The sequence below is a fragment of the Tasmannia lanceolata genome, unplaced genomic scaffold, assembly GCF_043159265.1.
Source record: "Tasmannia lanceolata isolate RefF3 unplaced genomic scaffold, GAP_Taslan_0.1 ptg000013l, whole genome shotgun sequence".
NCBI classification, from domain to species: domain Eukaryota; kingdom Viridiplantae; phylum Streptophyta; class Magnoliopsida; order Canellales; family Winteraceae; genus Tasmannia; species Tasmannia lanceolata.
Window position 1 is genome coordinate 48,547,036 of NW_027518690.1, and position 72,089 is coordinate 48,619,124.

Here is a 72,089-nt window from a genome sequence, read left to right on the forward strand (position 1 = left end):
CTGGTGGGAGGCTATCTCACCAATATGTTTTGAATGCTGAGTTATGTGTCCAGCATTTCACCAAATTAATATTAAGTCATGTTGAATGTGAAATTTTAAAACGAAAGTCTCTCTGAGAGCATCTTTGAGAGCATCAAGCCAATAATCAAAATCCTTTTCATTCAAAACCCCTGAGGCATCCCTTCCCTCCAATTCGAGTGAGACCCCTGAGACATCTGTTCCCTCCACGAGTTCAATCTTTGTAAAATAAATTTTGGGCCAGTCAAAATGTGTTGTCTGTTCAGCTTTGACATTCGCGCGACAAGCACACTCTGCCAAAGAGGGGCATCTGTAGACACCCCATTTTGACAAGGCCCTAAACCCGCATATTCGAATAAAATCCCGAGGTCAGACGGAAAATGAATGAAATTAATCCGAGCAAAAGAGAATGTGGGGCCCGCTTGTGTGGGACCCGTTTGTGTGGGACCCGCCTGTGTGGGACCCGCTTTTGTGGGGCCCGCTTTTGTGGGGCCCGTTTGTGTGGGACCTGCTGATGTGGGGCCCGCTGATGTGGGACCCGCTTGCGTGGGGCCCGCTTGTGTGGGGCCCGCTGTTGTGGGACCCGCTTATGTGGTCAAAGAGAGAATAAGGACCATCATCATTTTCTTTGTTTTTAAAGTGGGCGTAATGAGTGGTTTTGGTTTTCGCATGGCATCCAATGCCATTTGAAAATTATTTTTTATTTTGTTATTTATTATTTTGCAAAGAAATGGGAAATGGGGGGGGACAAGAGGGGGACAAAAAATAAATGATGATTGCTCTCCTCATGATGAGTCTCCCCACTCAAGAGGAGAGCTCGGTTCTCTCGCAGAGGGGAAGAACCAGAGAGAAAAGGGAGGAGCAAAAAAGAAAAAAAAAGACAGTGGAAAAAAAAGAAAAAAAAACACAGTGGAAAAAAAAGAGAAAACCAGAGAAAAAAAAAGAAAAAAAAGGAATAACGAGGCAGAAGAAAAAACAAGAGAGAAGAAAAAAAGAAAATCGGCAGAGAGAGAGATCCGGCCAGTCATCTTCTCCGGCGAATTCCTTGCCGGAATCCGATCGCACATCTCTCATTACCAGTCACCTTCTTCATCTCCATCTACGCCACAAGCGTCTCAGATCCGGTGGTTTTATATTGATCCGGCGGATCTCCGGCAAATTTCTCCCTTCTTCGGTCAGTATCATCGGATTCCGTCGATTTTTACTACCTCCTGCAATGATTCCATCTCCGGCCAAGATCCGAGGTCTGCAAATCTGAAAGGAGAGAGGATCAAGCTGCTGATTTCAAATCTTTCCGAGCTTTGATCATTTTTTTTAAACTCGATTAGCAGTCCATGTAAGTAGTTTCTCTTGAATGTTTGTTTTTGTTCTTGAGTTTTATTTGGAGGCTTGAGTTGCTTGTGATTGTAGACACCCCGCTGATGTGTGGGGCCCGCTGATGTGGGACCCGCTGATGTGTGGGGCCCACTGTGTGTGGGGCCCGCTGCTGTGTGGGGCCCGCTGCTGTGTGTGGCCCGCCGCTGTGTGTGGGGCCCGCCGCTGTGTGTGGCCCGCCGCTGTGTGTGGGGCCCGCTGGTGTGGGACCCGTTGTGTGTGGGTCCCGCTGGTGTGGGGCCCGCTGACGTGTGGGGCCCGCTGATGTGGGGCCCGCTGATGTGTGGGGCCCGCCGCTGATGTGTGGGGCCCGCCGCTGATGTGGGGCCCGCCGCTGATGTGGGGCCCGCTGATGTGTGGGGCCCGCTGATGTGTGGGGCCCGCTGATGTGGGACCCGTTTGTGTGGGGCCCGTTTGTGTGGATTTCTTCTTTTTTTAGAGTCTGTCATAGAGAGTTTAGGATTCCGTCCTTCCATCTTTCAGAGTCAGTCTTCAGCATAGGAGTCAGTCCTTCAGTCTTTCAGGGGTCTGTCCTATCATCATAGGGGTTAGGATTCTGTCCATCCCCTCATCCAATCACGTGATTTTATTCACTCCTGCAAGGTATAGGATGCTGTCCAACCCTTGCAGAGTTGTTATTCTGTTCATCCCCCCCGCAAAGCATAGGATGCTGTCCAACCTTTGCGGGATATCAGGAGTCTCCCTACCCTTATGATGATAGGATTTTATTCTCTGGTGTCAAAAAAAAAACAATAAAAACATTTCAAAAATACTTGAAAACAACAAAAACATTCCAAAAAACACTTGAAAATTCAAAAACATCTCAAAAACAATTCAAAATCCAAAAACATTTTAAAAATCAAAATTTCAAAAAAAATCTTGAGTCATGTGCAGAGTAGTTAGGAATTCTGGTCCGAACTACGTTGGCTTGATCCCTTTCAACAGGGTACGTAGTGCAGCTTGGGGTCCACATCCCAGGTCCAGCCAAACCTTTAAAAATAAACATTTCAAATATTCCAAAAAAATACAAAAAAACTTCAAAACCTTTTCAAAAAAGATCTTCCCCTAGAGTTAGGAGTCTGTCCTAGATATTTAGGGTGTTTTAGAGTTAGGAGTCGGTCCTGATTTGTATTGATATGGTGTGTCCTGTCGTGTGAGTGTCCCTAGAGTTAGGAGGCCTCAAGTCGATCGGTTAGACATTTAGTCGAACCGATGGCTAGACTAGGAAGCATATAGTCAACCCATGGTTTTCCTTAGAATGCACAGCCTAGATACACATAGGATATAGGGCCCACCTGCATTAGCTTAAGGCTAATCAACTTGCATTAGTTAGGGCATATAGAGTCCTAAAAATTACAATCCACTTGAATTTAAGCAATCGCACAAAAAGCTTTAAACATCAGTCGAGTCTAGTGGATCGAGTCTAGGATAGCGGTCCTAGAGTTTTAGGCATCGTAGTTTAGCATAGGACACCGAACTACGTTGGCTCTGATTCTTCCCGAGGCCGGGATACGTAGTGCAGCTAGGATGGATGGCCATCCTGGTCCGAGTCAAGTCCTACATTAGAATTTTAGGATTTGTCTTGTTGAGTCGTGTGTTGCGTATTTTGATGTGTTTTCTTATTTTCATGTACAGATCCTATACCTTTAGCTGTAGCATGCATGTGCTTGTCCACCAGAACTTAGACACCAATTAGGCATGTCACATATAATCTAACTATTCTTAGGCGACATATCTTTCATTTCTTTTGTGTGTGCTTCTTATTCATCTCCGAGACATGCATGATTAGCTAGACGTTATCTCGGGGATATCCGTTCCCATTTCGCATGATTTTCGCCCAAAACTCTTCAAAATTAATAATAAATGGCATAAGAGACCAGGTGCTAGCACTTGGGCGAATTGGGGGCGCCTAATCCCTTCCCCATTCGTCATCAGGCACGAACCCTATTTTATATCTCTGGTTATCCGTTGCAACAGAGCACAGCATGGGATCCAGGGCCCACTTCCATGGATGGCGACTCTTTCTTTGTTCGAGGTGCGTCTCGAATCCGGGCTAGTCCTCGAATCGAGAGGTATCTCCCTTACATCGCCGCTCATGCTGTGAGGGGCACTCTTTCGAGAGTTCCTTGGTGGGGCTCTCCTTCACGTGGACGATCTAGAGAGACTCGTCGTGGGGGCACGTCCCCTCACGCCCGTCCCGGATCTGGTTCCACATCGACTGGTTTTTTGAGCCAATTTTTTGAGCAAATAGTAAGCCCTCGCCGAGCGACCGCCATGTGGCCGGTCAACCGCGACGGTAAGAAATTTAAAAATAGAATAGGGCGCTCGATAGGGGCGGACGACCGTTGTAGCCCGGTCGACCGCCGCGGTCTACCAAACTAGCCGTTGGGGCATTTTCTGCTTGACTTTTACAAGCCTATTATTTACAGTTTTACCCTAAACGGTCATATTTTCAAATACACTATATATAAATCATTAAAACCTATCTCTACAAGCTTTTGAACATTATAGAAAGATCAAATCCCATTTCTCTTTGAGCGTCAACCTTTTTATTTCAAAAGCTAAAAACCTCTTTAATCTTCCATTTCTACATGATATCAACAGGCACTCCATAGGGCTTTACATTTGTATAATCTTGGAGTGAATGTGAGCTATCAATGTTGTAATCCGCCTATTAAGAGGCAATAGAGTTTTTATTTCTCTTTGTTCTTCATGTGAGGGTCTCCTCTTCGGCCCGTAAAGAAAGGTGGAAGAAAAGGGTCTCCGATTTGGCCCTTGAAGAAAAGTGAATCATGTATGAGGGTTTGATTCCCTTGCCAAGGCTTTGTGCGACGGGCTTCACTTCGGCCCTTGAGAATGAAAAAGCTTATTGTAAGAGCTTTGAGATTAGGCTTGAAATCTCACCATAGTGGAGTACCCAAGGAGCCAAACTTGGAAGAGTGGAGTAGGTCAAGTTGTGACCGAACCACTATAAAATCTTGATGTCCTTATTGTGGTGTGCATTGTCACTCTCCCTCTCTTCCTTTCCTTCTCTTACACGTGTGGTGATTGGTAATCTCTTACCTTACTTGTGTTTATGCTATAATTGAACAAGGGTTAGTAAATGCATTTGTGTTAAATGTTATAAACCCTAATTGCATTATGATATCCATTTGAACAAGGGTTAGTAAATGTGCATGATTAGAAAGTTTAAATCTTAGCTTTTATTGATATACATATTTTAACACGGGTTAGACTAATTAGTGCTTAATTAAAAGATTAATTTTTAATCTCCCTTAATTAAGCCTAAAATTTCTAATTGACCAATTCACCCCCCCTCTTGGATTGTCACACATGTATTTCACAACTCAAATTTTATTCCAATAGATGATCTAAACAATTACGTGAGTGCCATATTTATAGGCAAAGACTTTTCCTAATTCTACACAAACAAGGAAAACTAAAACAAAATTTCCTAAGACTATAAAACTCCTAAACTTAATCAAATTCCTAAAAATCCTCAACTCCTAAAAATTCTCTACTTTTCCTAAAATTTCTCAACACAAAGTTAATTGAACGATTCGGCCAAGATTCCTAATAAAGCAAAATTCTAAAATTAAAAAAAAAAAAACAAAAAAAAACTCTATTTAATCCGTTGATCAACATGGGCCGTTGATCTTGCGGACGGCGAGATGCACCTGCATCAGATGCCCAGAAAATATTCCCCATAGGATGATACTAACCCTTCTATCCGTGGAGTTCTATAGTGTGCCGTCCATTTTAAACATCTACAGATCGAAGGGTTAGGATCATCCTATGGAGAAGATTTTATGGGTACACCCTATCTATGTCAGGTCCCAACAAATCAATAGTTTGGATCACCCAAATAACATGGGCCTCATTGTAATTTTGGGCTGCGAACGCATGGGCGCCCGTCCATATAATTTTTCATATTAACAAATGTGGATGTGTTCGTTGTATTATTTTAAGGGATTTGCTAGGCAATTTCGCAGAAAGCAACTACACCGCATGATAGAATGAGTACAGATAACACTGCCCTTTCATAAAATTTGCACAAATTCGATACAGGGCATGCATAATAATCAGTTTCGCTGGTGCATTTGGATTGTTGGAATGAGGAATCAGAATCGGCAACCTAATTTGATTCCACTGTAAATATCGAATGGAAAAATGTGACAGTAAAAAATTGATTCGCGACGGGAGCAGAATAAAAATATCGCCCCCGTGGGCAGGGAACAGATTCCAACATTTTTTTTCCTACATCCATTCTGCTCCGGGTTAAATTCCACCTCCCTATAGCATTCATGTATTTGAACCAAATGCCAGAATTAGATAGAATCGGAATAGGATGCAGTGCCTGATTCCGAAAATGCAAATGCACCCAAATTTCATTTTGTACAAATGCTTATGATCATTGGCTAAATAAAGTACCTTATAAAAGCTAGTTTGTTTACGACAATCATCATTCTAACAAATTCTTCCAACAAAAGAATTCTCATAAAATCCCTTCAAATCAATACAATAGAGGTTATCTTCCTACCTCCTCTAAGATAGAACGACCAGAACCATTGCGCCTAAGTCTTATTCCCAGGTATGTCCTTTGTTTTTTCTCCCTGGTAGTTCTCTTTTTATGTACAAGAAAACACCCTAAAAAAGAACTCTTAGGCTCAAATACTACTTCATGTCTCAAAGTTGTATGAAAAAGGCGACGAGAATTTCACACCTTCTTCTACTTCTGAAAACCGAACCAACCTTCCTAAGTAGTCCGACCCCATATCTTGTAACCCCACCACCTTGGGACCCACGGATTCCGATTGGTCGCCGGCTTTCACGCTCTCCAAGCACCCGACTGAATGAGACATCTTATTTTTTGGTGCACCATAGTTAGCAATAGACCGAAATCTATGACCCGACGACGAGGCGGCTATGACTACCTCCGCCGGAAAATTAAGCATCGCCTTGGCTCCACGCATCCTAAAGGCGGCCATATCATAGGCCATGGCCGCCTCTTCGGCCGTGTCAAACGTGCCTAGCCATACACGCGCACCATGTCGCAACGAGTCTCGGATTTCAGCTGCGAATTTGCCCCACGGGCGCCTTCGTACTCCTCGGTAGTGTTTCTTTGCGACATTTCGGGTTTGTTCGGCAGGCTTTCGAACTTGATTTGTACTCACAGACGAACATTCCGCGTTGTTAGTGCTGTTGTTAATGGCCATGGCTTCGTTGAGGACTTCATAGATAACCATGTCTTCCGAATCGTTTTCGTTGAGAGGTAGTTCGCCTTCTGAGACTGTAGATAGGCTTAATGTAGGGGAGGAGTGGCTTTGAGGAACCATGTTTTTACTGTTTTTCTCTTTCTCTTTCGGGTCGTGTTTTGCTTTGATTTCTTCTCTTTGTGGTGCATATGAATGGAACTAAATAATAGAAGGGTGATTGGTGGGACATGCATATTATGAAAATCCGAAAACGAAGGTGAGAGGAAACCCGATGTAGTCCCTTTAGTCTTTCCCATGTTTAACAAAGTTATCTATTTGCCTCGAAATTTATCATTAATTACGAAAATGCCATTTTAAGCATCTAGAAGGAAATTATTTCACCACAAACATGTTTTGATAGATTATGCTCATGTTTCTTGTCTTTTATATATTTAATTAAAGAGCTGTAAAGTCGTTTTTACAGTCGCCAAAAAGCACCTACGAGGTAGTTAAATGCTAAAAGACAAGATACATGAGTGTCATCTATCAAAACATAGTTGTGCTGAAATCATTTCCCTAGTTTGATTAATTACGTAAAAATCATTTCAACGGAATTATCCATATTATGGCTTTCTCCACCCTAGGTTGAACGGGAGTGGAAAACAAGGCTGTGGTGCTACTGAATTCTAAATATTTTAAAATCTATCCAAACAAGATTTTTATATTTAATCAGAGAGAAATAAATTCCATTCACTACTCATCTATGAAAAATGAAAAGAAAGAGAAAATGAGGTTTTAAAATGTTTAAGGGCTACTTTGGATACCTCCCATTTTGTATTTGGATTTGGAATTGAGTTTTGATTAGAAATTGAATAGATCCGGCAGCTCATGTAGAGGGAGACAGAGAGGGAAGGGGGTACTTCCTAGTGGAGGAGAGAGGGTGAAGGAAACTCCTAGATCTGTGGATTTCCAATTTCTTATTTACACAGCAAATTTAGAAATCTATTTTTTTTTCACTGTCAGCTGCTGAATTAGAAATCCAAATTCAAATCAAAATCTTCTCAGGATCCAAACGGGCCCTAAATGTTTTGCCAAAATTTTGATTAGGAATGATGCTAGAAATGGCCACATCACCTACAAAAACAAGTGATCTGTGTGCACCCAAAAAAAAAAAATCGATGTTTCTACCGGTGCATGTGACCAACGACTACGGTGTTCTAAGGTGTTCCTTTTCTTCTTTCTTTTTACTTGAGATGTTTGGTAAGGGTAAAGTTTGAATTCCTAATCAAACATTTAGTTGTAGAGATCACCACAAGGCAACAAATTTAATTCCTCATTTTTAAAATAGTTAAAAGAAAATACAATGCTTTGAGAAAAAGAAAGAAAATTCTTGTGAATGGAAATGATATCTGCACTCCTTTGTGTTAATAATGACACTGGCATTCTTGCATGTTAAAGAAGGTTAAAATTCCCAAAAATTCTATTAATAGCCAATCATAAAAGTGATTAGTGAAGTGAGGTGTGTCTTATCAAGATAAGGCAGTGTGAATATCATTTTCTATTTCCGATTCGACAACTATAGACAACGGGCGATGATATTTTCACCCCTGCAGTACGCATTCGCCCCCTTTTACGTGATCAGTGGGCAACTTTAATGTTTTCTGATGTCAAATAACGTTAAAAGGGAGGAGGGGGTGAAAATATCATCACCCTAAACAATCCTTGCTTTAAAAATGTCACTTCTATGGGATCAAATATCAAGGGTGATACTTCTTTCGTACCACAAATACGAGTTTGTACTCCCATTCATCATCCCACCCTTGACATTTGATCCAACATAAGCACACTTTTTAAGATACTGCTGTTGGATCATATAATTTCTCTTGTTTTACAATCTTGTAACTAGATGTTGATAGATTTGGAATCCAAACAGGCTCTAACAACACGGCTAGAAAAGTGTACATGGAATTTGAGTGGCATTATTAAAACATGGCCGTGTAGATATCACTTCCCTTTAGGTCAGCACTCAAAACGAATATTTCAGATGCGGCCCCACCAATCTCTCTTTAGTACCTGTAAGCATGGTTTTAAATTTCGTCCGAAATCCGAACCGAAACGTTCCTAAACTGAAATTGGCGAAACGTACCAAATTTTGGCCAAAATTTCGGCGAAATTTGGAAAAAAATATTAATTTTTTATTCCTTTCCCAAATTTCAAGGGCTAGGACCGAAATTTATGCCGAAACTGAAATTTCAAACCATGGTTATAAGTATGATAATCGTTGGCCCACATACATCAAGAAGGCCATCAATTTTTTTAGGGGAGTGTTATTTACGCCCTTTTTGATCACCAGGGACACCCAATGCCAGTGTACGGGGCATTCAAACCACTGGGTTTTTCTAACATCAAGTACATTAGCTCCCCTTTAGTCATTGACACACTGGAGCTGGGTGTCCCTTATGATCAAAAGGGACGTAAAGATCACTTCCCTTCTTTTATGGGTAAGTTAGGTGTAGGGGTAAGGAATTTCCCACAAAGGAAATGATATATTCGCCTCCTTTTCTTTCCCGGGCCACCTCCAAACTGAAACCGAAATTTAAAACCATGGAAAAGAGTAGTCATAAGTCAAAAATACACCGAGGAGGATGGCCCTGGGAAGGACAGGGGGCGAATATTATATCACTTCTACATCAAATTCATGAACTTGCTCAACAAGTTGCTGGGCCCCATTGCTATTGGTTTATCGAGGGTTTGACGACAACAATGACGATGCTTTCTAATGAAGAGTGACAAGATTCACGATATGTAATGCCGGGACATTCCTATGACAAATGACAAAACCCCACATTGTTCTCTTTTTGTCCCTTGTTGCAGAACCGAAAGTCACTTGCCGTGACAGAATTGAAAGTTCCTAATGACCTTGATCTCCAATTCACATTGTCAAACGTCATTATTCGGTTCTCATCATTTTCCTCCTTGAATAAGTTATCCACAGTTCTAGTCGAGAACAGTCCGAATGGATTGGCTATATCATACAACTAGGGTAGCCAATCCCAGGTATAGCTTACCCAAGAATGTCTATCTGCTCCTATATATAAATGGTGTCCTATAAGCATATGGTTAACACCGGAATAGACACATTTTACTTATAGGTTATCAATCATCCATTTGAGACTGTTAGATTGATTTGATTTCGGATCCATGGTCCATCAACTGTGGGTTCCTCTCATATGAAATGTTTCTAGTCAATGTACATAGGTCATACCTATTGTTGAGACTTGCGATTTAGGCGGGCACAACTAGGGCTAGTCTAGCTAGTAGACTAGTAGTTGATGCCGAGGTTCGTGTCATTTGCACTTACGGGTGTCAAGAGATTCACTTTGGGCTGGATCCATATGTGTTGGTCACAATCCATTCAAATCCTTTATTCGTGATTCGGAATGTTCTTCTGATCCTATTTCTCATGTCTTAACATTTCATATCTGACCATCCATCAGAGTGTCCTTGTAGATCCTACTTACAGTGTAGGGTGAGGGAGAGCTGAAACATTCACACTGTGCTGAGTTAGGGACTTAGTGTAAAATAGTTGGAAAAGGAATAGGGTAACTTGACACTTTGAATGACAAAATATTGAAAATAGAAATTGTTCAAAAAAAATGCATATGAATTAGTTTTACTAAACTACCCCTGAAATAATAATCAACGTTATAAAAATTGGAGGGTATTTTCGTAAACTAGTATAATAAAATCGGATTTAAAATTGTCTTGCTGGGTATTGTTAGTTGTTTGGATCCGATTGGAAATAATTTTAGATCCTATGAAAGGGTCCTTAAAATGTGTCCATATATCTTAGTAATTTGTTTAGATGCCGGATTAATCATATATATTCTGTGCCGGAGCAATGAACCTATGCAGTTAAGTTATGATTTGGATGGTCCATCAGACCACCTGGGTCCACCGCCTGGGTCCATTGACACCCCTATTTTGCATGAGTCCTTAATGGTGTGAACCATTCATTACAATATCCACGGGATGTTTGATAACCGTGTAAAAATGTTCATGGAATCCTTGTTTACCTAGTATAAGAGAGGGGCAAATAGAACCGGAGAGAGATCTAACGAGGCGGCATGACCATTGAGGATAGCATGGGATCCTGCAAAAAAAAAAAACTAAACTAAACTAAACAAGGAATTTTTTGCTTGTTTTTTTTTCTCTAGCCCCATCTCATGTTCTCCTTGCCCACAACCCTCTTAAATCTCTCTCACCACCCTCTGCCCCTTTTCTTGTGTTGGGTAAACGTTGATTCCATGATTTTTTTCTTTTATGGTTGATAAACATGCTTTCAAGATAACTCAATTGATGTGATTTTGGGTAGGGGTGCAACCAGGGAGTTTTTTCGTATTATTCATTTAATTCATAGGGGGGCCGTTCTCTCATAATAATAAAACTAGGGAATGTGTAGGTAATTACTCAAAAAGCTATTTTGAGTAGGGGGCAAATTGGGTCGTGTCGAGTTGAGCTTTTGCTAACAAATGAATTGGAATCAACCAAAATCTCACCCAATTTTAAGGTAAAAGCTGAGTCCAAACTCCCAAAACTCGCCCCGAATTGCACCCTAGTTTTGGAGCTACTCTTTTTCACGACGTAGGAGCTACCCAAGAATTTTCTTGGAATTTGTTAGGCAATTTTGCGGAAAGCCATTTGGCGGTTCACTTTTGCAGGAGAGAACAGCCACACAGGCCCACTTTTTAGTAGATTTCATTTAACTCATCACAGGAGCAAAACTGAACCACAAGATGACCTAGCAAATCCTTAAAACTAATATTACAATAAACCCCATATTTTGGATGCTTTCAAAATATAGTTTGGAGATTTATTTTTTATTTTTGTCTAAAAAAGGGGTGGGCATATCAGAACGATCGAGTGTAAATATCAATTCCTCTAAACTAATTAGTATTCAATAAATTTTCGGAGGGGGGTACTTTTGTAATTTGCAACAAATACAGGGGTGAGCTTAGTGTTTGTATGGTGATGTGGGAGGATGACCTCACCCATCAAAAGTTCAAAACCCAATTTTGACTGAGCTGGTAATTGGAATTTAGATCCTTCCCCTCAGTTCACGGTCTTCGATTTTCAGTCACACATGGGCCCACCTCAATCCGCTCATGGTCTTAAAATTTTGTCTTTTCAAAAGTTTTTATATATTATTTTCAAAAGTACCCACAAAGAAAAATCAACGGCACACGAGATCGTTTTCTGTCTCGATGCATTTAAGGGAGACTAATGGTCAAAAGAGAAGGGCTCGTGCGAACGAAAAACAATGAAATTCCACCTACTCACGTTTGCCTTTTCCACGACCTCCGAAGCTACCTGGAAACTTCTATGTTTGATTGTGGTTATTTACCTCTTGAGAGTGTGCCTTCAGATAATAATGGTAATGGTTGTCAGTCATTACCAATATAGAGAGGGAAGAGAGAAATAACACCGTTCGTAAAGAAATTCAAGCAAAATTTCACCATTTTGTAGATTTTGGCTTGAATTTCTAAAGGAGAAGCTAAGGTTGACACGTTTGCTGGGAGTCTCCGGGGATTTAAATGCTATATTGGGGCAACCAAATAAGGAATTTTGCTTGTGTACCACACAAATGCCAAGAAAAATCCTTAAAGCCTCCCTGGCTTTTTGTACGACCCAACACACTCGTCGACAACTCTCTCTCTCTCTCTCTCTCTCTCTCTCTCTCTCAATATGAGAAACCCTGAGAAACATAATTTGGGCCCACATACAAGATGTCAGAATCATCTGGATCGTTCATCAGAGGGCCCCCTAACTTATAGATGGCATAGGAAGAGAATCACGCTGTTAGAATGTTTCTAACCGCTTGATCTTTGAAACTGAATTTGGACCATTGCTCGGTCATTATTTTTCTTAATTGTCCCTCTAGAAGTTGTTGATCAAACCCTGTGGCAATTGCGATTTCCAGATTGTTTCATCTCGACCACAAGATTAGCGAAAGAAGAGGGCCCCAATCACACTGATGTCAGGTGGGTGGGACCAGATTAATTAGGCTTCTCTTTCCTTTATTCTTGTCGTTTTAGTTGAGCATTGGAGCCCAAGAGAAAATAAATTGTTGGGTTTTCTTGCGTGATTAATGGTTTGTAATGATTGAGAGAAAATCACATATATCATAGTGTTTTAATAGCATACTTAACTTTATTGTATTGACATGAAAGAGACCTAAATTCATTTCTCTAACACTCTTTTCGCTAGCTCCCTAAACCCTATATGAAAAATTAGATGGGAGCTGATAACTCCAAGTCATCTCTAATACATTAGTGTTCTAATAACATAGGTATGGCCCTACCCCCCTTTGAAGGGAACAAGACAAGGGAAGAATCAGTGTATTTTTCTTTTTGTTAGACACCTATTTCATTTCCTGTCTATTATGCATTTTCCATCTTATTTGCTCTGTATATGACTCTCTCTCTCTCTCTCTCTCTCTCTCTATATATATATATATATATATATATATATATATATATATATAGAGAGAGAGAGAGAGAGAGAGAGAAAGAGAGAGAACGGTTACAGTAGGGGCCACATTATTTGGGTGATCCAAACCATTCATTTTTAAGGCCCTCACATAGATATACAATGTTGTTAATAACCTTATTATCTCTTAAGAAGCTTCAATTGTTACTCTCTCTAGGTGTCTCCTAAATAGATTGGGCACCCAACTATTTCTTACATACATGCAAGTGAACATTTGATGCTCTATGAAATTTGAGTGGGTAGGACCAACCGTGCGATGCACGGTTTGGCTGTCATTTAAGACAAATGAAATTTGAAAATTAATTAAAGTAAAATATAGATAAGAGAAATAATGTTTTGAAATAAAGCAAGACAATTGATTTAGAAGTGCAATAGATCGAATTGCAAGAGGGAAAAGGGCGGTCCAAGCTTGGCTTCGTTTCCACTTCTCCAATCTCTCGCGCGCCGTAAAATGACTCAAACTCAATTTGAAATATAAAAAGGAGGCTAAGAATTTTTTTAGGGAAGATCCGTGTAGTCACAAAAGAACCAATAAGAGAGAACCAATTAAAGAGATTAGGGAACACAATGGAAAACAAATAGGAGGTTAAGAAACTTTTTAGGGAAGATCAGCGTAGTCACAAAAGAACCAATCAGATCTCCACCTCCATTCGTGGAGCCATTCCTGATTCAGAGAAGGAGTAGGATTTCATTGCCAAAAAGTATATGAAGGCAGTTGAGGAGTTATTTCAGGGATCATCAAAGGCACTTGCAAGCACCTTAATGATGAAGATGATTACGGGACGATACGACGGTCACAGTGGTGTCAGGGAACATATCATGAGGATGAACGATATGGTTTCCCAGTTGAAAAAGAGGGACATGGAAATCTCTGAGGATTTCCTCGTTCACTTCATTATGACTTCCCTTCCTTCACAGTTCAGTCCATTCAAGATAAACTATAACACCCTGAAGGAGAAGTGGAAGATGAACGAGTTGATAGCCATGTGCGTCCAAGAGAAAGAAAGGCTGAGGACTGAACAACCTGAAAGTGCTCATTTCACTACCATTGGACCTTCCAAAGCTCAGTTCAAGAAGAAAGGCAAGAAGAGGGTTTCTAGGCGAGATGAAGGGTGGTATCAGCCTATCAGGTGCCATTTTTGCCACAAACTTGGCCATATCAAGAAAGAATGTGCCAAATATGAAGCATGGCTGAAAAAGAAATGTAATCTTTTAGTTTTTGTTTCTCATGAATCCTTTCTAGTAGACACTCTCTACAAATGCCACGTGTGCACTGTCATTGTCTAGCTAATCGAGCTCAATGTATTTGTTTTACTTTTTAATGTTTAATACCAGTATATTTATATATAAATTAACTATATATAGCTGATAATTGATTTAGTTTCATGGATATATCATGTTGCCAATGAATTCGGGGTAAACTATTTTGTGACAAAAGCCAAAAATAAGAAGAGAAACAAACACAAATAAAAACTAAGCTCTTAACGCCAACACAAATGTTTTTCAGAGAATATGAATCAGATAAGTCTTCGATATAAAAAATAAAAAATAAAAATTAAATGAAAATCACCCACCTCGAAGAGCAGAAATTGCCTTGGTTGCTCTCCAATTTGCAAGAGATAAAGGAAATGGCAATTGAAACTGATCAGTCATGGGTCCCGGCATGGATGGGCCATTGGCCAAAATTACATCAATATCCAAACAACGTAGGCCCTGTTTGTTTTGGATTTTGAGAACCGATTGTGAGTCCAAAACTGATTATTCAACTCAAAATTAAACGTAAATTTGAGTCCATTTATCAGTTTCGGACTCACAATCTGTTCCCAAAATCCAAAACAAACAGGACTTGAATTTATGTTTAATTCTAAACCCAACAAAGTTTTGGACTGGCAATCGATTCTCAAAATCCAAAAAAAAAGAAGAACAAGGCCTTAAACGATATCCTACAGTTAGAATTTTAAAATGAAAGCCATCAATAGCTAATATTCAATATACAAATTGAATGGTTGGGATCATCTAAATTGAATTTCCATCCACATCTCTCTCTCTCTCTCTCTCTCTCTCTCTCTCTCTACACATCCATACTCCACTAATTGTAGCTCACCGCAATCCTTACCATACGTAGGCTTACAATGAGGACAAGGACAGTCCTCACCAATCAACTCGGATTTTTCAACCATTCAACAATAAGGTTGCTCCATTGTGGCCTGGTGGTGACGGGTTCAAGCCACGGAAACAGTCTCTCTGCAAAGCAGGGGTAAAGCTGCATGCATCTAGCCTTCCCCAGACCCGCAATGGCGGGAGCCTCATGCACTGAGTCGCCCTTTTTGAATGTGTACCATTAGCTAATTTTCATTCAACAACCAATCATCCGATTTTTACGGCCATCTGGCCTTTGCGTCAAATAAAATTTTAAAATGATTAAAGATTATTTACTGGAAATAAAACCCTAATCAGTCACACAAGCTTTCTTGTGCTTCTTTCTTTCCTCTGCAAAAATTACACTGAGAAATAGTGGTGTCAAAACGATGCTTGCTATTTCTAGGTCCGTTCTGAAATGATTTCAAACCTTACTATATAGATATAAATCAAAAGATGATAAGGTAAATAACTAAGAGGGTTAAAGGATTCGATATGACAATGCTAAGAGGAGATCAGCATGCTCAACAGACATAGTATAAATACTAGGACACCACCCCTATCCACTAGGCACTGTGCTTAGACCAAATGGTTTGCACTAGCGATTCGAGCATTTGAGAAAATAGGAAGCAAAACAGGTAATCTTTCCCATTAGTTCGCTACAACATGCAAGTTTTTTTTTTTTTTTTTTTTTTGAGAGGTAACAAGCTTTTATTCAAAATAGAAAACCGTAGTACAAAAGGGGAAAAGCTGTCCCCAGCGATTACAACCCTACACTACCCGAACGAGCAGGGAATAATACCCAGGCTGGCCAACAAAGACAAGCAGATTAAGAACATGATCACACAAACAAACAAAAATAAAAATAAAAATAAAGGTCAAATCGATGAAGATGGGTCAGTAGCCCGATTATCCAACGCCCTCTTGGGGAAGGCATTGTACCACCACCAGGGGCGATGCCAGAAATTTTCAACAGGGGGGCAAAAATTATAGTAATTTTTTTTCTCCAAACAAATGAAAACAATATTATAGTTTCCAAAAAAAACCCTCATATATATTCCATCACCAACATACATTGAGGTAAACAAAAATGACATCTTACAATTTTAGAGTGCAAAACCTAATAACATGACCATAAAAAAATTTTATAGGCTTCTTCGACGCGGTCTCATTTTTTGGAAACGACACATGATTGTCTCATCATCGATGTTACCAAAAATATCCTTCTCAACATATGGAATCAAGCAATCGGCCATAAATTGATCCGACATTCTATTGCGTAATCGATTCTTCAAGATCTTCATGGCAGAAAAAGCCCTCTCAACGGTTGCAGTTGCGATTGGTAAAATTAGTACCAATATGATGAGCTTGTAAACAAGTGGATACACGGCATGCTTTCCCTTTTCAACCATTTTTTCAGCAAGATCTCCAATTCCTTTCAAATTCACAAAGTGAGTATTAGACCTCATATCAAAAATATATGTTTCAAGTTGGTTGTCTAATTCTTTTGTAGAATATTGAATTTCTGAAAATTCTTTTAGATAAAACTTAGAGAGTCGAATCAACTTCTCTTTATCAAATGTATAAAATGAATCACTTGGATTCAAACATGCTACACATAGAAGCAACTCTGTATTTGCTTCATTGAAACGACTATTGAGCGGTCCACCACCACACTTTCCATCTCCAGATTCTCCACCCCTTTCTTCGCCAAACAATCCGCCTTGCCACTGGCTGATCTTTTCATATGCTTGAATTGCGGATTAATTAAGCGCACCAAATCTTTAATCTCAGCTATAGTATCTTCAAGATGCCAAGGTCCTTTGATCTTATTAGATGCCCAAGCCAGCGCATTCGAGGAGTCTCCTTCAATGATAAGGGGACCTAAATTATGCTTCACATATCATCTTAAACCATAAAGCAGTACCTTTGCTTCAGCTTAATTTAGATCACATACCCCAATCGGTCCCAAAAATGACATTAAAACTTCACCTTTAGGGTCACGTATTAAACCTCCAATACCGACATAACCTGGATTGCCAATTGAGCTTCCATCAAAGTTCAACTCGACCAAACCTACCAGAGGTGGATTGCACTTTGGTAAGATTTTCTCTTTGCTTCCCCCCCCCCAATAACTGCACGCCAATTTTTAAGCATGTCTCCCATACGGTAACTAAAGCCAATCTTTTCTCTTGCCCATGTTATCATATCTAACTCAGTCTCAAGAGCTACAAGACCCCACCTCTTCTCCTTCTCTTCAAATATCCTGATGTTTCTCTGTTTCCAAATGCGCCAGATCACTACGTAGGGAATTATCTTCCACATAGACATACCTACACATCCAAAATGTCCTCCTACCCAATGTAATAAGACCTTCTTGATTGTCTTTTGAAAGACCAATGAAATGCAAAAAGTTTTATTGCTTCTTGCCAAAGCCTATAAGAAAAATGACAATGCAATAATAGGTGCTCCAGGGATTCCTCCTCCATCCTGCAAAGAGTGCACCACTTGCTAATCAGAATTTTCTTTTTTTGCTGCGATCACAAGTATCGATGCTTCCATGCATGACAGTGCATGCGAAAGCTACTACCCTCGGAGGGGCAATAGATTTCCATATTTTTGCTCGACTGGACCTTCCCTGATACAATCTTTCATCCTGTAGAAAAAAGATTTAGTAGAAAAAACCTATTGGGAATCAGGGATCCATGCTCTATGGTCAGACTCATGGGGGGAAACAGTAGCACGAATTTAGGAGACCAAGTAAGGAAGAAAGACTCGCTATTTCCTCATTTTAAGGTTTCTTCTAAGCCTAATATACCAAAACATCTCCCAATATCCCTTCCCCTTACCAAATATTCACAAACTCTAGACTCGCTATTGGACTCTAGACGGTTTAGGTTCGGAAAAGCATGACACAAACGGGAATTTCCAACCCAAAGATCCACCCAAAAACAAACCCGATTTCCCCTTCCCACTCTAAACCTAACAAGAGATTCAAATTAGACAGGAGAAACACAAATAGACTTCCATGCTCCTGAACCTTTTCCTATTACCGGGTTCCTACTTTCCCAATCCCGCTCATATTTATTCCTAATAATTTTATGCCAAAGAGCTTCCTTTTCTTCGCCAAATCACCACAACCATTTGCCTAACAAGGCTTTGTTACATTAGTCTGATTTGGGGAAATGGGTGGAGAATTTCTACTCAGATAAAGGCCCTTGAAGTAGCCTTTGTTCTCGGCTTTAGATAATAGAAGACAATGCTTCCGTAATCATGATGAAAATATATGGGGATAATGGGTCTCCTTGCCTTAAGCCCCGGGAGAATCCACAGAATCCGGCAGGAGAGCCATTGAGGAGAATGGAAAAAGACGATGAAGAAATGTATGAGGATACCCACCTTCTAATCCACATGGTCGTAGGCTTTTTCCAAATCAATTTTGGCCATGATTCCGGCTCCATCTCTCTTCATTGTGTCAAGAATCTCATTTGCTATGAGGATGCGATCAAGAATTTGTCAATCTTCAACAAAATCTCCTTGGAAATTGGATATTATGTCTCCCATAACTCCTTTCAATCTTCTAGCAAGAACTTTGGCCAATAGTTTAAACGAGGCCAATCGGCCTAAAATCATTTATCTCAATTGCCCCTTCTTTTTTTTGGTATGAGGGTAGCGAATGTAGTATTTGCTTCCTTGTTTAATCTTCCCCTTTCATAGGGAAGATTAGGCAACATGCAAGTGTTAACTGCCAATATTATCGCCCAATTAACTCAAGGCATTGTAGATGTTGATTTATGTTGATAGTATTGATCTTTTCTTCTTATTCAATTATTTAAAAAAAAATTGTAGTCCTTGTGTTTTGGTTACAAGTCTTATTTGAGTACGGGGAATTAGTAGTCAGTTTAACCGGACGAGCATAAAGAGTTTGGATGAAGATATGATCCTCGTTCCGGGATTTACACCAAATCTCTTTATGCTCATCCGGTTAAACTGACTACTATGCACCACTTAGAATTTCTTGCTCTTCTCTGCCAGAAAGTATGGAGCCAATAGGCAAATCAACTGGCATTTCTTCCTTTGCTGTCTACATGAGGCACATGCTAGGTTGGCAACCCCATTTTCTCCATATTAGTACAAAGAACTAAATCCACCACTGCTTTTGTTCTTTCTCCATCTAGCTATTGTTTACAAAAGAAACCTTTGGAAACAAAAAAATGGAAAGTAGAAAAAGGAAAAAAAGAGAGAGAGGAGGAGGCAGAAAACAAGAAGACAAGTACCATTATGTTTTCCCCAGGCTGAAAATGTTTGCATTTAACTCATCCAAACAGAGGCATTTCACAGCTCATGAAAACTAAACATCATGAAAGTTCATCAGACAAGCATGTAACAGAAAATGATCTTCAAGATTTGCCAAAAAAAAAAGCATTCTACTTGCATGTAGTTCAGCACATGGATAAGCTTCCTAGGCTCCTAGGTGACCGTCAGTAGATATATTCAAAACAGAAAAGTTCATGAAAAACATCCAGACATGAGCAGCTAGTTCTTATGCAAATACCTCATTATATGAAACCCAATCATACTACGAGAAAAAGCTGATTTTCAGGAAACTGACTCTAACCCATAGAAAACATCAGACTAAAGACAAGCCGAAATCAGAAAATGCCCATGGAGATTCATAGAACAGAACCTTTTCTTACTTAACAAGCTTTTTCCTTATTGCCTTCCCACAATAACACTCGAATCCCCGATCACACTAGCAAATATAGAAAGACAAAAAGCACATCATGCAAGCATTCACTTTTATTGTGATATGTTTTGCGGCCAACACATTCCTAAGATGTTCATACCGATCTCTCTCTTTCGATTATGGTACTGAGGTTGGTCTTATAAAAAGATAATTAATCTGATGTGCATCACATCGAGTACACCAAGAGTTTTCTAAAAAAAAATTAATATCGTTAGTAGTATTATGCAATACAGAATACAAGTATATACAAAAGATAAGTTGAAGTAAAACATTTTTGCTCAAAAGATCACTTCTTTGTATCCTGCTCATTCAGAGTTGGTTCATTCAATCTCGGGAAATCATTCCCTTATTTAAGTACTGCTTTGGGGAGCATATGAAATTGTCTACTAATTGTTTTCCCCAAATGCCCATAACAAGTTTTCACCGTGTTATTTTTCAGACTGATATGAAAACAATGCCACAATTTCTTTTATCGTGATATGTTTTATGGCCTCCAACACACATTTTTCACTAAGAAGGCTATAAAATCTTCTAAATCCTAACTAAGAATTACCTAAGAAATACATGTAGACTCATTACCATTGCATAATGTAGACAGTTACTCTTTCCTAGACTCGTTACTATTGGTTGAGGGCTATTTGTCTTAAGTATTTGCAATGATACCATGCTCCTAGGCCAGCCACAATAAAAGACAGAAACATGACTATGAAGTCTATGCCGTCGTCATCATCCTCGTTCACTCTTTCCTACTCTTGCACACTTTTGACTCAATCTCAAATTATTCGGATTACAACGTACTCCTACCTTTCAAAAAAAAAAAAATTGCTCAAAAACAAGAAATCATTTCACGTTGTAAATTATGTTACCAACGTATATGCTAACACCAACTAATAGGAACTAAGTATACTGTAGTAACAACAGGAACATTAAGCTCAACCTTCAAGAAATTCTGCAAGCTAACACACCGCTGATTTTTCAAGAGCTCAAGCCATAAGTCAAGTCAAAATGTGATATTAGAACTAAAATCATACAGTTCCTACAAATATTCAGATTAGACTATTCAAGATAGCAGCCTACAGCAAAAATATAGCATCCAAGATCATGTTCAAATTTAACAAGCTGAACTAAGATATGTTAGACAAGGAAGTGAAATTTCAGATCATGTCTATCAAATCAGAACCATATGCTGGAATAAGAGTTAAAAACTGAAATCACATACACTTAATCAACAAGACAAGCACTCAATATGTAGCAAGGTTCAACAATCACAGAAGTGTCACCTGTTGGGAAAACGAAGAGTCAGATCAAGGTTCTATACAATCAAAGCTCTTATTAAAAATTTCGGCACAGATCATGCATCAATATTGTTGTAATCTTAAATAGGGAGATGCAGATCATGCATCAATATTGTTGTAATATTAAATAGGGAGATGCTCAGCAGTTGACTACTCAAGCAATATATCTAAGTTGATCGCACTCAAATGTGAGAATATGGATAGCAAGCAAAACAGGACATACAGTTCATTTATGTCAGCAGATTTTCATGGAATTCATTTCTCGAGAATCAACACATGCCAACATACATAAGATTTCAGTTTGAGAACTTTTCATGGAACCTTAAGACTTTTGAATTAAAACATGCAATCCTTTAGTGATAGGCACAAGAATGCACACATGTCAAAGCACTAACTACAAAGAAAAGAATATAAAAAATACTCATTATGGTCGTAGTATGGATTATGGGTACTCTAAGTCAAAATTAAGAATCCATGCTGATTGAATTGACATTCCATAAGCATTTAGCAATTCCCAAAAAACTATTAAAATTCATCAAACAGAAAAAATAAAAAAGTGGGTTTATGAATTTCACTAGAATGACTGATAAAAAACGCCCCATTAACGCAAGGGATTTCAAATAGAGTGAAGTACTATCAATTGAATTGAGAGAACTGTCAGAAGTTATCTATAGCATCAGCTGCCAGAAATAGCATACAAATACAAGACCTGAACTATGATGCCAAGACACAAAAAACTCAACAATTCATATTTTTCCCATCTCTGGCTGTGGGTGAATCTTCCTAAGTTATAAAGAAAGGTCAATTCACATCACATGTATATCATCAAGCTTTGTTGAGACCTTATCAGCCAAATCAGGCTGGGTCCCACGACAGGTTATGAGATTAAGGTGGGAGTTGTGGGACTATCACCCAAAGATGTTCCATCATTATTATGGCTTTCTGTGTATTGGCGAAGTACCTAATATTTAGTATCACAGCACTGTCATGTGTTCGACCTTCGGAGAGAACAGCTTGGAAAGGGTTGCATAATAAAAAAAAATACACTGAGAAAAGCTACAACAAAATGAGCCCCTGCATGAGAGGCAATATCTAAAATGGGCTATCAGGAATAAAAGGCCAAAGTGAAAGCCATCACAGAGTGGGCCCCCGAGTATTACGAATGCAGAAGCATGGTGGAATGTTATAATCCTAAGTGAGGGTCTAACAGTCTGCCTAGGTATAGAAGTAGGTGGGACTTAGCCCGGTATAAGACAGGTTTAGTAGGTCTAACCTAACATGTTCCATCAATCTTGAGGTGTTTGGCGCAGTGGTTAGGTGCCTAACAGACTAGATATTGAGATGATGATTTTGTAGAAGATTTGGATTTAACTGCTTGCTAAAACGGTTTTGCTAGAGGATGATTCAGTCTAAATTTAGTGAGACATGTCATTTGATGATGGGTAAGGCCCACAGAAGATTAGACTAGAAAAACATGAACTTATGCTTGATGGTAGTGACCACCGGTAGACAATACATGTTCCTAAATGCTAATGCTATGTTAAATGAGTCATCTTCCTTGTTTTTGAAGCCAAATAAAGTTAAAAGAGACTTAAAAACTTTAGCATTTGGTCCACAATCCACATAAGTAATAAAATCATGACTTCAAAGAAAAGCCTAAATCATCTGCATAGAGAAAGTTTGCTGCTCCAACAAAAGAACCCAATTGCCTCTTAATTTCTAGATTGTACATGCGCCTTTATTTCTAACCATCTGTTTATAGCCCACATATCGAATGGTTAAAAACTTAAAATTGCCCAATATGTGTAAACTTTACTCAGACCACTGCCTCATTTTTTTACTGTTCCTCTGGTAAACCTTATGCCATTATTTAAGATTGATTAATTTGGATGGTTAGGATCATCCAGCGGTGACGATGTCTTTTTTATGTATTACAGGGACCAACAAAGGAGTGGCCTGAATCATTAACATTTTGATCCCTACACACCTTATAGTTCCTCCATTAAACACCATACTTCCTCCATTAAATTACAGGTCTTTAGACACCTTGCTTTAATAATTAGGAAACATCAGGCTTTAATTAAAAACACTCATTAGTCAAATTCTATCTTTAAATTCCATGGATAATAACACCTTCTGGTGTTGCTTCGTTGTCAAGTTGCAAAAGCAAGAGATTATTATCTAATAATGGGCGTCATCAAGAGGTTGATGACTGATGACTAGGTAGAAAGTCACTTTTATGATCAATGGTAAAAAGGCAATTTTTGGGTGTTACACAAGGATGTAAGGGGGTATGTAAGTGAAATCAAGACCGTTGATCATGTAGAACATCATGGGGTGACCCACATGATGTTAGTCCCATCCTAAACGGGCATAGAATGCCTAAGATAAAGGACTACAAATAATCAACGGTTTAGCTTGTCTTTGTGGAACCCTAAACAAGGCTTGATGAATTAAGAGCTTAGGATCATCACGATTAAGGTGTTTTGTCAGGACTTATATTTGCCTTTCGGATCAACGATCTGATCACATAAATGAGAAGAAATGAGACCCAATAGATGTCTTCGAAGAAGCATAACAATGACTTTCCTTTATCATTTTCCTATTAGAAAGATGCGTTACTATTGATGATAATATGTGCATGTCTTCATATAATAACCGTTTTTCATGACATTGATAGGACGCTCTTCCATTACTCATATCTAGGGGTGTAAATGGATATTCGGAAATACGATTACCGTCCGCATTTTGAACTCGTTTAAAACGAATATTATCCGAATCCATTTCAAGCGAATATTATCCGAATCCGTTTATGAGATATCCGGCTCTTAGCGGATACGAATCTGGTAAAAGGTATATCCGATCCGTTTAATATCCGAATCCGAGAAGTACATCCTTTTTTTATTATTAATAATATCATTAATATTTATTTTTAGCAATGACACACTATCTTTTGTTTCTAAAAGAAAATTCTTCTAAAAGAAAAGTTAATTTTCTTTTCAGAAAAAAAAAAAACAAAAAAACAATAGCAAAACGTATTTTGGGTGGGAAATGGAGTAATCTCTCATTTTAAGAACATTCTTGGAGTTTGGTATGACTTCTTTATAAAGCAACAAATGTGGGCTATAGGATGAAAGAGACAAATAGATGATGACGATTGAAAGAAGATGGCATAGTTTCTAGAGAATTCTAAAGCAAAAGGGCCATCTAGGTCATTGATGGTAAATGGACGGCTAGGATCAATTTTTCAACTTAGGGCTATATAAAAACCCAAAATGCAATTGAAAGAGGGGACTTCTAAGGTTTGCAATGAGGAGAAAGGAGGAGGCCGAGACACCATCTCTGACATTCCTTGGTGGCCCACCTCCCAACAAAATCTACCGCTGCCCCTCTCCACCTTCTCACGGCCACCTCCATCATCGCCAGTCATGGTTTTAAATTTCGACCGAAATCCGAAACCGACACCGAAATCACCCAAAATCGAAACGGTCATTTATTTCGGTCGAAATTTCAATTTTTCCGAAATTTTCCCCAATAAATCTGTTTTTTTTTTAAATATTAATTTAATATTTCACCGAAATTTAATATTGAATAAAATATTAATTTCGGGTTTTGTACAAGTTTTCGGTCGAAATTTCAAAATTTCAAGGTCCGAAACCGGTACCGAAACCAAAATTTTAATCCTTGCCGCCAGTCACCTCCATCTCTAACCCAATCCCCATCTCCATCCCCATTTCTCATCATCTTCTACCATCAGCACTCCCACTTCCCCTGTTCAAAAAAGCCCAAACTTATTCCATCATATACATAAAAAGAAAAAAGAAAAAAACCCAAAGACCACTACCAACACCATCCATCCCCACCACCCCTCTCTCTCTCTCTCTCTCTCTCTCTCTCTGCCTCTGTTTTAAAAGGAAGAAGAGGATCTCATATATTTTAGGGTTTGAGAGTTAATTTTGTGAAGAGAATGTAGAGGTCTGGTTTTAGGGTTTGGAAAATTCATTCGAGGAGTAAGGAGGAGAAGAAAGATGAAGTGCTGTAATAAAATGTTCAAATTTACCGGATAAACGGATACGGATAATATCCGAATTCGAACAATATCCGCCGGAATTGAATTCGGTAATAGATATTAAATATCGGTCGAATTCGGATAGTGCATACTGTAATCGAATTCGGATATAACCATATCAGCTTCGAATTCGATCCGTTTATACTCCTACTCATATCCAGTTTTGGGCACATGGTTAGAATGGTTAGAATAATCCTATGGAGCTTATTTTTTGGGTACACCCTATCTATGTGAGGGCCCATCACATGCGCTTTGGATCACCCAAACAATGTGACTCCCACTTTATCTTAAGCTAGTGTGTAGATAACTTATCTACATTAGTGTGTAAAAACTCTTTTCTCATTTATAAAAAAGGTCAACTTAAACAGAGGATATAACATAAACCGAGAAAATCCCATTACAAGTGGGGGACTGATAGGACTCGTCCCTGAATAAATGTTTAGAAATTTAAAAACAGCGTGCACGGTCATCAACTGCATTTGGATCATTGAAGAAATTCTCTCCAATAATAATTCTACCAGCCCATAAGTTTGCAAAGAAAAGTATAGCGAATCTATTATGTTATTCTTGAAATGTCCAATCTTTCCAGTGCAAATTTGAAACCTACTATACCAAATTTGAAACACAATATAACAATTTCTTTGAGGGAAATGATATTTATGCCCCCTTTGCTTCCCCGGGTCACCCGCTTCTAGTGTCAAAAGAGCAGTGGTAAATACACTAACGGGGTTGGCTTGGGGTTCCTTTTCATTTAAAAAAGACCATTGATTCGGAGTTTGAGACACACATGTAAGAAGAGAAGAATGAGACCAATGTTTGTTGGATGGATTTGGATTCTAAAAACTGAATAAAATAACCCTAAATCAGAACTAAATTTTATCTGGTTAGAGACACAAGTGCATTTTCCTAGTAATAATCAGTGAAACAGAAAGTATATGGTCTAGTTATTAGAGCAAACATACGTACATTTGTACTTTAACCCTTCAAATAATACTCATGGGACCCGTTGTACAATAAGTCAAGCTGCGGATATAGTGGGTGCCCGACAGTCACACCCCAAAAATCTCGAAAATCAGAATTCTGTTCCAGCGGACGGATTCTTGTCCCGTTTAAAGTGCTTCACTAATATATATATATATATATATACACATACAGAGAGAGAGAGAACATTTCCTACACACTTGTGTAGGTAAGTTACCTACACACTACCTTAAAATACAGTGGGGGCCCATATTGTTTGGGTGATCCAAACAATTCATTTGAATGGTCCTCACATAGATAGGGTGTCCACAAAAAATCAGATCCATAGGATCATCCCAACCCTACGATTTGTGGAGGTAAAATGGACATGTATAAACCTTCACAAATTAGTCCATTTTTTCCCTCCATAGTTTGAATGGTTAGGATGATCCTATGGATCTGATTTTTTGTGGACACCCTATCTATGTGGGGACCATTCAAATGAATGGTTTGGATCACCCAAACAATGTGGGCCCCCACTGTATTTTAAGGTAGTGTGTAGGTAACTTACCTACACAAGTGTGTAGGAAATGTTCTCTCATATATATATATATATATATATATATATATATATATATATATATATATATATATATATGATCAATTACTGTTGCATGCTGGAGAGTTGAAAAAATGACGAGAAAATGTTGAGTTTTGAAAAAACACTAACAAATGCTACTTTATTAAAAAAGAACTTTTTATGACGAAAATACCCATAACCTCACTTTATCTTCCTCTTCTTTGTTTTTACACTTTATCTTCTCCGGCGATAAAAGCCTTCTTCTCCGGCGAAACATCTTCATTAGAAGGAGTTCTCTAGAGACGCTCATTTCTCATTTTCTTTTTCTTCCTCCAAATATCCAAAATCTCATTATCTTTGTAAGTATTTCCCCTTTTCTAGTGGTTGTAGCCAAAATCAGTTGCCCAAAGAGCTTTCACTAGGCAAAAGGGTAGTGGAAGCCAAAATGGTACTCGAAGCAAAATGTAAGTTAGGCAAAAATGATAGTCGAAGCCCAAAAAATGCTAGTTGAAGCCAAAAAAAGTTACTCCAAGCCAAAAATGATAATCGAATCCAAAAAATAATAGTCGAAGCAAAAAAAAATGATAGTCGAAGCCAACAAATATTTCTTGAAGCTAAAATATATTAGTTAAAGACAAAAAAAGTTCCAAATGTTACTGGAATTTAAAAGTTTTAGTCGCAACCAAAAACATGTTAGTCGAAGCAAAAAACCAGTTATTTGAAGCCTAAAAAACTTTAGTCGAAGCGAAAAACACAACGGCGAATGTTACAGGAAACACATTTTTCACTTCGACCAAGTAATTTTTGACTTCGACCAAGTAAATTTTAGCTTCGAATATCCTGTTTTAGCTTCGAGTACCTGTTTTTGCGTTGAGAAGAAGAGGGGGAGATCTCTGAAAATAACTAATCATTTGATGTCCATTGGATAGCACGAAAATGATGAACATATGACTTTGCCATAGCATCTCTTTTACAAGTTTAGAAGTTAAGAGAGGTAGTGGAGTTTTCCATTAGCCACAGTAACACAACAAAAAATTATCAAATGGGGTTTCTCAACATGTTCATAATCCAATTTCTCCTTCTCATCTTCCCATTCTATTTTATTCCTCTGCTCACATGACGATATAAACACTGATAGATCGGTGCTCTTGGCTTTCAGGAAAGGCATAGTTGTTGATCTTCAGAATCCCTTAGGACAAAGGAGCATATGCTGCCAGAGAAATGAGATGTTTCGCCGGAGAAGAAGGCTTCTATCGCCGGAAAATCTCGTCGTTTCACACAAAATGCGTTGGAGTAAAATCTAGAAATGAAAGTGTAAAACCTGCAAGTAAAAGAGTAAAATGGTAAAACCAAGAAGAGAAAGATTAAAGTAAGTTGAGGGGTATTTTCGTCCCTAGCAACATTTCTTTTAATAAAGTAGCATTTGTTAGTGTTTTTTCAAAACTCAACATTTTCTCTGTCATTTTTTCAACTGTCCAGCATGCAACAGTAATTGATCCACACACACACACACACACACACACACATATATATATATATATATATATATATATATATATATATATATATATGTATGAGAAAAAGGATTGTGAGCTTGAGCGTTGGAACCTTATGGTGAGCTTGAGCTCTCAAACCAATGAGGCCCACATTGTTAGGATGATCTAAAGCATTCACTAGAAAGGGCCTTACATAGATAGGGTGTGTACAAAAAATCAGCTCCATAGGATCATCCTAACCCATCCATTTGTGGAGGTCAAAATGGACAGACCACAAATCTGCCCATTTTTGCCCTCCACTTTTGGAGGGGTTAGGATGATTCAATGGAGCTGATTTTTGGTACACACCCTATCTATGATAGGGCCTTGCAAATGAATGGTTTGGATCCTCACAGAAATTGTGGGACCCATGTGATTGGTGCACTCAAGCGCACCATTTCCTATTAGAGCTTGAGCGCACGAACATATATATATATATATATATATATGAGGAAACTGTTGGTGAGCTTAAGCTCACCAAACTTATGATGAGCTAGCTTGCCCAATCACATGGGTCCCACATTTTGGGGAGTGATCCAAACCATTCATTTGCAAGGCTTTATCATAGATAGGGGGTGTACCAAAAATCAGCTCCATAGGATCATCCTAACCCCTCCATTTGTGGAGGACAAAAATGGGGCAGATTTGTGTCTGTCCATTTTTGTCCTCCACAAATGGAGGGGTTAGGATGATCCTATGGAGCTGATTTTTGGTACACCCCCCATCTATGTAAGGGACTTTCAAATGAATGGTTTGGATCATCCTAACAAAGTGGGCCCCCCATGTGATTGGGCAAGCTAGCTCACCAACAGTTTCCTCTATATATATATATATTTATATATATATAGAGAGAGAGAGAGAGTAGTGTTCCTGCGCAGCTGCTCCAATAGCTTACCTGAGTAGCTGCTTCAAAAACTCATGTGACCCACATTTTTTGGGTGATCCAAAGCATTCATTTGAAAGGCCCTTCCATGGATAGGGTGTGCACCAAAAATCAGCACACTAGGATCATCCTAACCCAATCAAAGGTGGAGGGGGAAATGGACAGACAATGTTTTTGACCATTTTTTCCCTCCACAAATGGCAGGGTTAGGATGATCCTAAAGGGCTGATTTTTGGTACGCACCCTATCCATGGAAGGGTCTTCCAAATGAATGCTTTGGATCACCCCAAAAATGTGAGGCCACATGAATTTTTGAAGCAGCTGCTCAGATAGCGCAGGAACACTTCTCTCATATATATATATATATATAGGAAAAGGATTGTACGCTTGAGCGTACCAAGCTGCTTCATTTGCAAGGCCCTATCATAGATAGGGTGTGTACCAAAAATCAGCTTCATTGAATCATCCTAACCCCTCCAAAAGTGGAGGCAAAATGGGCAGATTTGTGGACAAACAATGTCTGTCCATTTTGACCTCCACAAATGGATGGGTTAGGATGATCCTATGGAGCTGATTTTTGGTACACAACCCATCTATGTAAGGGCCTTTCAAATGAATGCTTTGGATCATCCTAACAAAGTGGGCCCACATGTGATTGGGCACTCGAGCGTACCATAAGCTTGGTACACTCGAGCGTACAATCCTTTTCCTCATATATATATATATATTCAAGAGGAATTCTAGACTGAAGGGAGCCCTTGCAAAAAAAGGAGGTGAAAGGGCTCCCCCATTGGCTGCACATCACCATCAGGTTTAACTTTTCAGCCATTATTAATGCATGATGGTGATGTGTAGCCAATAGGAGAGCCCTTTCACCTCTTTTTTGCAAGGGCTCCCTTCAGTTTAGACTTCCTCTATTTTCAATTGCCTATTTGCAAGCTACTATTTTGGGAGATTTTATATGATATGTGGCCCTATAAACCCATATTTTTCAAAAAGTAGAGTACGGCCCACTTCATAGGATGATCCAAACCGTCCATTTGTTGAGCGACAATGTAAATAAGTTGTGCCCAAAAAATCGTTTTCATAGGATGATCCTAATCTATAGAGGGACTGCACATTATGGAAATTTCTATAGATCCGAGTGTTAGGATCATCCTATGGAAATGATTTTTGGTGCACAACCTATTTACATTGTTGCCCAACAAATGGGGTTTGATCATCCCCATGGAATGGGCCGTACAATACTTTTTGAAAAGTACGGGTTAACACAGCCACACATCATATAAAATCTCCTATTTTGGATGGTTAAGATCTTCAAATTGGAGAGAAAATAATTTAGATCATGGTTCATTTACCGAGGAGCTGACCAAAAAGGATAAAGCACATCTATACATTTGCTGCCCACATCACCATGTAATTCCACCAAACAAAATCCTTTCCCATTTGGTAATTATGGTGAGACACATATTCACACACCCAAGTGCCTTTTCTTTTTGTTTATCCTCCATCATACTCTTTGGCTAATTAAGCAACTTCTTCCCATCATTTCCCTCTCTCCCTTCCCAAACACTTAACCATCCAACACCAACCATTTGGATTATATTGCTGCCTTTGCCTCTGGCCTTGCACTCAAAGAAATGGAAAAAAGCCTCTGCCATCATTGCAGGAGGGCGAGGTACATCGAAAGTTGGTTAGGAATGGGGTCACATGTTATTAAAAGCCACCTTCGTACCCTCCATTTCTATTCAAAATTCAAACACACACACATACACACACTTTACAAAAACCATCTTTTCCTTCTTTATTTTCAATGTTTCTCGTAGGTGACTAAAGGGAGACGAAGGGAGGCCTGTTTGAATGGTGGAGAAGAAGAGAGGAAACTCCGGCAGGTAAGGATTTTCCGGCTAAGGCAAAAGAAGAAGATGAGCACTGCGCGATTCATCAAATGTGTGACGGTGGGTGATGGCGCTGTCGGAAAGACATGCATGCTCATCTCATACACCAGTAACACCTTCCCTACGGTATGTTCATGATGTCTACTTTTCTCGTCATAGAATGTTTCATTTCTACTGATGATCAGTGTTAAAAACTCAGCCGAGAATTGGATGATGGCAAAACTGAGTCCACTTGGGCTGAGTTAATGGTTGATGTAGTCAAATTTTCATCAACTCGGATGACTCAAATGAATTTTTAATTGACTATGTAGGTCAAACTCGGACCCAGACTGAAAACTTAGGCGAGGTTGCCTAGAAGAGTTTTTAAACAGTACCAAAGATAATGACGACCATAGTTAGTAAAACAATGAAAAAAAAACGTATTTTATTAGTTTGCAGTTTAATACTCCCTTAAAACTTTTAAACTAAAAAACTCCGTATTTTTAGGAAAACGTTATTAAACACATTTTTGGCCAAACTTTCCAACTTTATTCCCGCTATATTTTGTAAATGACAAAATTTTTAAGGTAATTTTTTGTGTTTCAGGTTTTTTACTACATTTTTTTGAACGACGAAGTTTTCCTGTCCTATTTTGCTTCTGAATCATGTTTTGCTAACTATGATGACGACTAATAGGGGTCTAAACGAGCCGAGCCGAGCCGAGCTTGGCCAGGCTCGGCTCGGCTCATTAAGCTCAAAGGTTAGGCTCGGGCTCGGCTCGGGCTCGAACCAGGCTCGGCTTGGCCCGGCTTGGTCAGGCTCGGCTAGGGTCACGAGCCTATCGGGCTTGGGTTATATTCTGGAATATACGTATCAAATGGACGGTTTGGATTATCACGGTTTGGATTATTAAGGGTGCGAGATTCGCACATCCCAGGTGGGTAGCAAAGGTTGCTAGCAAAAGCGAAATAAAATAAAAAAAAGTCATCATTACGAAAAAGTAAAATATCTGTATATAGTTTTAAATGAAAAATTACCAAAAAAGGGTAGGAAATTATGACAATTACCAAAAAATTACAACCAAACGTAAGTTGACGATTTACCGAAAAAAGTCATGATTATGCCTCAGCTGCTACTGTATTATATTTATATATTATATTTATATATGACTGTTTTTCTTAACGAGCCTTAACGAGCCGAGCCGAGCCTGGCCTAATTCGGGCTCGGCTCGTTAAGCTTAACGAGCCTAGCAAGCCGGCTCGGCTCGGCTCATTAAGGATTCGAGCCGAGCTCAAGCGAGCTTCCGAGCCCGAGCCAAAATTGACACCCTTAACGACTAATGATGATGGTTTCTTTTTTCTGATAGGATTATGTTCCCACCGTGTTCGACAACTTCAGTGCTAATGTGGTGGTGGATGGCAGTACAGTGAATCTTGGATTGTGGGATACTGCCGGTGAGTCTTTAGGGATTTTAAGGATCATGAATTGCTAGAACTAGGAATGATGAGTTTTTAAGGGATTTTACTAATATCTGTGTCATTTAGATAATATATAAGAGTAAGAGCACTTGTGTGACACAGGGCAGGAGGATTACAACAGGTTAAGGCCTCTAAGTTACAGAGGTGCAGATGTGTTCTTGTTGGCCTTTTCTCTCATCAGCAAGGCCAGCTACGAAAATATCTCCAAGAAGGTTGGGTGGTGTGATCTAAATGCCTTTCACTCCTTTTTCTTCCTTTTCGGATTCGCCAGAATCTGACACACTGGTTTTTTTTCCAACCTACAGTGGATCCCTGAACTGAGGCACTACGCACCAACCGTGCCAATTGTTCTTGTTGGGACCAAGATGGGTAAGATTCTTACCAACTAAACCACATATTCCTCTCATTATATTAAGAGAATTGATATCTGCACTCCCTTTTCTTAATAATTAGCTGTTAAAAGTCAGTTAAAATTCCTACATTTGTTTACTTATGCTGGTTTTGCTAAGTTAAACTCATTTCATATGCAGATTTGCGTGAAGATAAGCATTTCTTTATAGATCACCCCGGAGCAAATCCAATTTCGACCGCTCAGGCATGTTGTAGATTATCAGTTTAAAAATGAAAAATTCAATTGATTATTTATTAACTTAACTATGTCATATTTACAAATGAGAATGACCTGGTTTGAAATTCCGATACCGAGTTATGATGTAAGACATTTTAACAGTAGTGGATTATTCCTCTATTAAATGGTTTTTTTCTCATGAAATCCTCTCTTTTTTTGTCCGGTAGGGTGAGGAACTTAAAAAGATGATAGGTGCAGCAGGTTATGTAGAATGCAGCTCCAAAACCCAGCAGGTATAATTCATTATTAATGTCCAAAACCCATATTTCTATTTTGAAAATTGCCCAGATTCTTGATGAATGAAAGACCTCCTGATGAAGGAAATACCTGTTGCAATCAAAATACCATAATCAAGTCCATTGATCTGGTGGGACAACATGTGGATGGTGATGGCCCAAAAATTGCAACAATTGGACAATCCTAACATTTGATAGGAGCGAATTTGGTCCTTTGGATATAGATCATTGTTCACTGGCCATTGAGTTACTATGGCCCACAAGACTAATGGCCTTGATAACCATACACATGTGACTTGTTTAGAGTGGAGAAGGTTAAGATAGGAGCATCAATGGGCACAGACTGCCTAATGGATCCAAAGGATCCGAATGTTAATGGACAGGATTTAGGCACAACAGTTGGACCTGAAATGTGTCCAATATATCCATATCTTAAGGTCTGAAATTATTTTGGATTGTGTGACCTGACATATACACAAAATACACAAAATCCAATGGAGCATCCTAGATCTAAATAGAAGGTGTGAATAGAAGGTGCCAGTGAATAAAGATCTCCTTCATATTTTTGTTCATTTATGTCTATTAATGAGGTTTATTTTCACAATATTTAAAAATTCTATTCAAAATGACAGGGATTAATGAGGGTTATTTTCGCAATATTTAAAAATTCTATTCATTTTTATTATTTTTTGAAAAATGACATTATATAATAAATCATATGGATTTTACATAAGATAGAGACTAGGAGTCCCCCTCTGCTTTACATCGTATGAAGCCCAGGAATCACTTCCTGGGCATAGAAACATTCTTGGACGAATGACTCTCTCTAGAGTTTCTTCCCTCATCCCTGACCCTAAGCCCTAACTATGGACAATGTAAGTAGGACCTTGGACACTCCGATGGACAGTCTGAGTCAAAATAGTTTGCGAATCAAACTCAGAAAGTAATAACCTAAACGCACTCCAAGAAGGAGCTGACCAATAAGGGAACCTAACATATAGTGACCCAGACATAGGTGGATCCAATCCGAAGTGGATTCGTTGACACACCTGTGAGACAGCACGGCATGGAACTCTATGTATGAACAATATCTATTGTCTAGCACTCTAACCAGTGCACTGGCACATGTGTCTGGATGGCTCAGCAAAGAATCGAACCATTAAAACCTGGTTTTACACTATGTTGTATTAATTCAGAACCGTTGGAGTAAACATCTTTGGTAGCCTCTGGTGTCTTACCGTTCTTTGTTTTGCCTCTGTGGTGTACTCTTACCATTCTTTGTTTTGCTTCTGTAGAACGTGAAAGCTGTATTTGATGTTGCAATTAAGGTGGTTTTGAGGCCTCCCAAACCTAAGAAAAGACGACGTCAACCAAGGCCTTGTGTGGTTCTCTAAAGCGATCTCAAATCTCAATTTTCATTACATTCAAAGCTTCTAAGCATCTCCCTGTTCTCTGTTTTTTGTGGCCACTCTATATAGTGGTGCAATCTATTTTTAGGATTGCCCAGTGGCCATTGTTCTCTGTTTTTGTTATAAAAACAGTTTTAATTCAATCTTCTTGGTTGATATATTATACAAGTGTGATTTTTCATTTTTGTCCTCTCATTGAAAGAGCCAAGGCTCCAAAAATCTACTTTATTCAAATCTATATTTTTCTGACATGTCATTACATTGTATAGACGGTCAAAACTCAAAAAAGAGAAACCTAAATGCTAATGTAAGACCTAAACAATTAATCTCAATCGTCCATCTACAGGAACACAAATAAAAGTTAGAAATAAGACTAAAATAACCCTAAAATAGAAATTTGTAATAGATATGTAGCACACCCGTAAATAACTTCATGTCCAAATCATGTCCAAATCATGTGATCTTGAGCTCGTAGGTAGTAATCGAAAAACCTTTCTAATGATACCAAAATCAAGCTAAACAAACAAGATTTGATGCAAAAAGTAGGCTACAAATAAGATGTCATTTTCAATGCTACATCAGTGGCACATTAGATCATGGGATGTGAAACTTATCTAATTCTACCCTCGACCCTTTTTTTTTGGTGGGCAAACTGGGGTTAGGCAAGACCCCTACCAGAATTTAAAAGGAATAAGAATTACAATCGAGTATGAAGGTCTCCATTAGAATCCTTAGATACAATATCTAAGAGATCAGGAGGAATGGCTACCAAACTAAAATCCATCCCTTTACATGAGCAATCGGTCTTAGACAAGTAATCAGCAGCTTCATTGGCTTCCCTCCATGTGCGAGAAACTTTCCAGTGATGAATGTGTCAAGGAGGCCTCTAATTTTTGCCCATAAGGTTCGAGCACGCCATGGGCACTCAAACTCTCCATTTATGAATTTGACAGCAAGCATTGAATCTGATTCAACCCATATCTTTGTGACATTCTTGAGAATTGCAACGAGCAGACCTTGGTGAATGGCTTCCATTTCCAGCAAGAATATGGGAGCAGGTTGAGTATTCATGGAATACAATCCTATTATATTGCTTTGAGAATCTCGAAGGATACCCCCAATCCCAGCGCTGCTATCAGTAAGAGACGCATCTGAGTTCAGTTTTGTAGTTCCCATACTTGGATCTTCCCATTTGCAGAATTTTGGTTTTAGAATGGATGGGAACATTGGGAGACCAAAGTTCTCCGCAATCATATTATTCCACTCGAATGGTTTATCACTGAGACCAAGGTACAACACCCGAGCTTGAATGATGTCAATGATGTTTCTAGAACAGCCTGCTTATGGTTATGCCTCCCTCCATGGTACCTATCATTTCTTTCCGCCCAGATGAGATAGATTGATTCAGTTAGAGCAATTCAGATGGCAATGGAACTTTGTCCTTTTCCCACAAAGTGTTGTCGAATCCAGGCCTCTTCTTCACCGATGGTTTTCTTTGGTTTACGTCTGTGATTAAATCTCCAGAGCATGGATCTTCAGATCCAAGAAGAGTAAGAGCAGGAAAAAAATAAATGATCCATCGTTTCCCTTTCTCGTGTGCAAAAGAGACATGTAGTGTCTCTAGAAGTTCCCAAAAAAACAAGTCTATCTCTTGTTGCTAGTTTAGGAAGAGGTCAAATACCCTCGACCTTTTTAGGTTCTCTAATATTGGATGTCCAACCAGCTATTATACTTTCCTAGAAAGCAACTGCATTACATGGAGTGCCAGGAAATAGCATATTGTATCTCGAGCTAGCGTGAAAGCAGAGTACAGATCAAAGGCCTCTACTGCATCTGACCTTACCTGGGTATCAAGTATCTTACGTGATATTGGCATCTTCTTTCATCAACTATTGTCCCTCTTTTAGAACGACATTAGTATTTTTTTCCCCTGAATGGTAGACATTCAGATAAAAAGGTCAGGGATTTGCCAAATTGGGGCTTTTAGAACAACATTAGTACTCTATATATAATTGTTAATCCAGACTTTCATGCCCGGACAAAGCAAATGGAATTGGATTATCACTACATTCGTGAAAAGGTGGTCATTGGATCCCTAGTTGCATGATATATTTCCTGTAGAGTTAATATTTTGACTAAACCTCTGGCTCGTGATTTACTTCAACCTTTGAGAATCAGTGGGCATTGACCTCTTCCTTGCCCCAATTTGAGGGGGAAGACTAGAGAAGGAAAGGAAAGGACTTCTAGTTGACATGTGACCCATGCAATCCCAAAATCAAGATCAATGCAAATCCTATCCAAAGATCATGTGTAGATTACAGTTTTGAATTAGATTTGAATTATCATGTAATTGGAAAAATGTCGAACGATTCTTTTCAATCTAGTAAAGGTTGTCCATATCCTTTACCATCTTGTAACGATCCACTCTTACCTTTGTAACCTCTTGCCTTATACCCATTATAGAATGGAAATCATACTCTCTCTATTTTCACCTCAATATAGAGATCATCAAAACATATATCTTAATTCTTGGCCTATCCAAAGAGGAGCTAACTGATCATTCTCTTCAACAAAGAAAATTTTGCCTAGTTTCTAAATGTCATCTCCATCGAAGGAATGGCGAGAACGAATCTTATGACCTATTTTGTGCCCCTTTTCAAAAGTTATTTGGGCTTTCTTAGAATCCTGGTTTAGAATTCCTCGTTCCAGTATCAACTCTCAAACTGGGATATTTTTTGGTATGGTCAGCTAAGAATCATTTCAGTGGCCTTGTTAAAGACTTTGTATTTACTTCCTCTTTATCAATAAATTATATCACTTGTGGAAAAGAATAAACAATACCAATAAACACAATGCTAAACACCTTCTACCTTGGGTGTACTAAAAGAAAGGAATCAATTTGCAAGGTAAGATGGTTTTTGCTGGAGCAAACACCAATATTTCTATTTTAATAAATATTAGAACAGTGTCAGGGTTCAAGTACAGAATTCAATGATATGGTAAAGAAACTACCGAATAAACAAATGTTGTTTAATACTACTCTTGTAATCACTTTGTTACTTGATGTTTCAGTAGGATCCATTATCAATAAATTGCAAGGACCACTCAGTTTATTCAACCATCCCAACTTTAGATCTAATTGGAGCCAGCATCAGCGCCAGTCTCTCTTTTAGTTATTTTAAATTTACTTCGATATCCGTCATACAAGATGATTTAGCTCAAATCTGTACTGATGAGACTCAAGGATTTCACTCAATAAACTAAAAGCATATGAGGGATCAATCTCTGCAGGCTCAAATTAAGGGAATCAGATACTTGGCTGCATGCCAAGAGGTGGATTTCTACAATACACAAGTACAAGTGCAAGAGCTAATATTATGATAAAAAGATAGTTGCAGCTGATACATATAGCATTTTATGAGTGATCACAAAGTTTCCATCCCCCTCAAGAAGCACAAATTTGTTTAGACAAACCACTTGGCAAAATCAAGGTTTGTTTCTCTTAATTTCACCAAGCACTAACAATTCAAGGGATGATGGTCAACATGGGCTTATGCTATCATCATTCTAAATATTTCTGCATACCAGGACACCAACAATAACAGCAACAAGAATCCAAAGCGCACCTTCTCTGGAGAGTCCAAATTCCCTCCATGTTAACGGTCTTGTGATCTCAACTAAGACCTTCTGGAACTGCACCTTTGTTTCCTCTAAAGAACCTGAATTATTAATAATTATGTCGGCGTTTGTCCTTTTCCAATCCAGTGGAGTCTGTGCAGTAATCCTATTCATGGCCTGATCTTCAGGTATTCTGTCTCTTGCCATGAGTCGCTGTAGTTGTGTTTCAGGATCCACCCATACAACAATAATAGGCTTTGTCCATTTGTCCAACTTAGCCTCAAACAACAATGGGATGTCCAGAACAATAACCTTACACCCCTTAATCCACAGCTTCAGTACTTCCCAGAAAAGACCAAAGGAAATAAATGGAGCCAATAAGCTGCAGGAAAAGGATTAAATATCAGGAATCACTCAGCAATATTTGGATGGTTGGTTCCTGCAAAGTATCGATCGATTTCCTTGTTATTTGGGGACTTTGTTCCCCCTGGATTTATTAGGTTATGCAAGGTGATTGAAAGTTGACTAATCAGAATATATTGCTGCAAGTATTAATGATATTCCGTTTAAATAAAAGCTGTTCACTCATAAAAGTTGGCATTTTTAGTTGCAAGTATTAACGATATTCCGTTTAAATAAAAGCTGTTCACTAATAAAAGTTGGCATTTTTAGCTAGTTTTTCTCACCTTATAAAAGTTGGGACACTTTTTGAGGTAATGCAGACTGTTTCAATAAAGACATAGGAACCAAAATTGCAAGATAAAAAGGGAATTCTCAAATGATATTAGAACAATAATTGAAATTCTCAAATGAATCAAAATTCCACTGAATTTCCAAAGGTGATAGCTGGTCAAGGAATCAAAGTAAGAAAGCAGGTACTATGAACTACAAACAGCTGCCAGAGTTATATGTGTTTGGATGTACACACAAAAAGCAATTTGGAACCTACCAAAAATATGCATTTTGGGTGCAATAGGATTCTTTTCGGATTGAAGACCCAAATTGCAATTTGAATGTATAAACCAAATGCAATCTTAATGTGAAATGGAAGTCCAAGCATTTCCAGTTTCTAAGGTTAATGACCCATGAGGAAATGCTCACGGTGGAGATGATGAAAAATAGCACAGATCAGATCTTTGCTACCAATTGCAGAATGTGTATGAAGACCACTTGAATTCCACTAACATCAGTGATTAATAGGCAGAACTGAGAATTTGGGAAGTAGGGATCACAAATCACATCATCACACGATAGCGCAATGGGTGAGAAGACAATCTGAATCAAATCAACATCATGGATTGATGGGTAAGATTGAAAAATCAATAAGTAGGGATCTATACCGGTTAAGAAGTTGGCGTTTCGCAGGATCAGAGAAAACAATCTGTCCAAGGCGTGCCCTGTCGATTTCTCCATTATCTTGCAAAATCTCTTCTCCAAATGCTGCCACAACCCTTTTCCAACCACCACTACCCTTCTTCACTACATCCTACAACCAAAGTATGACATTCAAACAAAATTTTCAGCAGAAGGTGCAAATTTTTCAAAGAATTTTTAAAGAAAACAATCTAGCTCGAATAGAAGAAGGTAGGAAGAATACATACACGAGCTACAACATCGGCATCGACAACGGGAATGTTGCTGGCTTTGAAGAGATTGGAAACAGTGCTCTTCCCAGATGAAATCCCACCCGTCAAACCCACAATCCTCATCTCGCTCTTAAAACAATAATAGTAACGATTCTGAGGGATGGTGGAGATATCCCAATTTCTTCTATTCGACCTCTGAAAATCCTTCCACTAAAACCCTAGTAGATAAGAAAAAAAAAAAGGAAAAATACTGCTTGGAGCTAAAACCCTAGTAGAGGAGACAAAATGGAAAATATTTTAGCCTGAGACATACCTGCTCTGGTGAGCGAGGACTTGGCAATATCTTGTGACTGATTGACATTGGGTAAAGTTTTAGTCTAAGATTTGAGAATGATGAATGAATGAATGAATTTGTAATCATTTCACCCAATGTGTCATGGTTACTTTAGTGAGCAATCAGACGGCTCGCAGAAGGACACGTGGCAGAAAACGACCTAATCAACGGCGGCAATCAACTCTATGGTTCCCCATGAGAACATCAAGACCATTGATCTTGCGAAGAATCGTGGTCATGGGCATTCCATGTGGGAAAGAACTACAAAATTCAATGGTTTATCTTTTACTAGTAAAAAATGCACGTCTTCGCACGTGCTATTGAAGTTATGATCAAAGCTGAAATTTGAGCTGGGTTAATGAGTGAAATCAATGCTTATAAATTTAGAAAAAAATGAACAAATAAGTAGTTTTTAGTACATATAGTATTATGTTGTATGGTATACATTCATGCATATATATGATTTATGTAATGATGCATGTATCTTTTTTTCTGAAGTGGTGCATTCATGCATTTATCTATCTTAAGACAATGTATCCAGGGTATGATTTATGCAATTTAATGGGAGAAAAATAAATAATATAAAAAGACCTATAAGTTGTAACCAAAAACACAAATGGTAGATGAGAGTGTTAGAATATGTGGGATCCAACGGTTGGATCGGGTTAAGATCTCACCGTTGGATCATCTTGGAGGTAGATTAGGTAAGTGGCTAAATGAAGCAACTAGATAAATTAGCCAAGTGAATTAGAAGAGGCAAGCAAGAGAGATTAGGAAAGTAGATTTGATTAGGTTAGATTAGAATATTCTAGTGTTATCTCTTTCCATAGTTGTCTTGATTTATTTCTATGTTTATTATGTAAGTGCTTTATAAAAGCACCAATGGATTCTTTTTGTAAGTATCCAAGATTGATATAATTTTCCTTTATTTTTCATGGTATCAGAGCAATTCGGTCCTAAGTTGCCTTGACCGCGAAGTTTGCTACACATTTTCCGGCGGGCGGACGGTCCGGGCCTCCTACAATCTCCCACGCCGGACCTCCATCTCTCACCAAACAACCATGTGCTCTCTGTGTTCTTTTCCTTGTTCCCCTTCATTCTAATCTTAGACAAGGTGATTCTCTTGGTTCTGCATAGGAAATGGTCATGCTCTCTCTGTCATGGAGGATGAGAATAGTTTTTCTTGGGTTTCATAATCCCAACTCCCATCTTTTATAAACCTTCTTACTATTGCCCTATGTTTTAAAAGTTACGTGTTGTCACCTAATTTGTCATTTAAATCTTCTGCTGTTTGTTGCCACGTGTCATTCATTGCCGCCCATCTCTTTGGTTTTTTTTTATCTTTGTTGCCTATTCCGGCATTGGTCCATAGTGACCCTTTTCATGCCCATTCCGGCATTGGTCTATAGTGACCCATCTCTTGCCCATTCCGGCATTGGTCCATAGTGACCCATTTCTTCTCACACATTGAGGCTTGAGTATCATCTAGTCCTATTGAGGCTATGATTTATTGGCTTTTAAGCCTTCTTCGTGACTCATCAACAAACGGCATCTTCTTTGGCAACCATCATCAATGATTATTGGCAGCAACAGTAATTATTGGACTGAAAATTAATTTTGAGTTCAATAACACCTTTGGACTCAAAATCGATTCTCAAAATTCAAAACGAACAAGTCCTAAGTTCCCTTTTTTTAGATTTTCATAACCGAATGTGACTGCAAAAGTAATTATTGGACTGAAAATTAAACATTATCTTGACTCTAATAGTTAGTTTTGACTCTCAATCAGTTCTCAAAATAAAAAAACTAATAGGGCCTAAACAAAACAAGGTCTATAAAATGAATGGTTTTGATCAATCAAAGGTGGGATCACCCTATCGTAATCGGTACTAAAGCATTCCTACAACTTAGATAAGGCAACATAGCCTGATTAGAATGACTTTATGCCAAAAGGGATCCCAAATGTTTGCAACAATAAGATCATATGTGAACTAATCATATTCAGCTTGAAAACCATTTGTATCCTAAGGAAATCAAGATCAGAACAAAAAAACCATAATACACATAACCACTATAGAAACCATAATGAACAACTAAGAAATGAGGCAAATTAGCCGTGTCTTTATATTCATATTCTTATTGAATATAATTTTTCTATAGTTTTGTTATTCGGAGTGTGAGCTAAGTCAATTCATGAATATTTAAATGCATGTGCAATGCATTGCGATCCATTTGGGGAGAGAGAGTTCCAGAGAACTCCAGCAGGTGAAGACAGAAAACAACGGGAAGAGAGAAGGGTTCAAAGCGATTTGGGGTGAATGTGATCAGTGGGTTGGGATCATCCTATGGAAATGGCTTTTGGCACACAACGTATGGTGTAATTACGTATAGTGAATTATTTTTTAAAAGTATAGTACGCCCTAATGGGCCACAATATAAATTGATTGTTCCAAAAAAAAAAAAAAAAAAACATTTCCATATGATGATCCTAGCCCTACAATCTATAGATGAAGGGCATATTTTGGAAACCTCTATAGAGGGTTGGGATCATCCTGTGGAAATGATGTTTTCCACACAAGCTATTTACATTGTGGCCTATCAAATGGACAGTTTGAATCATCCTATGAGGTAAGCCGTAAAATACTTGTGAGTGAGCGTACAAACATCTAGGTATTGTGGGCCCACCACATCTTTATCTGATCTTTCTCTTGAGTCTTGGCATGCAAGAGGCTTAAGTAAGTTAAAAATGGCCATTATCTTATTATTATTATTATTATTATAGGTGCCTTGTTGTAAGCCGTGAGCAACAAATGAACGATTAAGATCATAGGTGAAAAATAAAGTTAAAAAATTATTCTTTTTTTATAATTTTCCACTTAGTTTTGTCAGATAAAGTTAAACAAAAATTTTGATTGTATCCACAAATTGAAGGGTTAAAATTATCCGATGGAGAAGGAAATTGATTGTATATAAACGCAGAAGGAATTAATGCAAATGGGAGGAAGAAATTAACCCATGATTCTCGCTTTATATATAGTATAAGGATTATCGGGATCCTAAAAGAAGGGTTATTGATCGAAGGCCCGAGATCATCTGATGAAGGAAATCTAAATAGTTATGGTCAAGTTTCTTGTTCCCAATTGGATCAATAGGTCTGATCACATATACATTGTGTAAGCATGTATTAGCATGCATGAAAGTGTGATCAAGACCGTTGATTTGGTAGATCATCTTGATGCAGCCACCATGGCTATATTCGCAAACATTCCTGTTGTATTAATAATAAACAATCCGGATGAGGATATGTGGGTACATCAAGACCGTTGATTGTGTGCAGCCATCTTAAGTGATCCTATTCCACTCGTTTTGCCTGCTAGCTAAAGCAGAAAATGAGCAGGTAACAGGCCCACTTTGGCTATTTCTCATATTAGCTGTCCGGAGAACTCAGTGGTAACAACAAGGGAACTAGTTCAACTTGTTTCTTAAAAATTGATCTTACTATTGAATATATCAGAAATCTCTTCCTCAATTGTGCTGCTTTGTGTGACATTGGAAGTACAGGAAGGCCAAGATGGAAAGCATACTCATATTTCAGTACTACAGAGGAACAAAGAGCACTCAGAACTCGGAAGTCATAATAGCACTAAAAAAAAAAAAGTAGAAATAAAGGAACAAGGAAGGAAGTTTGGTGAAATGGATCCAATGGAGTGCAATCGGGGCGCCCTTGTGACTGATTATTGGAAAGGCGCCCTTCAGTTTAGCATTCCTCAATTCATAAACTAGAGACTTTCTGGCCGCGTTTAGATAAACAATGGGTTTCTTTTGTCATCTTGAGGTGGGTGCCTCTAGAGTTTTGAAGCCAAACTGTTTGGGTATGGCACGTTATGAATATATTCGATCTCACCGTTGGATCAATTGGGTGTTAAATTAGGCAACCAAGGCTAGGTTATGTATTTAGAGTAGATTAGAACCATTCCAGATTTATCTCTCTATGGTTATACCCTTAATCACTCTATAAAAGCATTGATTAGGGGTTTACTTAAAAACAAAACAAAATAAATGTACCAGAACCCTATGGAAAAAATAGATGTAATATACTGTTAAAAAAATTGAAATCAAGTAATACCAAGAAGTCAGTATCAATGCAAAGATAATAACGAATTACATTGCATTCTAGATCCTAATCTCTCGTTACTAGTAGAGTTTAAAATATATTTGATTTTTTTCAGACAGGCATTCTATGTGTGTCGTGCCAGCATCTTAAATATGATTAGGCAAAAAAAAAAGCACATAGAATCAATAATCCTGTGGAAGAAAAGGAAACATCGTAAGAACAACCAGTACCCTCATTTCCAGAACTAGGCAGAGCAACACCCAACCTTCTTCACTGCCGATACGTCATCCTTGCCGCCCACATTGATTGTCTGTCCCTTTGGCAAAGCTGCAGGATCATCCCCGATATCAAGAGCCTTTCGGCTAACAACACGATAGATTTGACTAAGGACTTCTGTGAAGGCATTTTCCACGTTCAATGATTCCAGAGCCGAGGTTTCCATGAAAAAGTTGTTTTCTCTCTCAGCAAAAGCTTTCGCATCTTCGGTGGAAACAGCCCTTAGGTGACGCAGGTCAGCCTTGTTACCCACAAGCATAATCACAATGTTGGAGTCTGTGTGATCTCGAAGCTCCTTCAACCATCTCTCTACATTCTCAAATGTCACATGACGGGTTACATCATAGACAAGCAGTGCACCCACAGCTCCCCGATAGTATGCACTTGTAATTGCACGGTATCTTTGTAAAAGAAATGGAAAGAGAACAGAAGTTATTTTCATAAAAAATACATATCAGCAAACTATAAGTCTATAACATTTTGCTCAGCAATAACACATTCAGCTAAGAATTTTATGAGTCAGACTGTCGGATGCAAACTTTCCACGTTCATATTACCAAAAATGAGATGTCTGAGTAAATAAAATGTAAGGCTAACTAGTTTGCTTACAGACATGAGAGAAAAGAAAACTGCTACCAAAATAATGCTACTGTTTTAGTCCAAATTTCAGGAGTTAGATGCTCCACCAGATTATTTTCACCAAGTAGGGAACCTAGAACACTAGCAAATACTGAATAAGTTGAATTCATTATAAATATCAAACTTGGCCGAGTAAAACCCACATCAAAGAACTTATAAATTCATTTTTTCTTAATGCCTTAATAATAGTAACCAGCAATACAGGTTTTTCCTTCATTTGTTAACTTCCTAAAATTCTCAAACCCTATATATAAATATAGAAACCTAAACCATATAAACCTGCATGCATAACATTCTTTGCAAAAGGGTAATTAGGATAAACAATCAGAAATTGCACATACATACTAGGGCCAGTGAATGCCTCACAGAAATATAGGACTCATTCTTTTTTGTGCAAATTCCAACAGGCTTGTTTATTTTGCTTGCATATGTAAAATATATTATGCTGCACTCGGGATAATGGCATTGGTATACACAGTCAATGTTTCTGGTATAATAACATTTTCAATATTGTATCTTTAAAGCCTCTTAAATTTCCGACTTTGCATGCAGAGGCTGCTTATTCAGAGCAGAAGTGATTGTCCTTACACAGAAATAAACATTAAATTTCCAAGAAATCATCCATCAGCCCCCCGATTATAATGGATCATCTGTTCATGATATATCCAATGACATTTTGGCCCCTCCTTGGAATAACTTTCAGCAACCAATGATTCAACAATATGATAAGAAGTTCTGAGAAAGAACATCAAGTAGTACATACAACGGCTAGAACCTAGATGCCAAAACATTATAACGAACCCAAAGCCTAAATGGCCACCAACAACTACAAACAAAAACAAAATACTAGGTTAAATATTCTCCAAATGGGATTTGTAAATAACCATATTAGACAGAGTGATAGTTTATTTGCACAATTATTGCCACTAAAAATATACATATATAGTACTCAAACATATGTATAGAGAATATACTATATAGTTCAATTGATTTGCATCTTAAGTTATCGCCACTAAATATACATAAGATTTTTAGCATATTATTTGCATATATAGCTCTATATAGGCCACATAGAAACCTTGGCACTGCCTAGGCCTACACTGTTCAGTAGATCCTTGCCTACACTTCAGATTCCAAACCACCACTACCCACCCCCGCCCCCTTCCGCCCGGGGGGGCTGAGGTGTTTAGGGGTCAAACTTGGGTCTGGTTTGATAGGTGAATCCATCGGCACAAATTGAATGGGGTTCAGGTGCAATTCTTCGAACCTGATAGAAATTCAGGTCAGGTTTAGGTTCACTGGACATAAGAAAACTCAACATCTCTTGTCACCTTAATTTGAAGGTCTCCTCCTTTTGTCCAAACCCAAGCTCAAAAGTCAAACCCCTCTAGGACTGCTGAGTGACACCATCGATCATCAACCATTGAAATCGATATGATCAATTTACAGCAATGATTTGTGGACACGGACACGAGTGTCGCGTGCCGACATGGACACAATGTGTCGGACATCGCAAACCCCCAAAATTTATAATCGGGGACACGGCTAAAATAGAAAGTGGTCCTCAAATAACACCCCCTCTCCCCAACTAAAAGAAACCAAAAAAGAAAAGAAAAAGAAAACCAACATGGGCTAAATCATCGACTTCTCCATTCACTGATCTATAGATGTGCTAAAAACACGGAACCTTCCCCACAATATGACCCATAATCTCCTCGATCAAATCCATAAATATCACTCATCTCCCTTTGACATCAACCAAATAACAGTGAGACACATTCCATAATCAAACTACTGAGTCCTGCCCTATCAACACGTGAAATGTTCACCTGAGTGCCATAATCTCCGTCATATTGAAGTCAACAACTCCTATTGGTCCAGAAAAGGCCAATCTCATCAGGCTATCATGACTGTGGAGAGTCCCACCAATCCCAATAAGATAAGGGTTGCCAATAGCTGACCTGTTGAAATTAAGCTTAAGCAAACACATGGGAGGGGGGGACCATATAGGGGACAGACAACCCAAAGGGGAAGAAAAACTCAAATAACATCCCAGACAGACCGAAGAGATGACTTTGAAACACCACTAAACTCTTTTAGTCTCACTACTCACCTCACTATGGTGGACAGCAGGACTGGAGATGACAACACGAATAATAGCATGAGGGGCGAGCGGGCCCTCAAGGAACCCTTAGAGACCCTCCTATTCCTCTCCTTCCATGCTATTCAAAGCATGGTAGCCGGAAACTCCAAGGGCAGGTGGGAAACAGTTTCCCCTAAAACGAGTTTCGGAAAAATGTGATGAAAAAAATAGGGGAAACGTTTCCGAAACACTAGGGAACACATGGGAAACATATGAGAAACTTATGTGAAACATGTGTGTAACTTGTGAGAAATGTATGGAAAGCTTGTAGAAAACGTAGTGAAATGTGTGGAAAACATATGTGAAACTTACGAAAATCATTTTGGAAAAAAAACAAACCAAAAAATTGTGGAATAGATATTAAAAAGGAAACAATAGCATATATTGTTAAAAAAAAAAAATTCAAATAGAAACTTGAAATTAAGAAATTTTAAATCTACAAAACCATATATTTATTATTTTCCTTGTCTTTCATATGTTTTCATTGGTGTTTCTATGTCGTTTCTAAAACATTGCTAAAAACAACGAGAAAACTACAAAGGAACATCATAGAAACATATCGATGTCATTCCCAAGTCCAAACCCAAATTAAGACGTTTCACAAGAAACCATAACCACTGAATGCACGTGGAAGCCAGTCTTGCAACAATACATTAAAGATCTTTTAGATATAAAAGAGGTTCAATTAAAGAGGCAATCCCATGACCTTAATAACACAATAGGTAAGAAATCAAGTCCATCTTGATGAAGGGTTGGCATTCCATGTCTCGTAGCAGGACTAACACAACCGAGGCAAACAAATTAACAAGACATATAATAATTAATAGGCTAAACCATGCATCTTGTTATAGTCAATCTCCCTAAGAATATTAAAATTTCTCACATGGATGACATAATCGAATTCACCGTAGGAAGCAAATTAGTTTTCAAAACACTAGAATATAAAGTGAACTTAAAAGGCTTTGGAAGAACTCCAGAACTAAGGGAAACACTTTAGACCAACCATTTGCAACCTGGCAAACTTTCTAGAAGGACAAATTACAAAGGATAAAGTACGCCGGCCAAACATTCATCACAACATAAACATATCAGAATTAGAAGATTTTTATGCCACCAAGAAAGACTCACTATAAGTACATATGTTACTTATTTTATCCATGCATTGGTGCCCTTGAGCCTTTCACTTAAGCATATTCAATGAGGACAACAGGTCAAAGGCCTCCCTTGCATGTTGACGTATGTTGTGGGTTCTACTAGTGAGTTAGCCCAGCCTCATATCTGCTACACTACTAGTTCCGGAAAAGGAATTGACTTCTGGAACCAGCCGTGGCACCCAGATGGCTTGAACTCCAAGCAATCTACCATTGGGTCAATGGTGAACCCCATATCAAAAACTGCCATGGTCGAAGACCTCCTGGTAAACGATAAATGGAGCACAGTTTTCGAAAATCCAACACTGGATGAACTTAAAACCATCCTCAAATCTGCTCTTCTCATCCCTGGACGGTAGGATACATCCATATGGAAACCAAAAACGGATGGGGAATTCTCTATGAAGCCAGCTTGGGACCAAGTTCGAACCCAAAATCTGAAGATCCCTTGGTTTGCCTCTGTCTGGTTCAGAGGCCATGTTCCCAAACACAAATTAACTTGCCAAGCCATGATCCACAAGCTCCCCACAAGAGATAGACTCACTGCTTTGGGGATATCAAGAGACACCATATGCCCCTCATGCTGTCAGGCAAGAGAAAGCATAGATCATCTCTTCTTCTCTTGTGCATATTCTGCGTGGATATGGAGATCACTTCTCTGGAGATTCACTTATAGAAGGAAACCCATAAAAACACTCATCGATGAGTAGGAATGGATCAGGCAACACTTTGGAGGGAAGGGGCAAGCTGCAACAGCCATACATGTTGCTTTTGGAGCTTCCGTATACTTTATTTGGGGGGAGAGAAATGGCCGAATTCATTATAAACCTGATGCAGATAATAAGCCAATAAGTGGCATATTTACCCATTAGGATTTATTTCCATGTTATTTAGTTTCTAGGATTTATATTCCCATATTTTAGTTTTACGATTTTATTTTTCATGAATTTTATTTCAGTTGCCCATATATAGGTCTCATTGTATTAGGAATTATAACTTTGATGATTAATTGAATTGATTGATAGCTTCTCCCCCAGATTTCTATTCTTCCCTCTCTTCTTCTACTTCTCTTCTCATCTTCTTCTTCTATTTATCCCATATCTCTTCTCTTCTACTTCTAATTATTCTTCGTCTTCTCCTATTCTCTTCTATTCTTCTCCTTCTAATCTCTTCTTCCCCTATTCTTCTTCTATTCTTCCCGATCTTCTCTTCGTCTTCTATTTTTCTTCTATTTCCCTTCCCGGTCCTACATCAAATTTGGTATCAAAGTTAACAACGAGTGCAAGCACTACAACGACCAACTTTGGGCGTCCATCCGTTTTGGTCCGACCATTGATCCGAGCTATCCATGAACCCGATCTGAGATCCGTGAAAAGCAGTGTCTTTCACTCGACATGACAGACAGATCAGACGGTTGATTTCAATTTTCGACACCGATCCTTATGGCTCCACCATCTGTTCCATATTTCTATGGTTATGATGAACACCACTATCCCTATAGAGATGTCGAGGATGCGTTTCTAGAATGGATCGAGGCACTTGATGCATATCATCAGTACTATGGTTATAATCATGAAATAACCATTCGTTGTGTCAAGGATTCAGTTTGCAAAGACGCCAAGTCAAAATGATAATTCTTCGTGTTAGAGCGCAGTGACTTAGGCAAGCCACGATTCCATCTATGGGAAGAAGTTCGTTATGAATTTATGAACATTTATGGATATCATTATCAGCAGAGATTGAAACGTGAGCGAGCAGTGTATAAATAAAGATTGATGTGTGAAGAAGGTGCTCGACTTGCACAAGAAGCTGAATTTCAAGCGATCTTGGAAAAGATAGTGCGTGACTTGGATGAGAGGAAATTGGTACGCGAACGTGAAGCTGCAGCCCGCCGCGAACATGAAGCCTTCGCTCGCCTTGAACGAAACATCGTAGCCGTCATGCACGAGAGGCCGAAATTGAAGCAGCAAAGGAATTTGCTAACACTAATGACAAGCCAGACACAGATGATGCTATTGGTCTGATAGATGACATTGTGGATGAGACCATTATAGTTGTTGAGCCCTTGCTTATGTCAGATTCTAAGTCAGAGATGTCAGATATAGAGCCAGAGAGTCCAGTGATTGTTGAGGCCGATGTCGACGAGCATGGGGATTCAGAGATTTCCCCAGCACCAATTGCCGAGCATCTAGAGAGACAGCTTGAAACTTCCACAGTCGAGATAGCTATTGTGACAGAGCCATGTGAAGTTGATCCTTTGACAGAGTCGACGGACCACCGTCATGAGTCAGAGGCGAGTGACCTAACTGATGAGCCATTACCTGAGACGGATGATCGAGAGCATATTATTGAGGATTGCCCTATCTTTGAGCCGATTGAGTCGATTGTCGAGCTTTGTGTTGACACAGAGGAACATCGTGGCAGTGTTGAGTCTCCCGTGGATATTCCGCCAGATGATTTTAGCACACTGGTCGGCAGCATTGAGCCAGATACGCCCCCAAATGATTTTATTGATGCTTCCATTGAGCTTGATGAAATACCAACGGGTGTTGATCTTTTGGAGGATGGTCATAACTTGACACTACCTACTGCAATTATGCCGATCCAGGAGTACGTTGCCATCTTCCTAACTTCTTTGATTGTCGAGAGAGGTTCACGTGTTTATGATTCTGCATGGATGATTTCTTCTGTATTACTACTCTCGCGTTCCATACCACTTTCACAGTCATCACGAGCGTTGTACAGTATTCCAGAGTTCGAAGGATTACGACTCCTACTGCTTGATTGGGTCGTCTACATATTTAATCCAGGCGGACTAGAACTCGAGGTCGAGTTCTTTTCAAGCGGGAGAGAATGATGCAGATAATAGGCCAATAAGTGGCATGTTTGCCCATTAGGATTGATTTTCATGTTATTTAGTTTCTAGGATTTATATTTCCATGTTTTAGTTTGAGGATTTTATTTTCCATGAATTTTATTTCAGTTGCCTATATATAGGCCTCATTGTATTAGGAATTATAACCTTGATGAATAATTGAATTGATTGATAGCTTCTTCCCTAGATTTCTATTCTTCCCTCTCTTCTTCTACTTCTCTTCTCCCATTCTTCCCTCTCTTCTCCTCTACTCCTATTCTTCTTCTACTTCTCTTCTACTTCTAATTATTCGTCTTCTTCTCCTTCTATTCTCTTCTTCCCATATTCTTCTTCTATTCTTTCCTATCTTCTCTTCGTCTTCTCTTTTTCTTCTATTTCCCTTCCTGGTCCTACATCAAAACCCCACAATCACAAACAAGTTGTGTTGAAGAACATCATATCCACTGTTAGATTATGGGTCCTTTATCTCAACCTGAATGACGAGGCTACCCCAAGAAACCTCAAAGCCGTGAACAATTTTGGGTTCCCCTGTTTCCAAAATGCTCGGGATTAAAAAACTTGTAAGTGGGGCAATCCAGATATGGACTTTGTGAAATTGAATTCTGATGCCTCCCTATACAACAATGGGGTGGCAATAAGGGGGATCCTCCATAACCACAGAGGATAAGTGAGGGGACTCTACTCCCTCCATCTCCAACGTGCTCCTATCCTTGAGCTGGAAATGGATGCCATTCTCCAAGGCTTAGGGCTGGCCCTCAAGAAGAATGAAACCCGTATATGGATTGAGTCAGATTCAATGGTAGCAGTAAAGGTGATTTTGGGAGATTTCAAATGCCCATGGCGAAAACTTCTGACCCGAGAAAAAAATTAAACCTTCACTAAGCAAGTTCTGTGAGTGGAAGATAACCCACACCTGGTCTGAAGCAAATGGAGCTGTGGACTACTTGTCATAGCATGAGTGCCCCCATAAAAGGGGATGATATTGCGATTTCTTCCATTCCTAACTACCTCAATGTAATTCTCAGTGCTGACTATAATGGCACTTGTTACAACCGATTGTAATCTTTTTTATCCTTGTATTTCTGGTAGGGGTCCTGCCTAACCCCAGCTTAATCATCAAAAATAAATAAAAAATAAATAAATTGGTCCTAGAGCCTCCACATTAAGTCTCTTCAGTACAAAGGCCATGTCCATTTAGATAGAGCAACCTATATCAGCTTAATGTGTGGTTGTGCACCCTTGTCCAATGGCGCATCAAGCTCTAGATATTGGAGGACACCAGATCCTCACAAAAAAATACATATACAAAGACAATGAATATTCCTATTTTCCTATGACATTCAAATACAAATGCAGAGGGATGTCAGCAACAAGGCTTACACTATAGTTCAAAGAAGCATTGTTTTCAATATGATCATGGCGACATAGAGATATCGTGTGTGTGTGTGTGTGTGTGTGTGTGTGTCTTGGATTCTCACAAGATATATTGCAAAATGAAAACCAGTGTGGTTTCAAGACAGGGCACAAGTACAGAAGAAATTCATTGTGCTTCAATATCTTACAAAACAGTACAATAAGCAGAGCCAGATGACAATCGATCAGACGAAAAAGATTTTTTTTTTGGAAAAATCCATATTTAATTTCGCGATCTGAAAACCCTAACACCTGCCATTTGCTAGGTCAAGAGGAAATCGAATTCCTAATCGGAGACAATTCAAGATCTATGCAAACAAATTAAAATAAGGAAATCATAGTATTTGCAATGATTCAACAAAAGAAGAGATTTGGATCGAAATGAAGAACAAAAGCATAGAATTTGAAACGGATCTAACCTTTCTTGGCCAGCGGTGTCCCAAATCTGAGCCTTGACGACCTTGTCATCGACATGGATGCTCCGTGTGGCGAATTCTACCCCGATTGTGGATTTGGATTCGAGGCTGAACTCGTTTCTGGTGAATCTAGAGAGGAGATTTGATTTACCGACACCGGAATCACCGATCAAGACTACTTTGAACAGGTAATCGTAATCGTCATCGGCTCTGTACGCCATTTCTCTTTCACTCTTTTTTATTCAGAGAGCGATAAAAAGAGAGAACAGCGTGAAATGAAGATGAGAATGCGAGACTTTTCCTTTCTCCTTCTAGAAAATCTCGAGTTTCGTTGCTGCAAATCTCGACATTTCGATGTATGAGAGAGAGAGAGAGAGAGGGTTGGAGACGGATCTGTTAAATATAATTTCTAGGATCGATGGATTGGAAAGAGACAGAGAAAGGGATTCGCAGTTCAAAAACAAAAAACGGAACCTGGAAAATGACATTCTTAGCCTATAATAGAGGGGACTCATTTCTGAAACTGATACTTGCACTCCCTTATTGTGATAATTGCACCCTTATGAGTTATGGGAAAAATTGCCAACTGGGGAAATCAAAACAAGGTTTAAAATTTCGGTTTCGGTACCGGTTTCGGACCTTGAAATTTCGGTCGAAATCTGGTACAAAACCCGACATTAATATTTTATTCAATATTAAATTTTGGTCGAAATTTCGGTGAAATATTAAATTAATAATAAAAAACAGATTTGTTGGTGAAATTTTCCGAAATTTAGGCCGAAATAAATGACTGTTTCGGTTTTGGGTGATTTCAGTGTCAGTCTCCACCGAAAACCATGAATCAAAATACGACAATGGCCAACGAGGGACATGCCTTTGAAAAATTATTAAAGAGGGTTTGATAAACCCCTTTTGAGGGTTTGATAACCCCCTTTTAGAGACTTTAAAACCCCATTTCGTCCCTCTCTATCTGTTTGGTTGCCAATAAAATTTAAAACCTAGGAAGTTTTTAGTAAAATTTTCATCCCATCCCATGTTTGGTTGCCTTTTAGCACTAGGATTATTTAATCCCACTCTTGTAATGATTGCTTATGAGTAGACCTGGCAAAAGCGACCAGTGCCCGCGGGTCAACCCGACCCACCCGCAAATTTGCGGGCACGGGTCTAAGTTTTAGTGACCCGTGAAAAACTAACCCGCGGGTGACCCAACCCGCAAAAACACAGGTCGGGTCAGGTCAACCCGCGGGCACCCGCATTTTTAAGTATTTTTTAATTTTTCTTCAAAAATGTTATCAGCACTACTGTTTTTTCGGAGGGAACTCCTCACTTTATAAAATGTACGGTATGGCCCGCACCATAGGATTATCCAAACCGTCCATTAGATGGGCCATCGCCTAAATAGGTTATGCCCCAAAATTATTTCCATTTGGTTGATTCTAACCCTCCGATCTATAGAGGGTTAGGATCAACCCTCTAACATTCAGATTGGAGGGTTAGGATCATCCTATGAAAATGATTTTTGGAGCATAACCTATTTAGGCTATGGCCCATCTAATGGACGGTTTGGATCATCCTATGGTGTGGGCCATACCATACTTTTAATAAAGTGAGAGTGCGGTTATAAGAAAACAGTATTGTGGATAACATTTCCTTCGGTTTTTTATTTACAAGAATTTGCTACCAAACTTCTCTTGTGGCAACTTCTCTGCACGTGGCCATCGTCGTGCAACGATGCGCATATGGCAAATCATTGCACATGGCAGTGACATGTTGCTAGCAAATAAAAAAAGTAATCATTACACCCAGAAAAGTAAAATAGCTAAATTATAAAGTTTTAAATGAAAAATTACCTAGAAATGCTTATAAAGTTCTAAAATTACGAAAAAAATACTAATAAAATATAAAAGGTTACGACAATTACGGAAAAAAACCCATGCGGTCAAATCGGATAATTATTACAATCTCATATATTTGATATATTTGCGGGTGACCGGCTGGTTGACCCGGCCCACCCGCGGGCCGCGCGGGTTACCTAAATTCTGACCCGCATAAATGCGGGTCATTTCCTCACCCGACCCGTGGACCCGCACCCGCATCACCCGCGGGTTGACCCGGCCCGACCCACCCGTTTGCCAGGTCTACTTATAAGTATGACATAGACTCCTTGTCCCTCTTTTTCTTTCCAAGATAATGATGTCCTCTCTCTTTCTTCTCTATCCTCCCTTCCCATATTTGCTAATGACACTCCTAAATTGTGACGGAAATTTTAGGAATTTAGGGGCAAAAAAAACCTAGCAAATCCCGTTGACTTCACTGTTAGGATTAAAAAGCTCCTAGAATAAAAATTTTACTGGCAACCAAAATTTTTCAAAAGTGTGTCCCCCGTTGGCAATTCTCGTATTTTGATGTCCCCCATTGGCAATTTTTTTAAGTTATGAAACTCAATTTTCTATTGGGAGATGATAAATTGGCACCCCCTGAAGGATATTTTGCACCCTTATAACGTGAATTGTGGCTGACTTTAGCCTTTTTTTTTCCGTCAAAATTTCAAATCACGTTACAAGGGTGCGAATTATCTTATCCTAGGGGGTGCGAATTTATCATCACCCTTTCTATTTCCACCGGAAATAGGACCCCAACCATGGCTAAAAAACCGACGTTTAGATTATCACGATTCACGACCATTTATCCAAGGGTTTGCGTATTGGAGATGGATGGTTTGGAAAGTTATCAATAATGTTAACGTCGCGAGCAAACGTCCTTGGATCCAGCGATTAGGATCGTCTGATAATGTGTCTCTGTGGGACCATGTTAATGCCTGGATCTTTTACGTGTTGGCCAAGGTTTTAAATTTCGGTTTCGGTACCCATTTCGGACCCACCGAAATCCAAAATTTGGTATTTTGTCTCAAAATTTTGGCCAAAATTTTGTAACTTTTTTTTTTTTAAATGACATTTTCTCAAAATTTCGAACCAAAATTACTGAAATTTGGAATTTCACAAAATTTCGGCTTTGGTCCCACCGAAATCCGAAATTTAAAACCATGACTACTACTAGTGTTGGCCATGTATATAGGACTAGATTCACTAGCAATAAACGAGAAAAAATATGTTTCCAATTTTATCCTTGGGTTTTTTTTAATATAAAGAGAGTTAGACATGGGATCTCTTTGTGCCATGTGTCGTGTGCAGACAATGACACTTGTGTTTTAAATTTCATGTCTTCGAAATTCTGACGTGGCATGGTGGTAAGAACTTTCTCTCTCTTCTAAAGATGCTAAATTTTGTGACGTTATGAGCTTTTTATTTCTTTAGATTCATCTCGAGTAGGAAGAAACTCGTTTGTGGGTACGTAATGATCAACTAAAATCGCAATCTTAGCTCATCACTCTCTGCAAAGGGGTCCCTCTATAGATCGGTGACTTCGGTTATGTCTACTATGTTGGGGCCCAACAAATGAACGGTTTGGATCATCCTATGAACCCAACTTTGCTTGGCCCCCAAAACTTAACTCTGTTTGCCTCTCCTAAAAAGGGAGAAACAAAGTGGTGGTGGTAAAATTAGCAAGCTTACTCAATACCAAAAACAAGGATCCACCCAGAAAATAAGTCAAGCATGAACAATGGACGATTAGTGTTGAAGTATAAATGACTAAATAACACCAACTCACAGCCAACAACCGCGATATTAAAAACCTATGTGTACGGCCAACTCAAAAGAGGGTGTTAACACGTGTCACACCCATGGTTTAAATTTCAACCAAACTTTCGGATTTCAATCAGCACCGAAACCAAAATTGCCAATGCCTGAAATGGTACCGGATTTCGGCTGAAATTTCATTTTTCTAATATAGTATTTCTTAATGGTGTCCCGGATTTTGGCCGAAATTTTGGTTTCAGTGAAGCTGAAACACATACCGAAACCGAAATTTAAAACCATGGTGTCGCCAACCCCAAAAAAGAGGGGCCACATATAAGAGGGGGTCCTGGAAGTATAAATGATTAAATGACATCAACTCCAGTTGCTTAAGCTGTTTCACAATTAGGTCGTTCAAAAATGGTCTTACAAATATTTTTGGGAATTGTATTAGCTTGCAACAGCTAAATGTAAAAGTGTAAAATAGAAGAGTGCCATTATCAAGCAAGGAATGCGAATATTCTAAACATGAGGAATGCTAAACTTAAGGGTGCCCTTGCAGAAATCAGCCTCAAGGGCGCCCCCATAGCATCTCTATCATCAAAATTGCATTTATTATTATTTTACTTTTACATTTTTTTAGTGGGGAAGAAAAATATTCCTCCCCTCGCCCTCCCCCTTTTCTTCCCTGGGCCAGCTCCCTCTAGTGTATTTATTGGACTAGATAAAGCACATGCAATGAAAGAAACAATCATGTAAGAAGACGGCCAAAGAGTTCTCTACTTATGAAAAATGAACAAGAGAAAGAATTCTAAAGTGGTCGTTTTGGAGAAAGGTAGAAGCCTAAGTCCTGTTTTGTTTTGGATTTTGAGAATAGATTGCAATTCAAAAACTGATTATTGGACTCAATTTTTTTAAACATGGGAGCCAATTAAAAAAAGATCCGATCTTAGTTGAGAATTGAGAAGAGAGAAAAAGGACTATGTTTTCCAGGTTTCAGGTTAATCGTAGTGGGAACTTAGCATCTTGGCCGAACCACGTATATCTCGTGCTTGTGTTTCTTTTCATGTTTAGATTATCCTTCAATTGCTTGCGTGATATCTGATCAGATTTTGCCTTGTCTGACGTGTCGATGAGTGTCATGTAGGATGTAATAGTGACTCGAGATGTGGGAGTTGAAACAGTAGGCATATGTCATGGTTTTGGTCCCCCTTCTCCCTCTTATCTCTCTATCGTTCTCTCAGGTGAGTCTCTCTTTGCTAACAGGAACAAAATAGGGATGATAAACCTCTAGCCATGAGTAGTGAGGAAGAGAAAGATCCAACAAGAAAGACAGAAACAAGTAGAAAGAAACCAATGCTTTCAACCATGGCTGCTTCTCCTAGCACATCTTGTCCATGTCTCCCTCTCTTGTCTATTCCCATGTGAACAAAGTGTTTTATACCATGGCCCACACTCCCACTGCTTCCATTCTGCATTAACTCTCCGTGGGCCCAATTTCAGTCATTTCTATCCATGTTTTCTTTCCTCAATCCCGTACTCTGTTTCAACGAAATGATTTTGTTGTTTGGTGATGACAAGGAACCAGTCCGAAATTGACAATGGACTCCTAAGTTATAGAATTAATGATTAGGGAACCAATGGTGCTGAAGTATAAATGATTAAATAACACCAACTCTAACAACTAAAGCTTTGCCCCGTTCGTTTTAGATTATGAAAACCGATTGTGAGTGCTAAACCGATTATTGGACTCAAATTTAAACGTAATTTTGCATTTAGTAATAGGTTCGGCACACACAATCGGTTGACATAATCTTAAATGAACAAAGCCTAAGCTTTTACAGTAATTGGTTGTTTCACATGGTATGAGAGCTATTGCCTCATGGCAGATCTGGGTCAAAACACAACAACTCCTTAATATTGAAAATTCCATATTTACAACCAACACAGAGAGGGAGTGTTGAAGTATAAATGATTCAATAACACCAACTCTAACAGCTTAATGTTTTAGAGTAATTGGTTGTTTCACAATTGGGTACGTTCAGTGGCCACCCACTGATCCATAACTGTAGTTCTTAAAGGTCCCGATCATCGAACATGTGTCATAAATCAGCCCCTTAAATAATGACAACAGAGTATATAGAAATTTCATTAGGCCCACCACATCCTATCTAGGCCCATCACATGAAATACCAAATCTCAGCCTAATGCAAACCTTATAATTATAATTAGTGGTTTCAAATTCATCGAGGAACAAAACACTAATTTCTTCAATTTAATAATTTTTAATTTTTTTTATTATACCCCTTTCAAGAAATATTGTGACAAGATCTGTTTATACGGTGCAAAAAAAAAAAAAAAAAACACTGACACTCCTCTATATTTCTTTTACTGATCTCTTATCTTCTGTTGCAGCATGACCAATAACACTCTTTTCTTGATTTTTCTCTTGATTTTTCTGTGAATTATCTATGCCAAGGAAGAAAACAAAAAATAGAAGATGGAACCTGTGGATGAACAGAGAATCACATGCAATGAGAGAGACATTCGTTGATGAGTACAAGAAATGGAAAAACAGAAATGAATTGAGTGGAAGATAAAAACCAAGTTAACAACTTGTTTTTGATCTACCGAATTTAAATGCAGAAAAGAGCTTATTCTAGTGAGTTGTTTGTATATGGCATGTTAGTGTTGGGTTTCCATGCAAAAGCAGAAGATCTTACATGGGAAAAGTGAAGGAATGTGGACTGGCTTATAAGGACTTGTGTACCCTCCCCTTAACGGCTAGCTTTTAAGGGCAAGTTATACCTGGGTCCCAATAAGTGGTATCAGAGCTGGCTCATGGTAACCCAGTGTACTCTACATGATGGATAAAATCCCTTGGGAAAGATCTCATAGTTCCCCATTGCTTCCTTGGGGTTCCACACAGGTGAAAGCAAAAAGTCCTACATCAAAAAAGTGAATTGATGTGGAAGGGCTTGTAAGGATTTTATACTCTCCTAACAGCTAGCTTTTAAGGGTGAGTTCTACCCGGGTCCCAATAGTTATTAGGGCTAAAAAAAACCTTTTCTTCACTGCACATAAAAGGCCCATTGTACGGAATATTTATATAGTACTTAGTTAAAGTAGACCCTAATCAGCTCAAAGATCAAAAGACCAAAATCACAAGATCAGGTGGTCAGTGTGAACATCATCACCGACATAAACCTTGGATAGATATTAGGAAGAGTTCTATTTGTGTAGGGCTTCTAAGCAGATTAGTTTGAAAGGGTTTTAGTTTATCCTAAAGTAGGTGATATGGTTATCAAAGTAAACAAAATAAGTATGTATAGAAAGTTGGACTGTGAACCTAAAAGAATTAGAGTGCAGAAATGTCTCTTCTTTGCAAAGCTTGTTCTCTTTACGGTTCTTCATATATCCAAGATATATGAAGAAACAGTGCTAGAGTTTCAAGTGTTTTGCATTGTATGCGACAGGTTTTGCACATCTCAAGTGTTTCTTTTTGCTTTATCTCCCTTGGGTACTTTCAATATTTCTTCTTCCTAAACACACCAAAGATAGTTAACAGTTAGGATCATCCCAGTGCTACAGTTTTGAAGCTATGATCCGTCGATGTAATGGCCCACCAAATAAGCAGCCCTGAGCACCTCATGTATATCTTAGTGATGCATGGTAATATTCCTTAAAAGCTTGCGATCATAATAATATCCTTTTTTAGCCGTCCATTTTAAACCTCTACAAAATAGGCACAAAATAGACCCATTTTATAGCCGTCCATTTTAAACCGCTACAAATCAAGGCTTAACATGATCCGATGCAAATGATTTCTTAAGAACACCCTATCTATATCAGATCCTATGGAATCAACATCTAACATCACCCAAACAACACAGGCACCTACCCTATTTCTACTCGACAGCTTACTTGACCACAACTACAAGTGTATCCAAGTCCCAAAGCTTACCTATGTTAGCATTTCTTGTTTTAAGAGTAACTTTTTAATGCATTCATGCATTTTAAAGATGCCCTCTGCATTTCGCAGCCCACTTTTCCACTAGAGAACAGCCACGCAACCTCACTTTTCAGTAGATTTTATCGTCTCATTTAATTTCGTATGAGGTGGCTATTCTCTCGTCCAAAAGTCAGCCCCAAAATTCCATAGCAAATCTATGATATTGTTAGCCTACTGATATGTGCACGACCATGTTTTAATAACGAGGCGAACTCACATTATTTTACATTGTTTAACCAACTTCCAAGTGCTATCACAATTCCCAAAAGAGAAAAATACACTTAGACCCCATGTGGTTTCTGACACATTCAACTTAACCCCTAATGTGTAAAAAGTTACAAGTATCCCCTGCGGTTTCAATCTGTGTAAGGCAGACCCCCTAAGTTGATGGTTCGTCCACAGATTGAATGGTTAGGATGATCCGAAGGAGCTGATTTTATCTATGTCAGGGCCCATCAAATGAACGCTTTGGATCATCCAAACAATGCGGGGCCACTGTGTGTTTTGGTAGTGTTTGGATTCAGGTATGGGGTTTTGCCCCCTACCAAAAACACAGTGGGCCCTCATTGTTTGGATGATCCAAAGAGTTCATTTGATGGGCCCTAACATAGATAGGGTGTGCCCAAAAATCAGCTCCATAAGATCATCCTAACCCTTCAATCTGTGGACGAACCGTGAACTGAGGGGGTCTGCTTGTAACTTTTTAAAAATTAGGGGTTGAGTTGAATGTGTCAGAAACCACAGGGGGTCTTAAGTGTATTTTTCCCTTCCCAAAAAAACTCACAAGAACTCATTAAAAACTGTAAAACATGATGAGTGTATCAGAACCCTAAAGTTACCTTATTTGCATATACAGACTCATCTTGGCTGTATCCAAAAAGCAGCCTAAAATTACCTTATTTGCATATACATTACAGACTCATTTTGGTGGGGTCCAAAGGGGCCCTAAGTTTTTGCTTAACTTGTTTATTGCCTTGACATTTCTAGTTTAAGACAACAGAGAAAGACAGAGACAGAAAGATGTTTTAAATAAAAGTCCACCTTACAAGCAACAGAAAATATGTTCTACTCTTTGTAAAAACCCAGGAACTAGAAAATGGATTCTCTAAGACAAGAAAACCAAAATCTAAAAATTACCCACTAACCAATAGATTTCTTGCAATGAAGAACAGCCTCATAAATCGGGCTCTCTGTGTCAGACGAGAAGGTGGTGCTCGTTCTAGGACTCGTTTGGACCAATTGATCCGAACCGTTCATCGCTCCAGGTGAAGATCTCGTCCTCCTCATTTTTCGGTAAACAGGCCTAAGAAAACCCAAGTACTTGCCGAGGATTCTCCGGGAAGATCTCTCGCACTTGTCAAAGAATCTCGATTGAGTACTTTTTTTTGGGGTCTTCGAGAACACTTCAGTTTTCGAAGAAGATTCAGATGACATGTGTCTTGTTTTGGTTGGATGAGTCTCTAAAGAGGTGGAAGAAACCGTTTGGGATGGAGTGACGAGATGAAGAGGCAATATAAGGCCGTCTGAGAAGAGCTGATCGGCCGGGACCAAATCGAACGGCTGAGAATTATGGAAATCGAAATCATGGGAAATGATGGCTCTTCTAAAGGATGTGATTGTGGGGTCCATTTCTATGAAAGAACCCTCGTCGAGAGAGGATCTAAAGGATTCATCTATGTTTGGTTTGAGATTCAGTATCCAACTGTAGGAGAAGCTTTCGTTGGAGAGATTCTCTAAGCTTTCCATGGAAACTTAGTTGGGTTTTGGGACTTTGATGAGAAATGAACGAGGAAGGGAATAGTGAGTGGGATATAAACCTGGGAGGTGGTGGATTACGAAAATGTCCCTATATGTCATGACCATGTGTTTACTGTCACATACTAAATGACTAATATGCCCTTTCAAATGCTTGGCACGTGTGCATGCTACTTGAGGTAAAAATCCCCTTCTTCTTTTGTTTTCAAGGTTGCTACAAATTTACAAGTAGAAATGATATTTACTATTTGTAAGGAGAAATGATAACAGTGTATGTGTTTAAACTTCCCCCCACCCATCATTTTGTAAGACTTTTCCTAAAAAAAGAGCATTTCTATCCACTTTTTGTTTGTCTTTTCCTAAAATTATGTCATTATTTTAGGACTTACTTTTGGGATATATATAAGACAAACAACAGGGGTGAAATTTTGAGGAAGGAGGTGAAAATATCATTTCACATTTACAATTCCTGAAAAAAATTAGAGGGTGGGTGTATTAAATCAGGGGGCATGGTGTTGATTCCCTTGATAATGGTTTTTAAGTTGTATAAATAATAGGACCTGTAAAAAAAAGGAATGCAACTTTATTTTTTGGGATTTGCTAGCGTCCATCCAGAAGGCATTTCGTGGATGGCCTGTTGCATGTGAGAGCAGCCACCTCGTTAATGAAGACAAAATCTGCTGAAAAGTGAGCCTGTGTGGCTGCTCTCACATGCAACATGCCCTCCGCGAAATGTCTTCTGCGATGAATGCTAGCAGATCCTTTTTTTAGTCTAAAATACACTCGAAGGGTAGCACGAGGAAGAAAAGGGGGCAAATATATCACTTCTCAAAAACAAAAAAAGGGTACAGCGGGCTCACATTATTTGGTGAACTAAGCCATGTTGGTCGCCGAGGTAAATAGGCCATACCCCAAAAATCTTCTCCATAGGATGATATTAACCCTCCAATTTGTGCAGGTTTGAACCTTCTACAGATAGGAGGGTTAGCATCTATTAACCATGTGATATCAGTTCCCATGATTACAGCAGTACAAGGTATTTTTGGATGTCTTTGTTTTGCTCATAATGTTAATCCTCACAAGCACAATTTTGATGCCCGTGCTATTTATGACATTACCACTAAAACTATTTACATTTCTCGTAATGTCAGTTTTCACAAATCAGTATTTCCTTTCAAAGATGTTGGAATGCACCCTTCCACCACTCCTGTCTTACCTATTCCTATCAGGGACTAACCTGAAAGTGTAGACTCCCCACTGTCACCACCTACAACAATCTCTCCTGTCACTAGTCCGCCCATGTGTGATATCAGCTCCCAAGATTACAGCAGTACAAGATATTTGAGGATGTTGATAAGATTAGGTATTCTAGGATGTTGACCTCTAGATAAGCTCTTTGTAATTTATACCATTCATTTGTAGCTATATCCCTTCAAAACAGGGATCTATTGAATGAAAGCGTGAACTCTTGGAGAAAATTTTACTGTATTTTTGGCTACCAAGTCTGTCCTCCATGTAAAAAAAAGGTTTTATCAATCAAGTATGAACTACGAAAGCTTCTTTTTTATTTTTTTTCTATTTTATTTTGGGATCGGTATGATGAGACTGGATCCATGACCTCACCATTGTGATACTTACATTCTAACCGCAAACTCACAATGGCTCAACCAAATTCATACATAATAGACTATTTTAATCTATTACTTAATTCCTTTCGACTTGGGCATTTTGGACACAAGGATTCTATAATCCAGGATTGTCAAAATCTAGAGTCCTGAATTTTACAAGCTAAAAGCTTGATTTTATTTTTCTAACTTGTAAAAACCAGGATTTTACAATCCTGGAACGGCTAGATTAGGTTTTAAAAGTTCTGGTGCCACGTTCTGCCAGGAATAGGTGAGTTGAAGCGGTGACTTGGAGGAAATGACTCAGGTGATTTAGAAAATATATAATGTTTCAAATAAAATAAATAAAAAACAAAGTGGACTGGTTCTCACACCCTCTTCTAAATATTTAAAATTTTCTCATTCTAGTATTTCCTCGTCAAACAACATGACCACATGTAGGAGTTTAAAACAAAGCGAAGAGTGTATGATATCCAAACAAGGGTCTAGACATTAGCTCTTTGAGGTGAGAGATATAAAGAGTGGAGAAAATAAACTAAACTGCATGGTTTTTTTAATGGGTAAATTGAGATTTGGCGGGGACCCCTATTGGTTTACCTGATAACGAGAAAGATGTTACATTCATGGGCACAACCCTAACTCTGAACACATGAGTAAGGGAGAACCAAAACTCGGGATAGACGAACACTAAACCGAAGAGTTTGAAGTTACATAATCGGTTAGCTTGATGGTGTATTTTGGGATCTTTGGGACTTTCTTAGGTAATTTTTTTTTGGAATCTTCAACCATGATTTATTTGATTGGTCAAGTCCCTCTTCTTCACACTGTCCTCTTGCTCAATTGGTATCAAAGTGACTAGATATCCAATTATCTTCAAAGTATCAAGTCAAAAAATTCTTTCCACATTCACATCCACTAAAATGGATGATTGGCGGCGAGTTTGAATCTTCTTATGGTTTGAGGAGGAGAAGGTCGTTTTCATTTGATTTTTCTTGATAGACAGGAATGGAGACTGATTGCTGTGGTGGTCGGAGAAGGAAATGGGCATTGTCCCAAACAAGGGACAAAAACCAGAAACGGAGAGGACACGAAAACCAGTTGGGACCCGTTTCTTACTTTTAAAAGCAAACATTCCACCGCCATGGAATGTTGTATCTATTCAATTACTCGTGGGGAACTTGGAAACACACGAAGTTCTTAATAAACCAAAGGGAAGAAAGGCCCTATGTGACCCTCAATAATCACAAACACTACACCCTGTTTGTTTTGGATTTTTGACTCACAATCGGTTCTCAAAATCCAAAACAAACATCGCATTAGGCCCGATTCGTTTAAGATTACGACAACCGATTGTGAGTTCCAAACCAATTATTGGACTCAAAATTATGTTTAAATTCAAGTCCAATATTCGGTTTGGCACTCAATCGGTTGTCATAATCTAAAACAGACAGGGCCTTAGTCATATAGAGATTAAGATGACAATGATTGCTTTATTTCACTTTCTAAGAGAGAAAAAAATTAGGGAGTATCCAGTTGTAAATGCAAAACTCAAAGAAGCAAAAGAATAACTCAGTAACTCAATTACACTCAGCTGGTTGTAGTTAGAAGGAAACCAATTTTCTTATTCTTTTTTTTAACCTGCAAACGAGTGTCCAAGCACTTGAAAACTCCAGTGAATGGGATGTCCTCCTTTCTCATTGAACAGGAAAGGAGAAGATATATGAACCTATACTTCCAATTCATTGAACAGGAAAGGAGAAGATATATGAACCTATACTTCCAATTCTATCTTATGTATCGTAAAGGGACAATCAAATATTTTACTTTGAAGATTGGTATGCCAAATCCCAACTGGACGCTTATCAGTTTATAAACCTCTGCAGAAAAATAATCATCCTCAAAACATGCACAACAACGGTGATGCCCCTGTAATTTTCAAGATTAAGTGTATAAAATTGGTACGTTTCGAATCAAGACTCTGTCAAGAGCCACCCTTCTTTCTACCTCGAGCTATGGTGCCGTGGAAACACTGCTCAAGGAATATTCAAGAACTAAAGAGAAAATAGAAAAGAGAAAGTTGGGAATAAAAGTTAATGGTTTCTTTATTCATAAATGAGTAAGATATATGTTAGATTTTGATGTTCAAAATCTTATTTTTTTTGGTCAAAAAGAAACTGTTTGGAAAATGTTTTCTAAGTATGTTTTGTACAAGGAAAAACTTTTCTTTGGAAAGATTTGCTTTTTGCAAGAGAAAGAGAAGAGTTCAAAAGTGATGACTTGCTTCATCTTCTTTTTATGAATGACGGCCTTCCAATTCCTAAGGATGTCCTTAGTGCATACTTTCCCACTCTACTCCATGCTATAATGTCCATTTTCACATCATAAACTTTTCTTTCCCAACGACGCTCGAGATCTTTGAAAGTACGATTGTTTCTTTCCATCCAAAGGTACCAGATCACTGCAAATGGGATTAATTTCCACAAAGCCCTACCAATCTCTCCAAACGGTCCAGAAATCCATTCAAGGATTATCTACTTTATTGATCTTTGAAACGTCCATTGAAGGCCAAAACTTCTTATAATCCTCATCCATAATCTAGATGAGAATGTGCAATGACTAAAAGGTGGTCCAATGATTCTTCGTTGATGCAACATAGAACACACCGACTAGACATCTGAACTTTTCTCCTTTTCAACCCGTCACAAGTATTGATTCTCCTCCTGGCTACCGTCCAAGCGAAAGCCACCACCTTAGGTGGTGCCGACGATTCCCAAAGCCTAGTGCAGCGGGTCCCTAGGTGTTGGCTGCAACTTATTAAATTTTGCTAGAATCACATGTAGAGTGCATCGTGTCGCTCCATCGTTTACTTGAGCTCATCGTGAGAGGCTTGGAATGTCCGCACCCTCTCATCCATGTGGGATATTGTTGTTCCATCAGCCATTGGATCGTACGGCTCCGATGCCAAATTGGTACATTCCAAATTGAGACTCTGTCGAGAGCCACCCCTCTTGCTACCTAGAGCTATGGTGCTCTCAAACACTGCTCGGAGAGGATACAAGAACTAAAGAGAAAGGAGAAAGTTGGAAATAAAGTTCACAATTACTTTATGCATAGATGAGAATCAGATCTGTACATAAAGACTCCAAGAGAAACAAAGAACCTACCTTCCTACAAATCAGCAACAAACTCCAATCAAAGACTCCCTACCACAGCACTCAACAATAGACTCTTATCACTAACCGTCCCATGCTTTATCTCATCCAATCCTAACAACGACCCCAACAACTTGAACTCCTAATGATTCTGGACTGCACAGAAGAAAAGAGACGTATCAAAAAACACATAATTAGTCTCGGTGAAGCCTTTCCAAGTGTTTTAGTTCGCCAAACCACGTGATGATGATGGCCAGCATCGTTTGCTCCTCAAAACTCTCAGAAAGAATGGGGCCCAAAATGGCAGCAGACTGAAAATGGTCTCCAACACCATCATTGAGCAGCATAGAAGTTCTTGTTTCCACAGTGGCATCTGAACTGGCATAGTTGGTCCCCGCCTCTGCCCCTCTGATCCCTGCTCCATGGCCCACTAGGTTCATCTCTTGGTACTGATCTTCCATTGTCTAGTGAGATCACGGTCCAGTTCTCTGCTGTATGATTCCCTACAAGTGTCTGATCGTTATTTTGCCTCTATAACTCGTTGTCCCTCAACTTGTTCCATGCCCTTTTCCTCTTTTGTCCGCACACCGCAATAATCCACAGCACAATTTGAAGCTTTACAAAATGGACATTGTGTAGGGCGTGTAGAATGAGGTGGCTTCATCAGGAGAGAGCACTATGCACATATGCCTCTTGGTTAGCAAAGAGCGATCTTGGAGTCTAAAATGAGCTTCCTCAGCTTCTTATGATCCACACCCGGCATCCCTGAATTGATAATACATCCCCATTTCAAACTCGAGATGGTGGGCGACATCAAAGCCTGTGGAATGGGGACAATGAAAAAACATGCTCATGGGGAATTAGCAAGCAGTCTGACGATAGTAGAGCGAGCATCTACTATAGAATATGAGAACTCTTCATTGACCAGCTAATCTGGTTGATTGAAATGTGTGTGACCATATTTTTTTTTTTTTACTTCATGACACAATATCCTCATATAAGTCAACTTCCTCTTCAATGGACACCAGAAGATTTCGTTTCTCTGCCTTCAAGTATGCATCTTCAATCAGGGAGTGGAGACTTAATCTCACTCTAACAACTCTAGACTCTAGATCCATAGAGCCAGAATATATCTGAGCCAATTCGTCTTGGATCTAATAGGTCTATTTAATAGGACATTTTAGACGTCACCTATGAATCAAAATGTATAGGATTTGAATGAGCAATTTTCATGATTCTGATCCTATCTTGATTACGTTTTACTCCCTTGTTTTGTTGGACAAATGGTCCATTCATATACAATAATCATATTGTAGTGGGTATAATGTAGTGGTAAAAGTGTGATTCGTACCACTCCGGAAATTGAAATAGTAACATACGGCCAAGATTTTTAGCTATACGAGATCTGATTAGTTCTTGAAACTCTGTAGGAGAATACACGAAAAAGCTCTGACTCGAATCCTGAAGGGTCCGTTTCTCCCAACCAGAAAAAGTTTGGCTTCAGCCCGAAGGCGAAGAAGGGTCCCGAAGGGACGATAGCAAGGACCGGAGGTATTTGATTGTATAGAAAGGTCCAATGAATTGGGATTTCCCTATTGGGCCAGGTCATTTCGGGGCAAGCGGATGATGAGCTTCAAGAGAATGATTCGGAGTTCTTGCAGAGTGGTTCCTCTCAAACCAGAAAGAAATGTCACGTACGGCACTTCCAAGCCAGCTCCTGACAGAGTCGGATAGCTCCTGACAGAGTCGGATAGCTCCCTCCAGCCGTCAATTACAGGCTTCGGTACTAAACTCACTGCTCCGGGTAAAGAAAGGAAAGCCGTCCCTCTTCCATTCGGAGTAAGCGACTTGAAAAACGCACTACTTTGAAGAAAGGTTTGGAACACGCCTCACTCAAAATGCGATATGCGGTCACTTTCTTACTCGCGAGCGAAGCGAGACACATGAACACTGGCGGCGCGGTAAGTTCAGTACTCTTGGGCAACTCGACTTTGGAGAAAGTTCCTCTTGAAAGTCCTGCTTTGTAAGTGAAGCAAGTCAAGGTTATTCGCTCTTTCTTTGAAGTCTCGTAAGGGGCCAGCGTGTTGTCAATTTGATCTTTCCGGTATTTCTCGGTATAAGATCAATCAATCTTTCTTTATCTATTTATTTAGATATACACCCGCTTCGCTGCGCGTCGTAACAGATAAAGCTCCGATGGAAGATAGGCTACGCTCCTGGTGTTTGCTTTACTAACTATGCGATACTAGGGGATGATGTTGTGATTGCTGCTAAGGCAGTCGCGCATCAGTACCTCCATGTGCTAGGTCTCTTAGGGGTTAAAATATCTGAAGCTAAATCCTTAATATCTAGTGCGCTGTGATGCGTCCAAGATAGGGATCGGGGCTGTTTTGAGCCAGAGGGCGACACCAGTGGCGTATTTCAGCGAGAAGTTGAGTGGGGCAAAGCTCAACTATAGCACGTATGATGTGGAGTTCTATGATTCGTAAGCATACCAATACTGGTATGACTGATTTGTGGTCACTAACTGTATCGACCTAAAAGCCTAATCTCCCTACAGTACTACATATTTCTTTTCCTAATCCTCCAACCCAACACACACTCTGTGGGACCGCGATCTCCTCTCCAGAGCGAGGGGAACTGAGTGTGCGTGCCTTGGGTGCCATAGCTGTTGACGAATTTCTGGTTAAGAGAGAGAATACTAAATTACAGGATTCGATCCAGCCACGGTCTGCCTAGCAAGAACCCTCCTCAAAGCCTCTATTTGATCTTCTACCCTTTCCCATTGTCCCATCATCCATGAGACCTCTTTTTCAGGGTATCTCATTGAGACCAACCTGGAAATCGCTACCGACCGATTATCTTCTGAATCTCACATGAACAAATAAGATTCGAAGTGTAATTAATGGTAGAAGAGTTCTTACTCGTGTGAGATGGAAGAGTTCGAACACGGGAATAAGAAGCAATTTCATTGCCTTTTTTATCATTTTGATGGAGAAAGTGCACTACAGGTACGCCGAGGGGGTATCCTTGCGCCCTTAAGTGGGTGGTAGGTGATCTTCTGTTCCCTCGAGCAATCGCAACACTCGAGAAACAGCTTCCGATGGGTATAGAGCAGCAAATCAGTCCAGAACTATCATGTCGGCAGTTGCAGTAAGTTGTTAGATGGAAAGTACTTGAAAACGGAGGGCGAATTCTAGGACAGCGGAGCCTACAATCTCTGGTAAGAGTTCAAAACCCTCGAGTACGACACTTCATCAATAAAATGTGCATCTATAAAGATAGATAAAAATATCGACCAGTACGCCTGATTTGTCTTGGCTTGGCCGGTGATAGATGTGAAAACCAACATAGATATTGTGAACCTTGGTTAGTTAGTTACAAAAGGACACATAAAGTGAAATTGATGAATTTGGTCGGGGTATGTGTCCAATTATGTCCAGAAACGTAGTAGCTTGGGGCTTAGCTGCACTAAATTGAGAATGGGAGTGGAAGAAAAGCGATTTGGGTATGTGAGGAAGTTGGCCAGGGATAGGAAAATTCAAGAAGCAGGAGTGCACCTTTGGTAGAAGTTTCGTCCAACTACAGTTCGGGATTTCACTAGCTGTATAGGGACGGACAGAGGGATTATGCAGCAATTTTTTCTAGTTTTCCCTAGTGAATTTATGGAGCTTTTTAATGGAAAAATCCATTGTTCTCCCATTTATTCTCTCTTGATCTTTCTTCTCCCCTCATGTATTACTATGATCCATTTAATGGCACAGAGAGAATTTCAATAAGTGAGGAGATGGAGACGAGTGAGGGACACTGATGGAGACCAATGAGGTACACTGCAGACTTAAGTGGTAGTAAGCAGTTCTAACAAAATTCATTATTTCTTCAACAAATGGACTTTCATCCCAGAACAGGTATTCATATGAAAAATTTAATAACAGAGCCTTTATAGTAAACCTTTCAGGAAATGATAAATGCTCTACCCACCAAATGGGGCTCCAAGCATTCCACATTTGCTCCCAGTCTTGTTCCCCCTTGAGGATCTAAATTTAATCAGTGGCCCAAGTATAATTTCATGGGCAGTGTGCACCATTTGTACCCAATAAGTTGCACAATGCTTTGAATGGAACCCTCCACATAATCAATGCCATAGGCTATGAATTTTAGCAAGTTTCTGGGTTGATCATTAAAAACCTCTATAAAGTGAATAAGGTAAAGCCGATCTGCCTACTCAAGACAATTCTCATTACCGTGCCTTCAATGAATTGAAAAAAAAACAAAAAAAAAAACAAAAAACAAAATGGTTACCTTGACTAGCTGTTGTCATTAAAGATTCTCATTGCAACCTTTGGATCGAGGCAATGAAAGAGGAAATAGAT

General features: G+C 39.0%; 5 protein-coding genes across 7 annotated transcripts; 1 reads left to right on the plus strand and 4 right to left on the minus strand.

Annotated features, from left to right (window-relative positions):
• Window positions 1–5,867: 5,867 nt before the first annotated feature.
• On the minus strand, window positions 5,868–6,802 carry LOC143889303 (pathogenesis-related genes transcriptional activator PTI5-like). Its single transcript, XM_077393477.1, has one exon. It carries the CDS (start codon window positions 6,726–6,728, stop codon window positions 6,072–6,074), a length of 657 nt encoding a protein of 218 aa, XP_077249592.1. The 5' UTR covers window positions 6,729–6,802; the 3' UTR covers window positions 5,868–6,071.
• Window positions 6,803–31,083: 24,281 nt separating this feature from the next.
• On the plus strand, window positions 31,084–35,221 carry LOC143889304 (rac-like GTP-binding protein RAC2). Its single transcript, XM_077393478.1, has 7 exons — window positions 31,084–31,368; window positions 32,588–32,675; window positions 32,802–32,911; window positions 33,005–33,068; window positions 33,230–33,294; window positions 33,495–33,560; window positions 34,859–35,221. Exons 1-7 carry the CDS (start codon window positions 31,270–31,272, stop codon window positions 34,955–34,957), a joined length of 591 nt encoding a protein of 196 aa, XP_077249593.1. The 5' UTR covers window positions 31,084–31,269; the 3' UTR covers window positions 34,958–35,221.
• Window positions 35,222–38,319: 3,098 nt separating this feature from the next.
• LOC143890409 (dephospho-CoA kinase-like) lies at window positions 38,320–40,605 on the minus strand. 3 transcript variants are annotated; one of them, XM_077395068.1, is made up of 4 exons: window positions 40,490–40,605; window positions 40,192–40,386; window positions 39,931–40,076; window positions 38,320–38,972 (listed from the first exon to the last, which is right to left on the minus strand). In XM_077395068.1, exons 1-4 carry the CDS (start codon window positions 40,595–40,597, stop codon window positions 38,540–38,542), a joined length of 882 nt encoding a protein of 293 aa, XP_077251183.1. In that variant the 5' UTR covers window positions 40,598–40,605; the 3' UTR covers window positions 38,320–38,539. The 3 variants fall into 3 exon arrangements, with proteins under 3 accessions (XP_077251183.1, XP_077251185.1, XP_077251184.1); XM_077395070.1 differs by having other exon boundaries at window positions 40,192–40,394; window positions 40,490–40,587; XM_077395069.1 differs by having other exon boundaries at window positions 40,192–40,305; window positions 40,490–40,583.
• Window positions 40,606–44,605: 4,000 nt separating this feature from the next.
• LOC143890410 (ras-related protein RABA1f-like) lies at window positions 44,606–54,011 on the minus strand. The gene is made up of 2 exons (XM_077395071.1): window positions 53,541–54,011; window positions 44,606–45,301 (listed from the first exon to the last, which is right to left on the minus strand). The coding sequence occupies exons 1-2, from the start codon at window positions 53,756–53,758 to the stop codon at window positions 44,869–44,871; spliced, it is 651 nt and encodes a 216-aa protein (XP_077251186.1). The 5' UTR covers window positions 53,759–54,011; the 3' UTR covers window positions 44,606–44,868.
• An 8,182-nt stretch (window positions 54,012–62,193) lies between these two features.
• Window positions 62,194–62,979, minus strand: LOC143889305 (putative membrane-associated kinase regulator 6). The gene has a single exon (XM_077393479.1). The coding sequence runs from the start codon at window positions 62,928–62,930 to the stop codon at window positions 62,325–62,327; it is 606 nt and encodes a 201-aa protein (XP_077249594.1). The 5' UTR covers window positions 62,931–62,979; the 3' UTR covers window positions 62,194–62,324.
• Between the last annotated feature and the right edge of the window lie 9,110 nt (window positions 62,980–72,089).

Coding starts and splice junctions, on each gene's coding strand:
- LOC143889305 (XM_077393479.1), bottom strand. CDS start 62,930: ATGGAAAGCTTAGAGAATCTCTCCAACGAAAGCTTCTCCTACAGTTGG.
- LOC143889304 (XM_077393478.1), top strand. CDS start 31,270: ATGAGCACTGCGCGATTCATCAAATGTGTGACGGTGGGTGATGGCGCT. Junction 32,676..32,801: donor TGGATTGTGGGATACTGCCG/GTGAGTCTTTAG, acceptor TGTGTGACACAG/GGCAGGAGGATTACAACAGG. Junction 33,295..33,494: donor ATCCAATTTCGACCGCTCAG/GCATGTTGTAGA, acceptor TTTGTCCGGTAG/GGTGAGGAACTTAAAAAGAT.
- LOC143890409 (XM_077395068.1), bottom strand. CDS start 40,597: ATGATTACAAATTCATTCATTCATTCATCATTCTCAAATCTTAGACTA. Junction 40,077..40,191: donor ATGCCGATGTTGTAGCTCGT/GTATGTATTCTT, acceptor CTTTGGTTGTAG/GATGTAGTGAAGAAGGGTAG. Junction 38,973..39,930: donor AAACGCCAACTTCTTAACCG/GTATAGATCCCT, acceptor CTTTTCCTGCAG/CTTATTGGCTCCATTTATTT.
- LOC143890410 (XM_077395071.1), bottom strand. CDS start 53,758: ATGGCGTACAGAGCCGATGACGATTACGATTACCTGTTCAAAGTAGTC. Junction 45,302..53,540: donor GACACCGCTGGCCAAGAAAG/GTTAGATCCGTT, acceptor TCTTTTACAAAG/ATACCGTGCAATTACAAGTG.
- LOC143889303 (XM_077393477.1), bottom strand. CDS start 6,728: ATGGTTCCTCAAAGCCACTCCTCCCCTACATTAAGCCTATCTACAGTC.